General features: G+C 32.9%; 2 protein-coding genes across 2 annotated transcripts; one reads left to right on the top strand and one right to left on the bottom strand.

Annotated features, from left to right (window-relative positions):
- Positions 1–30,913: 30,913 nt before the first annotated feature.
- On the top strand, positions 30,914–31,923 carry LOC120086267. The gene is made up of 2 exons (XM_039042821.1): positions 30,914–31,137; positions 31,392–31,923. The coding sequence occupies exons 1-2, from the start codon at positions 31,038–31,040 to the stop codon at positions 31,535–31,537; spliced, it is 246 nt and encodes an 81-aa protein (XP_038898749.1). The 5' UTR covers positions 30,914–31,037; the 3' UTR covers positions 31,538–31,923.
- Positions 31,924–33,990: 2,067 nt separating this feature from the next.
- On the bottom strand, positions 33,991–39,552 carry LOC120086259 (chromatin structure-remodeling complex protein BSH). Its single transcript, XM_039042809.1, has 10 exons — positions 39,256–39,552; positions 39,063–39,151; positions 36,493–36,587; positions 36,234–36,305; positions 36,083–36,130; positions 35,916–35,999; positions 35,677–35,715; positions 35,479–35,561; positions 35,296–35,358; positions 33,991–34,540 (listed from the first exon to the last, which is right to left on the bottom strand). The coding sequence occupies exons 1-10, from the start codon at positions 39,303–39,305 to the stop codon at positions 34,441–34,443; spliced, it is 723 nt and encodes a 240-aa protein (XP_038898737.1). The 5' UTR covers positions 39,306–39,552; the 3' UTR covers positions 33,991–34,440.
- Between the last annotated feature and the right edge of the window lie 32,537 nt (positions 39,553–72,089).

The following is a 72,089-nucleotide window of genomic DNA, read 5'->3' as shown; positions in this document are numbered from 1 at the left end:
TCCTTGTAACTGACTCTAACAGTCACCATTGTTCGATCTAGAATTTGTTAACATCCTTAACAATTTCGTGTAAGTGTAACCCTCATTTTAGGCTCTAGAGTCCCGTCCTAATGCGCCCACCATAGGGAAAAAGCAAATTAGGACAAGAGACTAAAGCAACCCTATCCATTTCTGGAGATCAGATAAAGAGTTGTGAAAATACAACCATCTTTTAGGGGGACACTCCCAGGGTGCCTCGAGGCGATGCACGAAAATGTTATTCAACCTAATAAAGAGACCGTGGGATATGTTATCACATGTCCCGCTCCCACTTACTATGAACATTCTCTTCATTCACCTTGGTATTGACCTACCCAAACATCATCCTATAGGGGGACACTCCCAGAGTGCCTCGAGGCTGAGGATAGATCTCATGGTGTGAACTTTTAAGGAGAAGCGTGTAGAGGTTTAAGTGAAGTATCATATACCCCAAGTACCTTCCACTGAATGTTCTACCTAGGGATTCATTAACTTAGTAAATATGGCTACTGATTTTAACTAAGTGGGTGTTTAATTTGCTAAAAAACAAACTTGCTTTTGATAATTAAAAAAGTTTGATTCAAGTCTTATTATACACTTTAACAGACTATCATCACAATTACATGCATGCAACAAATCTATCTAATTCACCTTTCCAGGTAGGTTCCTAAGTAGGGGTGTTCCGTTTCCATCAGCTAAAATACTCTAGCCTAGCCAAAACCCGCCTTAGACAAAAGGTCCCTTATAGATAGATTTGGTATATATTTAATCTTTTATTAGTCAATCCTATTAAGCTGAATTAAAAGATTAAACATAGGTTTCTAATCCCATTAGAACCATGATCTTAGGTCTATCTCAATCAAATTTTAAAACTCTTTTAAAACATGATTAAAGCCTAAGTTTGCAAGCATGTCTTTCTTATTAATTTTAATTCTAATTTCATTAATTATAACCCTTATAAAAAATGAAACAATTAAAATCAACCACATTGTTAAGCTAGACATCCACAGGCATTTACAACTTTTATAAATAAACTTAAGTGTCATGCTTCATGCAATGTTCATTCATTACTATATATAACTTTTATATAACTTGTAATGAACTAAGCATATATGCTAACACACACTCTTATACTATAACACTTATAATATAAAGATGATGCATGGATATACTCAATGCATGCATATATTATAACTTTTATATTATATGATGCATGAGCATGCTTTAATGTAATTTAATCATGCAAACTACTATTTATAATACTTATATATAAAGATGATGCATGAATAAATGAATAACCTATGGTCGGTTTTAAAACTATATGATATACATCATGGCATATAATTAAACATACATCACATGTACATTCATAAAAATTGATGAACCGGGATAATTAGCCTAAAAAATCGAAAATAAAAGCTAACTATTACATAAAGCATCGAGTCAACCGATTCAAACAGGCGAACCAGGTCTTGAACCACCCAAGCGAAGCCTCGTTACTTGATCGTGTAGCATCTTCTTCATATCGTCGAGTAACACCTATCGAGTATAAACGATCGTGTAGTGTGGATCGAGTGCCTTTGAACTATACGATGAGCATGAAGGTCACACGATCGTATAGTGCACATCAAGTAACATATGCCGCGCGATAGAGTAGACAACATCTATGCGATGAAGCATGATTGTCTAAACGATCGAGGATCAAGTGTCGAGTATCATATCAAGTGATCAAGTAGCCAGTGACTATTTGATGAGCATGCTAGCCTACTCGATCGTTTAGTGCATGTACCATGCGTGGAGTATCTTATACTCAACGATCATTTACCCCGAGCGTCTACGCGATCGAGTAACCAACGCAACACGATCAAGTAAACTCTTTACTCGATCGCGTAGCATTAGCTATGCGATCATTTAGTAAATACTACACGATCGAGTAGAAATTTTCTACACGATCGTAAAGCCAAAGCTAAATGATCGTTTAGCTTGGGCTACACGATGCGACTAACCTTTGGTCTTTTTCCTCGAAGCGAACGACATCTCCATGCATCTGAAGCTTCATCACGAACGACTCAAACAAACTAAAACTTGAATACAAACTCGATAGCAAGTTAATTATGCCCAAAAACGTAGGGGCTCTTATAAATTAACTTTGAAAAGGTAAATGAAAGCTTTAAATAGAAGAAATTATCCCGTAAACATCCATCAACATCCACAATCACATCTAACACTTAAACGCATTGCAGAAGGCTTCAAACCCACCAAGGCTGCAAATATAATTCAATATAGCAATGGAATTTGGAATATCATAACAACCTGGCTCTGATACCAATTGAAGGAACTCTAAAACTAGAGAACCAGTGAGCAGAAGTGGATCGTTCCAAACTCCATTGTGAAAGAACATAAACATTTACAATCAAACAAACAGATTATACATTAAAGATTAAATTACAACATGCTTCTTAATAAAAATACAAAGGATCGAGTACAATACCTTTGAAGAACCCTTTCTTCACGTATGTCCCTCGATAGTGCCGCAACACAACAAACAAGCACGAACGCAACGAGCCTTTGGAAAAAACTCGATCACTAGCGAGTACAACTCGATCCTCGATACTCGAACGGAACTCGATACTACCACTCGGTTACCTTGGTATTCTCAGTGTGAGAATCCAGGAGTTGTGGGCTATGTATGGATTTGGATAGAGGGATGGAGAAATAAACAATCAAGTAGACGATCGAGTATGTGGCAGAAGGAAGAAGTCTATCGTATAGACTTGATACTCAATTGTGTAGTAAAAGCAAGTTCTATCATATAGAAAACTCGACGCTATCGTTTAATCTCTCGAAAGGAATCAGATTACTTGATGCATGAAGCGTGTGGAAAATAAATAATGAAAAACTATTTTTCTTCTTTACCCACAGTTGTCATAAACCGTCTAAAACCACCCACCATGGTTGGTTATCGGAGAAAAATAAAAACTAATTATCTTATAATTAATATATTATAAATAAATACAATAACTAACTTATCATATTATATTTATAACCTATAGTTTTAATATTGCATCTTCTGCAACATATAAACCATAGTTCTTTTTCTCTTTTATAGCATTTAATATAAATCATATTTATATTAATTCCTCCAATCAAATAATGTATCAAATACATCATATCAATTATATCATATATAATTGAATTAATTTAATTATATCATATATAATCAAATTTCCTCTTGATAACTTGAACATTTCAAACTAACCCAAAAACTGATTCTCAACATGAATCCATTGAGCTACCAAGGGGACCTTTTGGACCCGTAGCTTGAAGCTCCAACGGTATGTGAATAACTGACTAAACTCTTTAATCATGATATCCACCATCCATTAACTGTCAGACACTCTATTAAAGACCGACAACTGCACTCTTCGCACTACAGATATATTTTTGTGTCTATTGGATATAACCAATCAACAGTACGATGACCCTTCACAAATCACTCGTAAGTACAGCTAGGCCAATTTACCATTTTGCCCTTGTAGTTACATCTAACTTCTTAAGTACCACTGATTCCTCTAATGAATAATACATCATAGTCCCATTATGACTAAACCCTTCTCGGGCCAAGAGAAGGTGTGGCGCCAGCTTGTTCAAGCCACGGAATCAACCCTTAATGGAGCAATTTATCTACTTACCCCTGCTTCGGGAAGAAGTGAATTCTGTCTTGGTAGCTAAGTTCCCAGCTCCTCAATCAGACGAATCCTCAAAGTGATAGGTTTGAGTCGGCGATCTGGCCATTCGTACCCATGTAAATCAAAGGACCGCCCTCATAGGCAGGAGTTCATAACTCACTCAGGATTAAGGTCATGTTACCTATGGTCATCTTAGTGAAATGAAAGTCTCAATTATGAACGGCATTATACAACGAGACTAAACATTTCGTGGCCCGGTCTTATACCAACTTCTTTGTATAGAGTATCCCTACTTGCATGTCTAATACACGAATGATCAGGTTCAGATCATTTGTAACAATTTACAACATTTGTAACACCTACAAAGCGGCCACACTTGTAGTGTCACTAGGATAAGGTATCCCTTCTTTATCCATATACTACAGACCATTTAAGTGAATTTCTTTTTAAACCCAATCAAGTTTTAGCAAAGTAATAATATACCTAAAGTTATTTTTGCAATGATACTACAGCAAGACATTCTTGACTAAATACTATCTCCAAAATAACTCATATTCTGATAGTCATTTAGCTATCGCTTTTGGTCAAAATTTACTAACACTTTAATAATTCTGTAAATGTAACCTTCCGTTTTCAAATGTCAGAGGTCGGCCTCAACTATGCTACCAAAATGGAGAGTCAAGATTGGGAATGGACCTAAGAAATTCTATCCATTTCTGGAGTTTGAGTTGTTTCGAATCCTATGTTACAACCCTCCATGGGGATAGTCGTCGTTAAATGACTAGCAAAGGCCGCTTAAAGCAAACCAGTAGGCGCAACATAGGAATCTCACGGTCCAAACTAACGGAAGAGACCGCAGGGTATATTGACACATTTCCTTCACCCACTTACTATAAACAACTTCCCTCGTTTAATGTTATTGACGCGTACAAACATTTTCCGTACGGAGGTCATTCCCAGGGTGACACGAAGCGTCATATGAATTTCACAGTGTAAACTATGTAAGACGTGACAGTTTGAAATCTATATATCATATATAATTGATTTTATGTTTGAACAACTTCCCGTATTCACCGAAATCTAGATTTATGCTAAAAAAAAATACTTTCGTATGGAGGTCACTCCCAAGTGACACGAAGTATCACTTAATCTGATTGTGAACTCTTAGGGACGTGAGAGCTAAAAATAACGTATCGTATATGTTATTAATCTCCCACTGAAGTGTTCTAATAACTTTATCATATATAAGTTATTTAAACTCCCACTGAAGTGTTCTATTAATATAGGTAAGATTATACTTAGGTTCTTTTTAGCTAATAAAAACAACCCTAAGTCTAAGCAGTTTATCCAAGTATAACATTTATAAATGGATTTTAACCTACAATGTCTAGGTGATAAACCGTTTTATTACCTCACATCGCTCACGTATTGCTCATAAAATCGATTAATAATGCTCAATAATTCAGCCATAATCCCTAGGTAGGAGGTGCTCTGTAGACCATCAACTTAAATATCTCCAGCCTTCGATAGGATTATATACTAGTTGAGTTTGTAACCCGAGTTTTACAAGTTTAATGATCTATTTTAAATATTAAAACGAGTGGTTAACCAACGTGAGCATGCAGCTGTTCTTTGTTATGGATTTTAAATGCCTAACCCAATTTTATAACAGCTTATAAAATTTTAGACATGCTAAACATCCACAACATACATCAAAGGTATTTAATATTTAATATAACAATTATATTAAATAAAAGAAACCCAAAACATGCATACTATATATTATAAAATTTTATAACATACTTTCAATGTATGTAACATGCTTTCTATGGTGGGATTTTAAATCTACATGGCATATTGTATGCTCATACAAGGTTTATATAATTATAACGTATACCAAATGCATAAATAATTAAATAAAAACTGATATAGTTTTAGTTTTGGCATAAACAAGCAAACAAAAGCCTAATTATTACAAAACAATCAGTAATAGCTTTCAGACCGTTTGAACCACTCCAAACCGAACCCAAACCACTCGAACGAAACCAGAATAGCCTAAACCGGACCAGCCAAAAACCTTTTGAGGCTGAATCGAACAAGACCTCAAGAAAACCGATCAAACCGGCTACTCTCGCTCCATACTCAAAATCTCGCTGAGACTCATTGTGTAGCGCTGACGACTATCATCTAACACAATCGTCTAGTGTTTGCCTGATCGTGTAGCACCATCACCTTGCATCTTCCAACAATCGTGTAGCGCCATCGCATAGCGCCTTTTCACATTGTTTAGCGCCCACACAAAGCTACACGATCATGTAGTTCTATCATATAGCGCCTCTTCACATCGTTCAACACCCGTAGCTACACGATCATCTAGCGCACAACACTTCAACGCCCAGCGCCCATAGCTACACGATCGTCTAGCGTTTCTTCACATCGTTCAGCGTCTGTAGCTACACGATTGTTTAGCACACAACACTTCAATGCCCAACACCCATAGCTACATGATCGTCTAATGTTTCTTCACATCGTTCAGTGTCCATAGCTACACAATCATCTAGCATCTATACCTCAACGACGATATTTAAGCAGAGGTTGAAAAAACTGGAATTTGCAGCTCGGTCTTCTTTACTTGTTTCTTTAGTTACATCTTAATTTCAACTCTAATGACTTTAAATAAATTAGAGACTCTTGAGAACACATATAAGCTCATTAATCAAGAGCCAATTACAAATTTAATCAAGAAATAAAAGAGAAATTAAATGCCAAATCTTAAAAAACCATATCAGTGCACCATGTTCATATAACTCATGAAAAACACCCACCACACCAAAATTAAACCAAATCGAATGCTTAAATGATGCTCTGATACCAATTGTTAGAGTAAATCAGCAAGCAGCAAAAGCAACAAGGATCAATAAGCACTCTAATTCATTAATTTTGGCAGCAACTAAAGAATCCTCATACTAAAACAAGAGGGTTTCAAGCCATACCTTTGTAGAACTTCTTGAAATCTTGATTCTCAGCTGCAAATTTCTCCAAATCTTGCTTGTAGACCACCTCGAGATTTTCCTCACTATTCTTTTAGAGCTTTAGATTGAGTCATGGGACACAAAATAAGCTTGAATGAAAGGAACTTGGAGAAAAACTCACTACAACAACCCACTTGAAGAACAACTTCTTCAATTCGAATTTTCAGCAAAAAATTCTATAGATGCATGCATCAATTCCACTCCAATCTTCTCAATATATTGCAGCACTTTCATGCAAAAAAGATGGCTGTATGAGATGTAGCTCATGCTTAAAGTTATCGAAGCCAAACTTAAGTGGGTTTTGTGTGAGTTAGTTGAAGGTGTAATTGGAAAAAAATCATAATTTCATTTTGTGTTTTGCTAACTTTTTCAATTTTTACCAAATGACTTTAAAAATCAATTTAATTTCAAAAAATTGAAAATTTTATTAATTTTACAAAAATTAATTTTCTAATAAAATTAATAAATAATTACTTAAACAATTTAAGTAATTCTAATTAATTTAATATCAAATATTAAATTAATTTTACACAAATCCACCATCATATATTTAAATCATATTTAAATATTAATTCTTCTATTCTATTTAATTCTTAAAATTAAACGTGTAATTCTATCTCATATAATTACTAATTCCCTTAATTCTAATTTAAACGTTTCAAATTAACTTATCACGCTACTCTAAAGCTAATCCATTTATGAGCTAGTAGGGGGACCTCGCGGACCTACAGATCATGGACTCAACGATCTGAGATTAACTGGCTACACTCATTACACCGAATTAACCCACATTCGTTAACTAATAGGTCACTCAACTAAAGCCCGTAGTTGAACTCCTCTCAATGTAGATATATTATGTCATCTCGATATAACCATGATTAGTAAATTAACCCTTCACAAGTTATTTGTAATAGCGGCTGGGTCAAATGTCTGTTTTACCCCCGAGATTACCTCTTGTTCCTTAAGTTCCACTAATCCTATAATGAATAATTGATCTGTGATCCAATCAATAAACCGAGTCCCTAGGCCAATGAGAGGGTGGGGTTCCTTGTTCAAGACCCGGAATCAGTACTTAAGGGAACAACCTCTCTACTATCCCTAAAAGCGAGTAGGAATGAGTTCCTTCTTACACCCTATGTCCCCAGCTATCTACTCAGTCTTACCCCTGAAATGGAGGTTTATTGAGTAGGCGTTGTTGAGCCAACCATCACCTATGCAAATCTAAGGATAATCCCAAATAAACAGGAGTTCACAGTTAGCTCAGGATTAAGGTCAAGTTACCTAGGTCATCGCTTTGAAATAATCAGTCTCAAACAGTAAACATCGTTATAAAGTAAGAGTGACTGATTTCATGGTCCAATCTTGTACAAACCCATTTGCATAGGACGCCCCCACTCCTCATGTCATAACATGTACAAATTAGGATCCCTTCGTTTGCAGCACTTTACAACTCTTCGTAACAACTACAGAGTAGGCCACATCCAATAGTGTTACCAGAATAAGGCATTCAACCTTATTCATATACTATAGATTATTTTGACTATTTACTCGAACATGATCCACTTTTATGTCTCCACATAAATTTCAAGTACTCATGTAATAGTCAAGGGTCTTTTAGGTTTATTGGATTTCTAATAATCAATACATATATTCAATAACAACTTATTGAATTTTCAGAATAAGTTTTATTGTTTACAAACTACGAGTTTTAGAATATAAGACCCAACATCATAGACTGAAGTGAATCAAATATCTCATATTATAAATCACAATAACGTTTGTTCATATAGATGTTTACAAACTACAAAACCCTACGAGATTTAGGGCATCAACCCCAACAACGCGTAGGGACCCGATTGGTGAAATAGTGAGCCCTAAACGTTCTCCTTACCACTCTCCCTTGCCTCCTATATTTACCCTTCCAACATTCATCTATGAACCAATTGAATTGGGAACAAGCAATGCCCAAACTTCTAACAGTCCAGTTGGTGAGATGCATGAACCACAACAGCTTTTCCCTAGCTCCACGTACAATGCACCCACACCTTCTTCCACACCTATCAACATGGATGGGCTGAAATAGTTCATCGAAGCCCAGCTACGACCCCTGGTCGTATCCATGGAAGCTCTTCATTTGCAACAGGCGACTCTGCAATGCCAAAATGTTATCTTAAGAGATTACCTGCGTTAGCAAACGCAAAGGAGTCGGGACTAGTTTGATTTCACGATGCAATATCTTAATCAAGTCCTGATGGGAATGTTTACCCTACCTCCACAGTCGCAACACTTGAGAGATCCCTTCAGATTCATGGATGAAAACCCTACCCCTAAACCCAGGAACGATGCGCTGACCTCGTGATTGAATTTGGGGGTGTTGGCTTTTTTATTATGTTATTTTTTTAACTTTTGTATGCATTTATCCAGTTCAGATTTCATATACTTAATCTTCATCATGAATGCAATCATTTTGATCATTGCATTTGTCTTAAATATTCCTTCTATTCTACCTTATTATTATTTGTTTGTCTTATGTCATGCTTTGATACCTCAATGATGACAATAATGTCTGATAACTTAAAAGTGTTTAAGATAGCCGTTAGAAATCTAAGTTTAGAAACTTCACTGAATGAAACATATCTTTGATTTCTCATGCGTGCAAACCATACCTCAAACATCCTGTTGAGGTTTTCTAAGGTATTATTGTAGTTCTTTTTCAACAATGAGGAGCTTGCTAATCTCCATTTTTTTTATTTTTTTATTTTTTTTTGTGGGGGGGGGGGGGAGGGGGGGGGGGGGAGGTTCGAGTTGATATGTTCTCTCTTTTATAAAAAATCTTCACAATTTCACTCATTTCAACCAAAAAAATGAGAGAAAAGAGTTTTTAACATAATAACAACTCCACTATCAGCACAAAGGGAAACCCAACCTGATGTGAGTTTAATTGAAATGGCACTTACTCGTAGTTGGATATCCACATGACACCTATGGTGTTGGTTTACAGAAACATGCAGCAGGAAAAAACAGAATCATTAAGCATTCTAATTCCTTAATTTTGACATCAAAATAAGCATGTCCGTAGGGTATTAAGAGGGTTTCAACACAAACCTTTGAAGATCCACTTCTTCAACGAAATACAGCTACAATCTTATCCAATTTAGGCCATGGACCACCACTAGAGCATCCCTACTATTCTTTAGGAGCCTTAGATTGAGTTGTGAGATTAAAAAAAAAAAAAACTTAACTTAAGGAAATTGTAGGAGAGATTTTTTTGTTTTTCAGCTTGTTGAAGAATAACTTCTTCAACTTTCAAAACTCAGCAATTACATCATCTTTTTCCACTCAATCAATAGTGGTTTTATTATATGACTCTCATGCAAACTGATCACTTAAAGTGATTCCAGCTACTCCTTGAATTTGATGGTGGAATTATGTGTAAGAAGGTGACTAACTTACTTGCTTGAAAGTGGGAAAATCCCACATTGGGATTTTTCTCCAATTTCAATTTCCTTTTTGTTTTTTGAAAAATGATTTTCAAAATCAAAACTTTTTCGAATTTTAATTCTTTAATTAAAATTGAAATTTTATTAATTTTACAAAAATTAATTAAATAATCAATTTTCTAATAAAATTAATAATTAATTATTAATTAATTATTAATTAATTATTAATTTATTAATTTTATATCAAATGTTAAATTAATTTGTTACCAATTCCATTGCCATGAATACATATTCATGAAATTAATATTTAAGTCATTTATATATTAACTGATTCTCCAGTTACGTTTAATTCCAAAATTAAACATGTAATTATTATCACATATAATTTACTAATTCCCTTTAATTCGAATTTTGAACGTTTCAAATCAACTTATCACGCTATTCTAAGGCTAATCCGTTTGTAAGCTAGTGGGGGGACCTAATGAACCTATAGATCATGGACTCTAACGATCCAAGACGAAATGAATAAACTTTTTACACCGAATTAACCCACATTCGTTAATTACCATGTCACTCCACTAAAGCCCAATAATTGCACTCCTCTCACTGTAGATATATTATGTCCATTCGATATAACCATAATTAGTAAGTTAACCCTTCACAGGTCATTCATAATAACGGTTGGGTCAAAAGGTTGTTTTACCTCCGAGATTACCTCTTGTTCCTTAAGTCCAATTGATCCTCTAATGAACAATTGGTTTGTGATCCGATCATCAAACCGAGTCTCTCTTGGGCCAATAAGAGGGTGGGGCCCCTTGTTCAAGACCCAGAGTCAGCACTTAAAGGAACAATCTCTTTACTATCCCTAAAAGCGGGTAGGAGTGAATTACGTCTTACACCCTATGTCCCTAGCTATCTACCCGGTCTTACCCTGAAATTGGAGGCTTATTGAGCCGGCGCTGTTGAGCCAACCCTCACCCATGCAAATCTAAGTATAATCCCGAATAAACAAGAGTTCATAGTTAGCTCAGGATTAAGGTCAAGTTACCTAGGTCATTGCTATGAAATAGTCAGTCTTAAATAGTAAACAACGTTATAAAGTAAGAGTGACTTATTTCTTGGTCCGATCTTATGCAAACTCATTGCACATAACGTCCCCACTCCTCATGTCACTACATGAACGATTCAGGATCACTTCGTTTGTAGCACTTTATAACTCCTTGTAACAACTACAGAATGAGCCGCATCCGATAGTGTTACCATAATAATGCACCCAACCTTATTCGTATACTATAGATCATTTTGACTATTTACTCGAACCTAATCCATTCTTATGTCTCCACATAAAGTTCAAGTACTCATGTAATAATCATGGATCTTTTAGTTTATTGGATTTATTTCTAAAACGAAATAAGCAATTCGTATATTCAATAACAACTTTATCGATTTACAGAATTAGTTTATTGTTTACAAACCACGAGTTTTAGGATATAAAACCCAACACGTGGAAGTAAGCCAAAATGAAGATAGGTAACCAAGACCAACGCATCCCTTCTCAATTGTCTAAGCCTAAGGAAAAGAGAAAATGTAAAGCTTAGATAAGAGTTTAGTCATGAAGGTACTTGCTCGTAGTTGGATGCCTACATGACAATTGTGGGGGCAAACCAAAATGAAGATGAGTTACCTGAATCGATGCATGGGTGATCATTAAAGAGTAATAAAAACTCACTGGAAAATAAATTTATAAGGATAAAACCTTCTAATGCATTCCTAAACTTGGAAGATGAGAATGTTTTAGAAAGAAAAAGAAATTTTGAGGAAGGTGCTTTCTGCATAAGACATCGAGAATATATTTCTTTAGGAAGGGAGCAAACTTACACTTCTAGATGTTAATCTCGGACACTCTAAGTTAAAAGACATAATGAGAGGTTGAGCCAGTTGCATTGAGGCTATATGAGTATGCTAAGGAATTATTTTGGAAATGTTTGAGGACAAGCATTGTTCAAAATTTGAGGGTGTGATAACTTGTAGAAATACAAGTTATTGTTCTCTCAAAATTGGAATAATTAGGATTAAAATGATGTAAATACATTCATAATAAAGAAAAATATGCATAGAATTGCTTATATGTGATAAACTCACTTTAAGTAGAAATTGCATCACTAATGCACTTTAATGTAGAAATCAGGAGAATTTACTAAGTGTTACAAACAAACCCAATGCAAGAAGCATGCATCTAGCTAACCCGACACATGGTAGATACATTTGGTTCGTGCAATTAATGCCAAATCACAACTTGCAAACATGGGCAATAGACTGGTGGCGTCTGAAAGAGGCAGAATTGCAAGCGGCTGACTCAGGGTATGGAATTTAATGTAGTCACATCACCAAGTGGTCGAGTTGATTGCCTATATAAAGAGAAGATGTCTATAGAAGAAACAGTTAGTTAGAGAGTTAGACACTTAGACTCTTAGAGATTTTAGAGCTTAGAACTTCTGTAAATTCTTCATCTCTGCCAATTTCAAGAAAGAAAAAGGAGGGACGGTTGCCATTTTCCACTGTTGGTAACGGAATACTATCGGAGAAAAGCTCGAGAGAGATGTCTCATTCACCCTTTCTACATAGTTGTCAACAACAAGCACAAAGACGAGCCAAAGAGAACAAAAGATTGAACCCTACAACATAACTCTTCTACCTTACTTAGCATTTTCATTGATTGTCTTACTTGATTAAACTGAGCTTCTATGTAACAAAACATATTTCTTCAATTCAATTTCCATTGCAACTATTTCCACATCTCCATTTGTTGAATTACTAAGTTTTCTGTGTATGTGAAGTTTATTTGCTTGATATTTGCATAAAATATATTGCATGAATCTACCTAATCAGTCGATTGAAGTAAAAGCACTTAGTTACTCATGTCATTTGTGAAACTCATCAAGCTAGGGCGTTGAGTAGTTTTAGAGATAAAGTTATTCATGTCATTTGTCTGTTCATTTTGACTAACGCATGCATCTTAAAGATAAGATAAATGTACCATTTACATTGAGAGGTATTGAGCATAAATTAGAGAACTGAATCTAAACGCATTACATGTTGGCTTTTTGGCCCTTAATCTCAAATTAATTAATTTTAATTAATTAATTAATCAATGTTTTGATGATAACAAACTCAATTTTTTACTGAAAATCTTAGTGTTTTAATATGTCCATAGCGTAGAGCTCAGAACAACGATTCCAACACCTCTTGAATCACTCAAATCGAAGCTAAAACGAAGACGATATGACCGAAACAAGTATATAGAGAAAATACCGTGGTGGATGACGTGGCATAACCAGACCATTTGCATATAGACATGTGGCAGCATATTGGTTGAATGGTGGATCATTAAGAGATTAACATATGATGGACTTTTGATTTTTGGATTGATTTAAAAAAAATTGAAATTTAAAAGAAATTTAAAAGGAAAATAAATTTAATATTATTTTATGTTTGTGTCTAACGGATAGTTTTTACACATGGTATGTTTTTTTATTTTTGGATTGACTTTAAAGAGAATGAATTTAAAAAGAAAATGAATTAAAAGAAAAATGAATTTAATATATTTTATGTTCGTGTCTAACGGCTAGTTTTTGACCCATAGTATGTTTTTTTATTTTTTAGATTAATTTTAAAAAGAAAATGAATTTAATATTATATTTTGTTTGTATCTAACGACTAGTTTAGTTTAAAATCTCCATCATTGATTTTTCTTTTCCAAAATCTAATGGTCCAAATTAATTGTGGTTTCTAAAAATTTTTCCATCTCTATATAAACCATCTTCCTCTCCAATTTTTAGACCAACAAATTTTACATTTCATAATCCTCCAAAACTCAAAAGTTCCATTGTTGCTCTCTCTAAGTTCCCAATTTTTTTTCTTTTCATCTTATTCTTGAGAGTGTTATTGTATTGTGAGGATAAACTTGTTGAATGCTTAAACTTGTAAATCCACTCTAGTGAGAGTTGTATTGTGTTCTTCAAAAATTCCAACATTTGTAACGGATTGATCCTAACCGTGGAAAGGATCGGGTTTGCTCTTGAACCCGTAAAAGGAGCGGTGGTATAACGGCTAGGCTCTAATCGTGGAAAGAGTCGGAAAGATTTTATTCCAATTCCCAAGAGGCGCTTGGGGAGTGGAATAGGTCGAGTTTGACCGAACCACTATAAAAATTACGGTGTCTTCTTCTCTAACTCTTTCCTTTTTATTTTTGCAATTAATTTAAGCAATTTATTGTATGTTTTAGTTTGTTCTTATTTATTTGCTAAAATTTGATAGAATTAAATTANAATTTAAGCAATTTATTGTATGTTTTAGTTTGTTCTTATTTATTTGCTAAAATTTGATAGAATTAAATTATCACATTTTTGTCGTCTTATTTGTTGCATAAATTGAATTTTTCTTATTATTTATAAAAAGTGTATTAATTAGTTTAATTGGGTTAATTTAGAAAAAAAATTAATTAAACCCTATTCACCCCTCTAGGATTGCCATATCGATCCAACATTACACACATACACTTAGATTCTAGCAGACATCTGTACCATCTCCATCTCATTTTCATTATGTTTACGTGGGCTTGTTTTTATAACTAAGGAATCAACGCATACCATCTAACGCATGATCCATTCATCCATGTACCATCTTTCCCTTTATATGAACTCCTCTTGCAAGCATGCTAAGTTTCTTCTTTTTTTATTAGTTTTACTAAATACCTAAAATTCCACTAGATTAACTTGATTTTGTGTCAAATTTATGTTAATTTAACTTGCATTATTTTTTCTATAAATAGTTTTTTTTAATTGATTTAAAACTTCATATAAATTTAAAAATTTGAAAGAAAAAAACTAGTTTTCTCTCCAATTCTCTCCTACTTCAAAATTCCTCAAAAATCCTTCTCAATTTGGGTTCCACCACCCAATCTAGTATATTTTGATATCTTAATTAGTACAGAGAGTATTTAAGTTCAACTAGTTACCAAACGAGTTTAAGAATTTCTCACTTATAGTCTCTTACCTCCCCTTTCGGAGGTGTCGAAATGGGGATATCTATAAGGCTCTTCCTTGACACATACCTTTGATTACATATAACATTAGGCGTGTCAGGGATATATGTGGCCCTCAAGATTGCAGAGTATCATTGTCAAGCTTGATTCGATTATTTCTTCGTGGATGAAATTTTGCTAGCTTGACTGGTCAATTCGAAATCCTATGAGCTGACTTTTCCTTTTTGGGCACTTGAACCCTTATGTAACCTTCCATTTTTCTTGGATTTGGAATCGTCTACAGACTTTGGGACTTGGCCGAGGAAACTCTTAACCATTAGTTTTTAAAAGGTTTCAATAAAAGAGAATAAATGATAAAAAAAATAATAATAATAATGGTTTTAAAAAGTTATTGGAATCAAAATAAATTCCAACCTTATAACACATGAAATGCTTTCATTTCTTTTCTATTTACATCTTGTAATTTGTTTAATATAAAAGGTGCATACAGATAAGAGTTTCCAATAGGTCACATTTAGACATTTGTATAAATTTTAGAGACGAAGTTGAATATTTATTAAAAATAAGTCTATAAAAGCTATATATTTTGTTATCTCAAAATTAAACTCTTAAACAAGAGCAAAGGTATTCATGCTCTTAAACATAAAGCTTAGATAAGTATTTAGTCGTAAAGGATACTTGCTCGTAATTGGATGTCCGTATGACACCCATGGAGACAAGTCAAAATAAAGATGAATTACCTGAATCGATGCATGGGTGATCATCAAAGAGTAATAAGGACTTACACTGGAAAAGAAATTTATAAGAAGAAACATTCTAACACATTCCTAGAGTTAGAAGATAAGAATGTTTTAGAAAGCAAAAGAACTTTTGAGGAATGTACTTTCCGCATAAGAGATCGAGAATATATTTCTTTAGGAAGTGAGCAAACTTACACTTCTAGATGTTAATCTCAGGCACTAAGTTAAAAGACATGATGAGAGGTTGAGCTAGTTGTGTCGAGGCTATATGAGTATACTAAGGAATTATTTTAGGAATGTTTGAGGATAAGCATTGTTCAAAATTTGAGGGTGTGATAATTTGTAGAAATACAAATTATTGTTCTCTCAAAGTTGGAATAATTTGGATTAAAATGATGTAAACACATTCATAATAAAGAAAAAATGCATGTCATTGCTTATACGTGATAAACTCATGCAAAAGTACCCTTTAAGTAGAAATTGCATCACTAACGCACATTAATGCAGGAATCAGGAGAATTTACTATGTGTTGCAAACAAATTCAACGCAAGAAGCATGCATCCAGTTAATCTAACGCATGGTAGATACATTTGGCTCGTAAAATTAATACCAAATCACAACTTGCAAGCATGAGCAACTGACTGGCGGCATCTGAACGAGGCAAAATTGCAGGCGACTGACTCAAGGTATGGAATTTAATGCAGTCACATCACCAAGTGGCTGAGATGATTGTCTATATAAGGAGAAGCTGCCTATAGAAGAAATAGTTAGTTAGAGAGTTAGACACTTAGACAATTAGAGATTTTAGAGCTTAGAACTTCTGTAAATTCTTCATCTCTGCCACTTTCAAGAAAGAAAAAGAAGGGACGATTGTCATTTTCCTCCATTGGTAACGAAATGTTGCTGGAGAAAAGCTCGAGAGAGATATCTCCTTCATCCCTTCAATATGTTGTCAACAATAAGTACAAAGACGAGCCAAAGGGAACAAAAGATTGAACCCTACGGCTTGACTCTTCTCCCTTACTTAGCATTTTCATTCCTTTAGCATTTTCATTCCTTGTCTTATTGAATTGATCTTCTATGTAACAAACATATTTCTTCAATTCATTCTCCATTGCAACTATTTCCACATCTCCATCTGTTGAGTTACTAAGTTATCTGTGTGTGTAAAGTTTACTTGCTTGATATTTGAATAAATTATATTACTTGAATCCACCTGATCAATCGATTGAAGTAAAAACACTTAGTTACTCGAGAGAGTAAGTATTTGTAGAACTCATCAAGCTAGGATTCAATCTTAAAGATAAGATAAATGTGACATTTACATCGAGAGGTGTTGAGTATAAATTAGAGAACTGGCTTTAAACACATTACACACATATACTTAGATTCTAGCAGACATCTTTACCATCTCCATCTCATTTTTGCTATGTTTACATAGGCTTGTTGTTATAGTTAAGGAATCAACGCATACCATCTAACGCATGATTTGTTGATCCATGTACCATCTTCCCCTTTATCTAAACTCCTATTTCTTCTTGCAAGCGGGCTAAGTTTCTTCTTTTTTAATAGTTTTATTAAAAACCTAAAATTCCACTAAATTAACTTGATTTTGTATCAAATTTATGTTAATTTGATCTGCATGATTTTTTTCTAAAATAGTTGTTTTTTAATTTATTTAAAACTTCATACAAATTTAAAAATTTAAAAGAAAAACCGGTTTTCTCTCAAATTTTCTCCTACTCCAAAGTTCCCCAAAAATCCTTCTCAATTTGGGTTCCACCACCCAATCTAAGACCAAGAGGATAGTAGAGAAGTCCTTGTGGTAGTCTACATCCAGTTTTCAAGAAGAAATTTGCAGTGGATTGAAAAAATTAAGAGATTCTTCAAAAGTTGTACTTCTCTAACCCTAATCTCTGGAAAAATAAACTTGCATGCTAATTCACTAAAATTAATATAGTTAGAGTGCTTCCAAATTACTTCTGTATGTTGAATATCAACTCTATCAATTGGCATCATTTAGTTTGGTGTACATAACCGATTCACACAATTAATTAGTAAACCACTACAAACAGACCAGTAGACCATCTTGCGTTAGTCTACACTAGATTCCCTGTGTTCGACCTTGAGCTTACCAGGACACACTTAAGTTAGATTTATACTTGTGTCTAGCTTAAAAAAACTTGTATCTAACTAGCAAAGTACGCATGAACATTAATTTACCATCTGTCCAACGATCTTCCATCAAGAGATGGATCATTTATTTTTCCACATTCATCTTTCAAAATCAATCATCTCCGAATCACAAATGCAACGGTTCATATCTATTTAGTTTTCGAAATTTCAAAATAAATACTTTTAGTCCTTAAAGTTTAAGGAAATATTCTAAATGGACGCTAGGCTGATTTCACCCTTAATTGATATCGAGAATATGACATTATAGTTACTAAATAACATGCTGAGTTAGTATATTATATTAATTTTTTTATAAGAAAAATAACTCATGCTGAGGCACTTACGTGTGAAAGACTAATTATTATGAAAAGGCTAATGGCGGCCCAAAATACATCAATAGCCCATGCCCAACTAGCTCAACTACTTTGTATAAAAATCATACCTAAATTTAAATATCTGAAAAATAATTACATGAGTTTTTATTAATAAAAATATTTTAAAAAAAGGTATTTTATAACTAAAGTCTAAAACAACCAGCCAAAATACCTCGTAATATAATTTAGTCCTAAAATTTAGGTAATAAAATGATATTTACAAACTAATAAATCTTTAAAAAAAAAGGAAAAAAAATCGTTTTCAAGTCTTTGCCTAGTTATATTTTTATTATGAATGAAATTGCCTAGTTTATCTATAGGGTCATTGGTCAACATAAAAACACTTCTTAAAAGAAAATAAATTGAAAATTTTTGTTGGGTTATTATTTCTAAATTCTATATTTGACCGCTCAATTGCATATGTATTAGTTATTAAGAGTTTTGTTATTCGAATTTTCCAATTTTTTATTGTCCTAAAAAAGAAAATAACTTGTTTTACCTTTTTTTTTAGTAGAGATGGTTCATTTAAGGTAGATGATTGTATTGTCGATTGTACTGCATTTAGTTATATTTTTTATTTTTCTCAAAACTTTTCTTCATGTAATTATGTCGTCATTTCTATTAGATGTCATATTTTATTTTGTCACAATTTCTTTTTACCACCACAAATTTGCATGCTTGTCGTTTTCTTTTACCACTCTACTTTTTATCAAGAATTAAAATAATGATGTCGATGTCGATATTGAAATTTCAATTCTATAAATATATTGATAAATATTGTTATATATGGACAATTGTTTTTATAAATTATTAAAAAAATTAAAATACACTATAGCATCATACTCAAATAACCATAGTTTTTCTTTATGTTTTTAGTATATTGTACATAAGGACCAATGTATACATAGTAATATATTTCTCAAAAAAAAAAAAGTAATAATAATAAATAAATAAATAAAAGAGTATGATATGTAATATTTGCTTAGTACATATGCCCCTATATATTAATATATACCTCATATTTCTTCTTATATAAGTAATCATACATATGTATATTTTGTAGGGAAAAATATCTTTTTAGTCCCTAGATTTTGAGTCTAGTTTGTATTTAGTCCTTAGATTTCAAATTGTTATACATTTAATCCTTAAATATTGAGTTTGGTTTTAATTTAGTGCCTAGGTTTCAAAATATTATAATTTTACCCTTGACATTTAAATTTTGCTTCAATTTGATCCCTATGTCACGAGGTTTACATTTTTAATTTTAATTTTTCAATAAATACTCACTTTCCATCTTTTGGAGTTAATTTATGTTAATAAATTAAAAAATCATAAAAGGAATTATAATTAATTAAGTTTCATTGTTTTTATCACTTTTAAAATTAAATTTGATATTAATTATTTATAATTAATTAATAGAAATTGTAACATTTTAAAACTTAGAGACTAAATTGAAACAAAACTCAAAACTTAAAGAACTAAATGTGTAACATTTTAAAAACATAGGGACCAAATAGAAACTAGAGCAAAAACCTAAGATCCGAAAAGGTATTATTCTGTATTTTTTACTGATTGATTTTATCATTTATATCACGTTAATTCTTTTCTATATTTTCAAAGTAAGTATGGTTCAACTGACACACAACTATTCTTCGTTCTAAGTAGTTCTATTAACGCTAATGACACATGAGCACGACCACCAAAATTGGATGCTTTTGTAGTTTTGTGAAAACAAACCCAACATATCATTTGTTTTTCTTGTGTTTTACTGCCATTTTCTCAAACTCAACTATCAATATGAAAAAGTAGATAGATTTTTCAAGGAATCAAAACACATCATAAATGACTATAAACTCCAATATTTACTTTTCTAGCCTGACTTTTGAAATGTCCAAATAATTGATTATACAATAAAATATAATATATTTTATATTTCTCAAACTAATATAAAGGACTCTCTCTTTGGAAAAGTCATAGTTTTGGGCAATAATTGGCCATAGATAGACACTATAAAATATATTCCTAAAATTTAGTTTTTAATATATTATAAATTTAGTTGCTGTCATAATTTCATTATCTTATGTGTGTCAAAAAAAAATTAATTAATTAATTTCATTATTTTCGACTGGCATAATTTCCTCTTATTCTTCTATTTTTTTCCTCTATTAGGGTGGACATGGGAGACACGAATGTGAGTCTTAGTACTCCTCTGACCTTTTTCTCTGACCCATTCCTATGTGAAAGTACTTGTACTTGTGTAGGATCTAGCAAAGTATACTTCGATATCTTAGTTAGTATAGAGAGTATTTAAGTTCAACTAGTTATCAAACGAGTTTAAGAAATTCTCATTTAGAGTCACTTGCCTCCCCTCTTGGAGGTGTCAAAATGGGGATATCTATAAGGCTCTTCCTTGACACATGCCTTAGATTACATGTAACATCAAGGGTGTCAGGGGTATATGTGGCCCTCAAGATTGCAGTGTCATTGTCGATCTTGATTCGATTATTTCTTCGTGGATGAAATTTCGGAATGAACTGATTTTTTCTTTTTAGACACTTGAACCCTTATGTAGCCTTGTATTTTTCTTGGATTTGAAACCGTCTACAAACTTTGAGCTTTGTCTTAAGGCAACTCTTAACCATTAGTTTTTTAAAAGATTTCAATAAAAGAGAATAAATGATAAGAAATATGGTTTTGAAAAGTTATTGGAATCAGAATAAATTCCAACCTTATAACACATGAAATGCTTTCTTTTCTTTTCTATTTACATCTTGTAATTTGTTTAATATAAAATGTGCATATAGATGAGAGTTTCCAATAAGTCATATTTAGACATTTGTATAAATTTTAGAGACGAAGTTGAATACTTATGAAAAATAAGTCTATAAAAGCTATCTATTTTGTTATCTCAAAATTAAACTCTTAAACAAGAGCAAAGGTATTCATGCTCTTATTCATGGGTTACAACTTTTTTTTAGCTCAATTTAGTTTGTTATGTTACAAAATTAGTTCATAACCCAAATCTTAATAATGATGGACTCAAATTAATTATGAACTATTTAGGTTGAATTGAGTACTATAAGAATTGGATTTGGAGTTGTGATCAACTAGAGGTGAGCAAGTTTAACAATATATTCAGGTAGAAATTTTCAAACTTCCAACCTTTTGATCGCAATAATGCGATATTAACCAATTGGGATATGTTTAAGTTGACAAAAATAACCATTGATAACATAATTACTTTCCAACCTTAGAAGTTGACTAGTAAAAGTTCCAAGAAAAATAATTGAGTAAATAGTATTTACCTTATTCCATTTGAAAAGCATAACTAACACTCAAAACAACAATAACAAAAGAAACTTATATAAACCCTCCTAAGAATGACAACCATCTTAATGGAGAGATAGAAGCTATTTTAAAGCAACTTAATCCTCCAAAAAGTATACATTAAAAGGTAGCTAAAAGCAACTAGCTTTATATTTCGTATATAGAGCTCAAAGAAAACACATACTCAGCTAAATCAGTTCGAAGTAAATTTATGAGCTTAGGTCACAAGTTTGCTTATCAATTCTAGATCAGTCTCCTACCTTGACGTATATATTGAGGTTGATTTCGCCTACAATAATTTACAAAAATCAAATATCTAGTATTAATTATCGAAGCATACTAGATAATAAATTAAATGTTAGTTTACAATCTCGAGTGAAACTAAAGTGTATACATCTAACATGCTCAAAACAACGTTCACATGAATATCGCTTTCAATATATATCACTTACAAGGAAAATGTGGATGATGAGTTTTTTTAAAAAGAAAAAAAAAGCACAGAACAAAGAGTAAAATAGTGTATAAATGGATAATAATTGAAGAAAAAGGTGTAAATATGTGAGATTCCAAATGCCAGCTAAAGTATAGAGAAAGAGTACCAAAGAGAACATGATGTTTGTACTAAGTGTCGCCATTATATTCAATAGCCAAATTCATTCATATTATTGGTCTCAAATGCCAATATCCTCTCTCACATTTATCCAAAATATTCCGTATACTTATTTTGTACTTTTTAAAATAAATAAAAAAAAAAAAAGAAGAGAAAAATTCTCATCTATCTAATTTTGTTCAATATATATATATATATATATATATATATTTCAATTTTAGTGGTGTGGGGTCTCTTATGTTATTTAGCTATAGGGTTCCTTTTTATTTGGACAATAATGTCATTCTTAGAGTTTTCTATATTAGCTCTAAATTTAGAGGCGTTTTTATTTGTTTTGATGGGGTCGATTTTTTGTTTACGAATTTTTATGAAAGGTAGAATTAGGTTTCGTTTAGTAATAAGTTAATTGTTTTTGTTTTTGAAAATTAAGTTTATAGATATTACTTCTACATCCAATTTTTACTTTTGTTATCTATTTTTTACGAATTGTTTAAAATATCAAGTTAGAATTTGAAACTAAAAAAGTAGCTTTGGTAAGAAATGAAGAGAAAATAGACATAATTTTCAAAAACCAAAAATAAAAAACGAAATGGTTGTCACACAGGGCCTTAATCTTTAAATTTTGAGTTGTAATGATTCAAATCTTTATATTTTTCAATTTTGTAATAACCTAGTTCTTGAACTTTATTATGCGTTGATTTAGTGGTTATTATGAAAATTATTGTTAAAGTTTAATAGAACTTATTCTTAAATTGATAACCATTCTGTTTTTAATTTTTAGTTTTTTAAAATTAAATGAAGCCTATAAACACTCATTTCATCTCTAAGTTTCTTGTTATGTTATCTATCTTTTACCAATATTTAAAAAGATCAAGCCAAGTCTTAAAAATTAAAATAATAATAATAATTTTTAAGAACTTGTTTTTTTTTTTTTGGAATTTAGAAAAAAATCAACTCTTTTACTTAAAATATGCAAACCATTGTAAGAAATTGAAAGAAAATAAGTTTAGGTCCCATTTGGTTAGTTATCCAAAAATATGTTTTCAAAAATAAAGAATTCAATAGAAAACAAAAATAAATTCTTCTTTTTCACAATACCCAAAAACACGTTTGGTTCTAATTTAAAATTTTGAATTTAAATTTAGAATTCAAAATTTGTGTTTGGTTGTGAATTTGAAAATGGAAGAAAAAATTAATGTGTGTATGGTAAAATTCAATATCGTAGATAATAAAAAAAAAACTAATTTAATATAATCTTTTGTTATTATAATGAATTTTTATTGTTGAAAAAAGACCGAACAAAAATTACATGATGGAGAAAAAAACTTTTTTTTTTTTATTCATTGAAATACAAGTGATAAAATGTATAAGAGAATGAATAAATTCTTTTTGATAATATAATGAATAGCTCCTCTAGGGTTAGAGGGTTTATATAGTGCGAGACCTCGTACTTGGTTATTCAAAACTTCATATAATAGATTCAAGGCATTCCAACAAAATGATTATTAAACGGAGCTTTAGTGACCAAACTAAAATCAAACCCGACCTATATGGTCGAACCTAAACAATAATTTAATGTAATAAAATTATCAGTTTTAGTATTTGACTATTTCTGCCTAGAAGATTTTAAAACGATATAAAAGTATATGATAGGTCGTTGAACTTTCAAGTTTGTATTTAATAGGTTTATAATTTTAAAATATGTAATTGATTCTTAAACTTTTAATTTTTGTAAGGTGGTTAACGTATTTAAAAAGTTTAAAAGTTTAATTAACTTATTAGATATAACGTTTAATAACATTTTACCCCCTTAATTTGATGTGAACATACTTTAAGAAAATGGAAAGAAGATGAATCATCGATGCACATGATTTTCAAAATATTGAAGTATTGCAAAATACCTTTTAACTGTAAAGATAGGTCTCAATCATCCCTACACTTTTTTGAGAAGTTTTAAATAATTGTTCCAAAAGAAATCTGTGGAGAGCTTTTCTGCTTAGATGATAAGATGAAAATTGGTGTGCATCTCTTTTTCTTTTTTAACCATAATTGTGAGGTTAGAAATTGAATCTTTTACCTAGAGAAAAAAAATGTCGTATCAATTACCGCTGAACTAAGTTTATTTGAGTTTATTCATCTAAATTAGAAGACATATACATTATCATTCACTATTTTATTCATGTAAATTAACGTGGTAGCTTATGTGTAAAAATTTGTGTATGAATAAAATTACCAATGATATCTTTTGAGTTTGAGATGAATTGTAACAATGACGTTAATCTATAATATAGTTGAAATGAAATTATAAATAATATTTCGTATCCCTCTCAATTTATATACATTAGTCCTCATATCAATTTGCATAAGTTTTATATATCTTGAAATTGTTTCAAAATTCAAGAGTAATTAGAACTTATAAGGAAATTTTTCAAAGTCTCTTAACATCCTATTTGAACTCTACCCTAAAATAATATATGATTATTTTGTATAATTTAACCTTTTCGAAAACTATAAATAATTTCATATATATTTCTCGAAACTAAAAGATGAAAAGGGTTTTTTTTCTTCCCTCTTTCATAAATTCGAACCTCTAATCTCTCCCTCCATCGATAATTTTGATAGGTGAATAAAGTTAAAAAGTGAAGTAAAACATGGTTAATTGAATATATGTGGGGACAAAATGTTGAACATTTAGTTATAAAGACAAATACAAAAGGTTGTGGGGGACAAGGATTGAGTGCATGAATGTGAAAGAGCAGATGCATTATGCAATATGCATATGGCAGGCAGTCATTTAATTTGCTATATATATAATATAAGTCGGAGATGTTTAAAAATAGAAAAATAAGAAAAATTATTTATATAAAATAATAAAATTTTAATTTTTTTTTTATAAAGACGGATATAATGATAGAAATTGATAAAAGTCTATCAATGATAGACATATCTTATCAATGTTTTTTTTTACTATTTTTATAAATAGTTTGATATTTTTTTATGAAAAATTATATATAATATATTTATTTATTTATTTATTTTTAAACATGTGGGGTAGAAAAAAAAAGAGTGGTTGAAACTTCAAACTTCAAAACTTTGTGTCAGAATTCTTAATCTTTGTGTTCCCACTTCCCCACCACTTAACCTATAATTTAAACCCTACTTTTCACTTCACAAAACATTGAATTTAACCCTAAAACTATATATATAATATATTGTTTTATACATGTAAAATATTATCAACATGTCGCACTTTTCCCCATATAATATATTAAATAATGTGTTTCTTATTATTTGAAATGTGTGTATGTTTGGATTATGTTTCCATCTTGGGAGAAATTGTTTAATATGATTAGCATAATGTGATTAGTTTTTTCTATTGTCAGATGAAAGTAACAGTTAACATTGCATAATTTTTTAATTTGATATATATATTTTTTTATTTGATGTAATTTTCTAAAATGTTGATTAGACGGTAATTAATTTATGATTAATATGCTTGAGATTTTCTTAAATATTGTATATATATTTAAATTATCGAGATATGACTCAATTATTCTAATATTTATGACTTTCTTGAGAATAAAATGTTTCCTTCCTTTTTTACAATGAGACCAGTCAACCTCTTAAATGAAGTTCGTTTAGTAAACAAGAACGAAACTCTATATTATGATACGATTAATTTAAGATGGTATCATTTCTAGAGATGCTATAGGATTAGTTTTCTCATCTCAAAACATAATTGTGAAAATTAAACTAAATATTTTATTTTAAAAATAGAGGGAAACTAACATATTTATTATGAATTAAAAATATATAATTAAGTAAAAGCAACTTTTTCACCACTAAAAAAAAGGCATGTGTATGCTTTTTGGATCAAAATAACTAACACAAATGAGAGGGATATTCCTAGTTGGTTGCAATGTTTGGTTGTTTGTCTTTAGTTTAAAAAGTAGAAATAGACTTTCACAATTTGTCCAAGGATTTAGAAAAAGTATTTGACCTAAGATATAGTTGAATTATAAAAGTCATACCTAGCTAGAAAGGAAAAACTTTGATTATCCCTACTACTCTAGTTTATAGAATTATTGGATCAATGTTAGACATAAAAACATATATTTTTATTAATTTTTTATATGATTGATCGCTAATTTCTAAAGCATTGTTTGGAGAGCTGGAATGTAATCAGTATTACTAGGAATCAGAAGAATGTTGGAAAGTATGAGTAATAAAAAATGAGATCACGAAGCGTGAAAACAATGAAAAAGAGGGTTACGTTGCATTAAAAACGGTCGAAATGGAATGAGTTCTATATTACAAATCAGGCCCAAAATGCTCAATCCAAACATGAGTTTTTTATTATATTACACTACGATCTCATCCAATTACGGGCCACCAAACACCTCCTAAATGACTAATGTAATAATGTATTGTTAAGAATGCGATCAAAATCTCAGATTGGTTAAACAAGAGAGATTCTGGGCATATAAGTGGGAGATAATATATATTATCATCGTTAGTATGAGGTCTTTCAGATGAAATCAAAAGCAAAGTCATGAAGATTATTGCCTAAAATGGACAATATCATACCATTTTCGAGATACCTACAAGTGGTTTCAGGGTTCTAATACCCCCGACTTAGCTATATCAGGTGTCGAACAAATAAGTTATGTGAATATACTTTGTTCGAGGAAAGAATTGACTAGATAAATGAAATATCACAAGTATATGAGTGAGAGATGATATCTTCCTTTCATGATCGGTTTAAATCTTTAAAAGCAAAAAAGACGAAAAGAAGCACTAAAGACAATCATAATTTAAAAACAAAGGCAAAGCTTTGTTGCTTGGTAACATGAAGGAGTACTAACCAAATCAAAGGACATGCTATGAAGCAAAAAGGACAATAAATAAGTGATACCAATGAATTCAAGTTTTCTAGCTTGGCTCTTGCACTAGCTAGCTATCTCTAAAATAACTGTCTTAAAGGACCCCTCCCCTTCCTAACCCACACAAATATAAGGTACATTTTGTGCCTATAATTTAACTATTTGAGAAGACACTTTAATAAATTGCAAGAAGAAACAAAATTTCATTACACTGCAAAAACCCTAAGAGGCCCAAAAAAAAAAAACTACTTATAGACTTGGGTATGAAATAATGCAAAAATTACAACAATATCATTAAAATGAGTAAGTTATAAGTAAAGAGAGAATTTACCTCTTTAATTCAAATTTAAATTGATTTATAGAAAGAATATGTGCTCGAATCTAAAGATTATTTATTAAAATATTCATCTCTAGACGATTTTGTGTCACACATGATCTAAACTTTTTTAAGATAAAGCATAGTTTGTGTCCGTTTGAAATTTACGATGATTTCTTTCCAGCTTACTATAGTTTTTACTTTTCTTAAAGAAACATTTGAATTTTTAGTCAACTACTAAAAACAAAAATAAGTTTTTAAAGACGATGATCTTTTTAGATTTCAAATTCTAGATTTTTCAAAACATCGTTTGAAGGTATATACAAAACAACGATACCCAAGAGTGAATTATTATTTAGAAGCTTAAATTTTTCAGAAACCAAGGAATCAAAAGAATATAATGAATTCTTTTAATAATTATAATGACACTGTTGATATGATCATTTTTTTTCCCTCAAGGTAGATGCCACTGTATTACTTGCCAACAATTTGTACACTTGGAGATTAAATACAGTAACACATTATTTGTTTAATTATAGATAATGATTAACCAATCATTGACATCTATTTTAATCAATATAATGTATACTTGTGTAGTTTAATGAATTATTTGTACTATAAAAATCACATGAATGAATTAAAATTTAAAAGAAATTAAACCATTGAAGAAACTTACATCTTTACCACTTGAATATAAGCTACCAAAGACATCTAAAAGAACTATTTAAATGCCCAAAACTTTTTTAATACTTCATTTAGTAATATAGTTTTATGTATATATATTAATCACCATATTTTTCCACTTTTAATTTTTAATTCAAATTTAATAAATTTAATCCATGAATTTGATAGCTACATCTATTGGAATTCTAAACTTTAGAAAAGTGACAATTACAATATTATTGAATTGTTTTATAGCTTTTGTTTAGTCTTAATAATAAGCTAATTAACCAAATGATGGTGCTACATGCCTAATTTACAAATGTTGATTAATCTATACATGTCATCATGGCATACACACTAAAACCTTAAAGAAGTGATTTAAAATAATTTTCTTTCAAACAAAAAGTTAAATTATAATAGTTTATGAATTATGACATATATTTGGTGTCTATTGATCAATATGTGTCAATTATATCATTTAAAAAGTTCTTATTTACATTTTCCAGCCATCAATATTTTCATTTTTACGATACAATTTTACTTAATTAATGTTGACACACAATGTGTTAAACATGATAAAATCATATAGGATTGTAAGCGAAAAAAATGGAAGATTAACTAATAAAATAATGAATCATATTGACTTGTCAATTTGAACATAATTCAACTAGTCAAGATATATGTTAGTCATCGACTGATAGGTTAGAGTTTCGAATCATCCTATTCTCACTTATTGTTGAACTTAAAAAAATATCTCGATGTGAATTTAGTAGATATAAACAAACGAAGACAACTTTCTCCCTATATCTCTCTTCCCCCACAAAATTATTGGATGTAGTTTTATACATGAAAAGGAAAAAAAACTAACAATAGTTTACCACATATAGAATATATGGATGATGTTTCACTTTTTATATATCCAAAAATAAAGCAAAAGAAAGGGGAAAAAAAGAACAATAGATAAAAACTAAAGGGAGGCTGTTATATTTATTATTGGAAATTTTTCTCATATAAATAAAAATGTCAAACTATTATTAGAAATAGAAAAAAAAATATATTAATTGAAATTAATAGACTTCTATCCGCGTCTATCACGGATAGACATGGATAAATTTCTATTAGCGTTTATCAATGATAGACTTGTATCAATTTCTATTATTGATAGGCTTCTATCAGTTTCAAGCATTGATAGGCTTTTATCAGTATTTATCAATTTATTAAAGTTTATTATTTCGTGAAAATAGTTTTTCTTATTTTTCTATTTTTTGAAAATCTCTTTTTATTATATAGACGTTTTATTTATTATAATCTTTTTTTCAATTTCGTTGGAAGTCTTACAAAAACAACCATCTTTTAATTAAAATAAAAGGAAGGGGAAAAAACTTTTAAAAAATTAAAAAAAATGGAAAAAAGTGTATTGAAAGTGAGAAGTGAAGGAATGGTTTCACGTGTAAGGTCGGAGAGGACGGTGAGGGAGCGTGCGCCATGTGCTTTGTTGCAGTAATGAGACCACGTCTTATATTATTATTTTTATTATTTTTTTCTTTTTTAATATATATATATATATTGGTATTAATATATTATATTACAATTTTAATGGTTGAAGTTTGGTCTAAAGTATCTATTATATCTCTAAACTTTTAATTGTGTAATTAATCTTTGAATTTTTAATTTTCAGTAAACTAGGTCGCCTCTAATAAATTTGAAATTTTTAAAAATTAAATAATTGATATAAATTTAAATTTTAAGTTCAATAAAACCTACTTTCTGTTTTGTGTCTAGTAAATCTGTGATTTGAATAAATTTGAAAGTTTGAGGACTAAATTCGTAATTTAACCTTATTGATATTAGTGCAAATTTAGTTTTTACCCTTTAATTTATTAGGTTTATTCAATTTTTACCTTAAAATTTCAATTTCATCAAGCTATATTATTGACTTAGATAAGTGTTGCAGTTGAATTCTGGCTAATTACCTACTGATTTTAACTCTAAAAAAAGCAATGCATGCACAAAATTTCATAAGTTCACTAATAAAAATAATATATAGCTTCACACAAATTTTAATTGGAATTATGCATAAATTAGCCATGGAATAATTTTGTCAAAAACTCACAAATTTAAGCAAAAATCTAGCTCTCCAATATCCTTTTTCTTTCTAATCCTATCAGTTTTTATTACCATACATATGTTTTATGATTTATCAAATACAAGAAAACATTTCTAAACCCTATTAGTGGGAGAATTAATTTTTCAACCATGTTTTAAATTTAAGGTAAGAATGGATAAAACTCCACGAATCTAAAAGTTGTATTATTTTTTTCTTATTAATATAATAGTTATAATTATAATAATTATTCTTAATATTATTTAAATCGGTGGGCTTATAGTACATAAAAGGCTAAGAGGAAATGAATTCAATCCATGACGACCATTTACTTAAGATTTAATATCCTACCAGTTTCTTTGATATCCATGATCAGACGAGTTGTCTCGTGAAATTAGTTGATATGCACGTAAGTTGGTATAGACATTATGAATATAAAATAATAATAATAATGATTTATTTAGATAAGAATAAAAAGTTGTGTTGCTCATCCTTCGGATCTTGCCGTCTCTTCTTCTTCTTCTCTCTCTTTTACTAATTTTTCTCTCTATATATTGTGACCCATTTCACTTCCAACGCCTTTCAGCCAAAGGCATTCTCAAACCTCAACATTACTTTACTATGGCTTCTTGGAAGAAAACCATCATTTCTCCCTTTAGGAAGGCTTGCACCATCTTCAACCAAAACACTCGAGATCCTAAAAAGTCTCATTCCGATTCAGGTTGGCTCTCGAATCTTTTAAGTACATATTCGAATAGTCATTCTATATCGACTTTAGTTTCTCATATATGTTATATTGTTCGAGTTTTTTTCCTTTCTTGTTTTGAAGTTACAATTCTTTGTTTTAATTTCTTACTACGTATCTATCTAAACATAGTTTACCTGTTTATTAATATCTTCTTCGAAGAATTTGAATTTTCATTCTACAATTGAATTTTTCCCAATTTCATTCTTTGTTTAATTCGGTTTTTCCAGAGCAAGAGAAGCGAGTGGACGTGAGGAATCTCCAAGGAGAGGTGATGGCATGTGGGTATGAAGATGTGCACGTGATGTGGTCCATTTTAGACAAGGCCAATTCTATTGCCACTGCTACCACTATCACTTGTAATGTGTCTTCTTAACGACCGATCCCGTCATTCGATGGATGTTAATTACTTAATTGTTGTAGATAAAGTATAATACGTCTCTCTCCCGCTTTCTCTACGTTATTTTGTGAGTTGATGATTTTGTTTATGTGTAGGGAATGAATCCCCATGATTTGAAGCTTTTAATCATGGTGAGATTTAAGATTTTTATTACTCTTAAATCTTGATTAATGCCAAAAAAAGAAAAAGAAAATCCTCTCTCTCTTTTTTCTGGGAAATAGAGCCTTATCTCTGAGGAAAGTGGCTCAGATCTGATTGGTTGGTCATATTTATTTATAATTTATGTATACCACTTTTCAAGGCCTTTATTTGAGAGAGAATAAAAGAGGCTTGGATTTTTATAATGATTTTTTTTCTTGCTGTAAATTACAATAATTTTTAGTCTTACTTATTACATTTTTTTTTTCTATTTTGTTTCTAGTTTGTTAAGGATATCAATCTTGACATGACATGTAGTTTTAATCATTTGCTTTATGAATAGATGTTTACCATTAATGGACAAGTTTGGAGTTTTGAATTATGAAATTGGATGTTGATTAATTAATATGATGAAGACTTTCATCAATTCAATTGAATATATAAAATTTAAGATGATAAAAGTGAATGTTTATTTATTATTATTATTTATATAAATTATATTAAAGAAAATTATATTAAATTACAATTTTAATCTTTACACTTTTATTATTAGTCTCAATTTTTTATCCACAATTGTTCCTATATTTTGGTTAAAATTTACATGTCATTCTTGTTTTTATGAATAAATTAATAATGAAAATATAACATAATAAGCTATTTGTGGTTGCACTTTCAAAAAAAAAAAAAAAAAAGAGGGTGAGATTCAACGGAAAAATTCATTTTTTACTTTTAAACTTGACCACTTATACCATTAAAATATGTTCAAATGACTTGTCTCGTCATTAGAATAAAATTGTCAAGAAATTCATCTATGACATTCACAAATAATTCAATTTTACTACCAAATGAGCTTAACTAAGTGATACCGATCTACCATCCCTCTTAGAGGTTCAATCTTTCATCCTGTAGTTGTACTAAAAAAATCCGTTTTACCTTTGAACTTTGGAATTTGTTTCAACAACAAAAATAATAATAATAATAATCCATTGGGGAAGTTTTTTTTTTTTTTTCTTTCTTTCTTTTTTAAGTAAGATGAAATTTACATAAAATAGTTTCATTGATGTGCAAAAATTAATTGTGTAAATAATTTTCACCATGTCTATTGATATGAAAGATTTGATAACCATGATCTTATATCTCTATATAATTATTTTTACAGAAAATATATCTTTTGCATTTTTCATAACTAAAATGTACCACGTACCTATGAAACTGTAAGATATTTTGTATAGTTTAAGCTTTTAAACTATTTAACCACGTGATTAAAAATATATTTTGTTTGATTTACCAAAATATCTCTAAAACTTAAATTTTGAGCCACTAAATTCAACTGACACCACTATTGTGGTCTCTTTCAGTCCGTACAGAATGTCTCTTTCTATCATTTTCATGGATTTGTAAGGAAGAAAGATAGGGATTTGGATGGGCTTCTCGTGAACAACTTTTTCTTCACACCTTTATCTTCTCATTTCCATTTTTCAAAAATATTATCCTCCAATCGAAGAAATAATACAGTTGAAACTAGGCACATGATTGGTTTCATGGAGTAAATTCATCAAATTATTATCTTTCAACTTTTACGAATCTTGAAAAAGAAAATAACCATTTTCACTATTCAAAGTGGAACGGTGATTATTTAAGTTAGGAAGTGAAAGTACAAGAATTAAATGTTTGATTATTAGATCATAATTTTTCATTTGTTTGTATTTATTATAATAAAGTGTTTTTATTAGTCATTTTCGAATGATTTTCAATATACAATGATATGCCTTTAAAGCACGTTTTCGTTCTAGATCATGGATACACCTATATCTTATCTTAGCGTTGTTTATTTCAAAAAATAAATAAATAATACTTGGATATAACTGGACTGCAACCATTTTCATGCATCCCCTCCAATCACAAAAGGATATATATATATATAAAAGTTACAAGTGATTGTACATTTGAGTGGCTACACAAAAATGAAATGTGCCCAAGTATTTTTCATTTACTAGCTCGACCAAAGGTACAACTAATGCTCTCTTCAACATAACTAGACAGTAGACACATCAACCAGTAAGAACTCCTATAGGCTAACTCTGTTGAGTGAATCCTACTAAATTTTTGAGTCATTAAAAGTGCACCACAATAAAAATAAAAGAAATAGTATGTTTCCTTTTTTTTATTAAACATAAAAATTCTAATTCTAGATGGCACCCTCCTATGGGATGTTATCATCAAAGTCTGCCACAACTCATTTTCCAACTTCTAAAGAGAAAAATGGACCATTATGGAAATGGTCCAAATGATTGTATCAAAGAACTTTTGGCATATATGAATATCTTCACTTGTCAGTCTTTCAGAAAATTTTTGAATGGTTCTGAGAATGCTATCAAAAGCAACAAATAAGAATGAGAACTCATATCAAAAGTTGTACCCATATGATTATCAGAGCTCACTATACCCTTTCTAGTTACATAAGCCATGCCAAGTACCGTAAAATTTGTCAAAATATCTACCATATGAACTTCAGTATCAGAGACTTCATATCCTTACTCAACAGCTAGATGGGGATTAAGAACCATCCATGAAGAATCACTACGAAAGCCTTTAACTTGAGAAGATAAAGAATGTTAATTGTGGTGAAACATCAAGACCTAATAACTTTATATCCATGTCGAATAATTTACCTCCACTGGGAAAGTCCATGCTGTTTGACGATAGAAGCGACATGATCAACAGCAGCAACTGAGAATATGTTATCGAGCAGTCCTCTCTTCTTTTGCTTCAAGGGCATCTACTTCCTCGTTGGATAGAAGATCGACAATTGGTTCGTAAATGTCCCAGTCCTTTCTTTTCCTGTTGCATTTTAGTGTATACTATCATAAGCATCTATTTTTTATACTTTTACAAGCTAATGCATTTGAAGTGTGTGCTTTTTTTATGTACTTTGAACTAATTTTTAAACTAAAACTTGAGAATAGATAAGTGTAAATGGCATTAAGATGGGGAATAATACTCTCCGATTCTGAAAAAAAAAACGAAGAAGAAGAAGAACTAGTTTAGATTCATATGTAACAGAAAGAACATTATTTGTTTCTTGTTAAAAATAAACATAAACTGCTGCCTAAAAAAATTAAAATCAAGAAGTATGCTATGATCTTAGGAAAATGGTAAAAGGTCACAAGGAACAAATTGTATCTTTTTCTTTATGCCCAGAATATAGATACCCATAACCCCACCAAGTGTCATGGAAATGAGATACCTGCATATGAAGACATCTCAGCATGTCTAGATATCTCATACATGTGGGAATCTTTTTAAAACTTGAGATAAGTTGTCAATCACATGAGCACCGTATGATTCCCTAGAAACTAAAACACCCTAAACTTCTAGGTTGATGTTGAATAACATTGGATTTCTCTCTCTTGACGAGAAAGACACACGGAAACAAACATAACTGGCAGTATTAAATAATCATGTATGAATCATATACCATATACTTCTTAGGTTAGATAAGAGAGAGAAAATGAAAGGAAAATCCATAAGCAACAAGGGATGGTCTAAGCATTTCCAAAATAATAATAATATTAATAAATAGGGAATAGACTAACCGAACAACACTTGATCTATGACCAAATAACTTCACCAAGTCCACCGAAGCACCTCCAGTTTTACTGTTGCACCAAACAGAGAAATGCACCATTGCAAAAGGTAAATATTTAAGTCTCATTGCAACTCATCTGATTACAAAGAGATGAGGAACAATGCATAAGTTAGAATATCTAAATAGATACCTTACTGGTACATGCTCGAACCCTCGGCGGCCCTTCTTGCTCATTCTGCTTTCTCTTGCTGAGGCAACATTCTGCACTGCTATCTGGAACGTACACACATGGAGATGCAGTGATGAAATATATTATTCAGATTGTGAACAGCGCTAGAAAAAAATAGTCTTTAGGAAAAGGAGGCTTAACAGGCAAGAAAAAACAAACCTCATAGAGCTGTTCTCTAATCGCAACAGCAATGGCGGGCTACCTCACAAAAATAATGAAATTCATACGGTATCAAATGGTTGGAGAAAAACATTTAAAGGACGACACTTTAGATGAAAATAGCTCATTGGGAATCCATTCATTTAAAGTAGAAAGCTGCCTTTTCATGACCAAATGAACCAAACTACATGGAACAAAAAAGTTCTACTATACTATTTTGTACGTTGTACTTTACTTACTCCTACTTCAGGGTCTTCAATACCCAAATCTTTGCAGAATGTCCTGGAGAACTCTTCAGGGTCACTCTCATAGTTGTTCAAGTCCTAAAAGGCATATCATATTGCGCAAGTAAGCTTAACAATATATATGTTCTAGTCAAATGTAGCAAGTGTATGTTCAACTTTACCCACAGAAACTGATCCTTTATGAGTGTATTGTTCACTCGGAGATCAAGCTGGGAAAAAAACAGAATTGCATTATTGGGCATCAAGCTATAGAATATTGATAAAGGGAGGAAGTCGTCAAGAGATTGGTATTGTAACGCCAATGAGACAAACCTTGATTGGAATAATCTTTTCACCAGAATACATATCTTGACCTTCAAAGGATCGAAATTCTGTAAGTTGTGACTGATAAGAAAAACCCAAGAGAATATATGAGTGAATTTGGTGGCACATCAAGATTTTATTACAATTTACAGGTATTCATTTGAGTTGGAAGGTTTTTTTGTTACTATCTAAAAGAAAAATGGTTTAGGCTGACGATTCATATCCATGAAGAATGAGAGAGGGAGGTTCGGATGACTATTGTCCTTACTTGAATGGATTGTGCAATTTGTGTAATAAATGCCGGAGGAAGCTTTAAATCTTTCACTGTCCTCTTTGCAAAGATCACCACCTCTGAATCGGGATCTAGAGTAAACATAAAATTAATAACGTTATAGAAGATATTATCAGAAAAGCCAAAAAGGCATTTTCAAGTTAAGTCTCAAGGGTGCCTATGGTTTTGGAACATTTTAAGATAACCTCCAAATTCCTAGATTCAAGTTTCCATGTTAATAATTTACACCTTGTTTGATAACCATTTAGGTTCTGTTTGGTAACCATTTGGTTTTTTGTTTTTGTTTTTGAAAATTAAGCCTATTTTATCCATATTTCTTACAATGATTTGCATCTTCCTTAAGTACAATAGTTGAATTCTTAGCTAAATTTCAAAAACAAAAACAACTTTTTGAAAGCTACTTTTTTTAGTTCTCAAAATTTGGCTTAGTTTTCTAAACCATTGGTAAAAAGTAGATGACAAATGAAGAAATTTGGAGGTAGAAGTAGTGTCCATAAACTTAATTTTCAAAAACAAAAAACAAAAACAAAATGATTACCAAACGGAGCCTTAGTTTTTTGTTTTCGAAAATTAAACAAATAAACACTACTCACCCATGAGTTTCTTTGTTTTATTATCTACTTCCTAACCATATTTTTGAAATGCATTCAATATTTTGAAAACAAAGAATTCAAATGTTTCATTAAGAAAGATGATGACTATATATAGAAGTTGTGTGAATGTTCAAAAACCAAAAACCAAATACTTATCAAACAAGACCTTAAGAACCCATACTCTCTTTTTTGTATAAGAAATAGGCGGGTATATTCCATCCATCAGAGAACGAAAGAGAACAACCTAAGGGCAAGGAGTTGAGAAGACCCCTCCCCAAAGCCTAAAAAAGGAGTCTTCGAATTGTTAAAAATCATCGAAAGACTATAATTACAAAAGAATTTGGTTTTGTTAGTGCACCACCAGGAGGCAAAAAGAATCAAAAGAAGCAAACTTATCTTCACAAATTCTATTTATTCCTTTCCTTCCAATGGCACCACAAAAGAGACCGAGAAGCATATCCTAGAGAACTTTCCCTTTACCATCTAAGGCAAAACAATCAAGCCCATCAAGCATCCAGTCAGCAACTTTGTTTAGAAGGCAGCTTTCCAAACCAAAAGTTCTAAACAAAAAGTCCATCCCTTAGTAGCAAATTTATAATGCAAAAATAAGCGATTAAGGAATTCCTCGTCTTTCAAGCAAAGACAACAAAAAAAGGGGCCGGGATAGGTATTTTTAAGCTTCCTTTGAAGCTTGTCATGAGTATTTAAGCCTCTATATGCAAGGGACCAAAGGAAGAATTTGACTTTTTTTGGGAATTTTAAGCTTCCAAACAAGATTCACCAGAGGAAGGGTGGACGAGGAGGTTCTCTTAGTGATGTTCAAAAAGGTAGCTTTGGTGGTAAACTTCCCCGAGGAGTCAAGCTTCCACTTAAGGCAATTGTGACCTCCCTGAGGTGCCCATGAGTTTAAGACTTCCAAGATAGTCACCATATGACCCCAACTCTCTATCAAAAACACTTCTTCCAAGGCCCAGATTCCAGGTTTGACTGGATGCACACCAACAGTTCACAATAATAGCATCCTTTTTAAGGATAAAGTGAAGATATCGGAGAATTTCTGTGCAAGGGGTAAAGAATCACACCAACTATCCACCCAAAATAGGATCAACTTCCCATCACCCACAATAAACTCAGTTAAATTAAAAAAACTGCTCTTTATGCTTTAAAATGACAGCCCAAAGTCTAGTTTTTCTTCCCTTCTTAGGCATATTTGAATTCCAACTGTAAGCATCGACACCATAAGTAGCCCCAATTATGCATCTCCACAAAGCATTCCCTTCCTGACAAAACCCCTAGAGCCATTTCATAAGGAGAGTTGTGTTTTTCTGACGAAGGGACCCAAATCCAAGGCAACCGTAAATAGTAGGGAGAGAGGTCGAATTCCGGTTGACAAGGTGGGAAGTTGGCTTGCACTGTGTTTCCCTCCTATTAGGAAAGCCCAAAAAAACCCATGCTGTCTCTCAAAGCTAGCCCTGGGTTGGACAAAACCATTCTGAAGATCAGTGGGCCGGCTATGAAAATAATGGGGGATGTGGTTAATTCTTATTCTTACAGAATTATTGTTTCAAGCAGTGGCTCAAAAATCCTAGGCGCGTCTTTGAAAAGTAAGAAACCATTAACGAAGCACGCCCAAGCCACTCAGTGCATGAAGATCCTTGTTCGTAATTTCTTTTTAAATTCTTGAAGGAAGAAGAAACTAACAGATATTCTTTCAGAAAATAGTTAATCTTCTTTACATCTCTTATTAAAATTTTAAAAAAAAAAAAAAAAAAAAAAAAAAAAAAAAAAAAAACTGTAATTTCTTAAAATTTTCAATATCTTATCATTCATAAATCCTAAACTGTAAACTCGAACAATCAAAAGCAGAAACTACCTCCAGTCCTACACATGAATCATCATTGATTTAAAAGGAAAACATAAGAAGCAGGAGAAAGGTAAACAAACCAAAATTACCAGAAGGGTTCCAAGTGAAAGCATCTTTGAACCTCTGACCGTCGATTTCAATGTCCAAACGAATTGGCACTAGATTCTCCGCAGTCGGACTTCGAAAATGATCGAAAACATAAAGAAACACGAAACCATAAGAGAGAGAGAAATAAAGGGAAAGAACAATTGATAGTGGAGTTGAACGAGAGAAAGAACTCACATCCTGAACTTGAAAGGAGCTTTTGAGTGAGGTGAGGCCGAAGCTTTCATGGTGAATCTGTAATCGACTCCCTTGTTGTTGTGGTTTAGTTCAAATTTTGTAGCTTTTCAGAGGGATTGTATTGCAGTTCTCCGAGTTTGGATCGTTCACGATTAGAACATTGATGTGGATACGAGGTTTCAAAGCGAAGATATAAAAGGGATTTTCCTACCGATCATTGTTTGAAATCAAACTCAAATTTGACATTTGCTGATGCAAGCCTGTGGTAAGAGGAAAATTTCGAGTGATTATAGGGTTTATACAGCCTAATTTTACATTAAAACAACTAAAAATTATATATTTGTTGTGAATTTGTGAGAAAAAATAGGCACCACGGAAATACGAATATTAATAAATATAATATTAAAATAAATAAAATAATGATAAATAAATAAAATAATAGAAAATAAGAAATTTCTTCAAAAATCTCCACTTTCTCCAAAATTGGTGGAGTTTCAACTATTGTATATCTCTCTGCAAAATCTACAAATGACCACCTATTTATAGGGAATTTTTACAAGTAAGAAGTGGTACACTTGGACACTATGCAAAGGTGGTTGAATGACACATAGCCAACACATGTGATAATAAGAAAATGACACGACATTGGACACTAAGCATGGCACTGATGGACATCTATTATTATTATATAATATTTATAATACTCCCCCTTAGATACTCATTATATATATGAAGTATGCTTCATTAAAACTTTACTAGGAAAAAACCACATGGGAAAAAATCCTCGTGAAGGAAAAAGAGTACATATTTCATATAATTTATATTTTCAAAAGAATATATTTGCTCCCCTCATGAAAACATCACTTAAGATATCTAAATTGCCACATTCCAACTATGTGTACCAATTTTTCAAAGGTTATGGTAGATAATGTTTTTATAAATAAGTCTATCAAGTTATCTTTCGAACAAATTTATTGTATAGTGATGTCACCATTTTCTTCAACATCATGAGTGTAGAAAAGTTTCGATGAAATATGTTTTGTTATATCTCCTTTAATATATCATCCTTTGATTTGTGATATCATGTTGTGTTGTCTTCGTATAATATCGTTGGAAGACTTTTACTAGAAGATAAACCACATGTTTTACGAATGTGCTAAGTCGCTGATCTTAGCTATACACATTCTTTACGAATGTGCTAAGTTGCTGATCTTAGCTATACACATTCTCGACTATCCTTATCAAATGCAAGAATTTCAGCATGATTTGAGGAAGTGGTCGTTGTTATGGTCTGTTTCACTAACTGCCACGATACACCAGTTCATCCATATCTGAATAGATAACCTGTTTGAGGTCTAATTTTGTGTGGATCAAATAAATATCTAGAATCTGCAAAACCAACTAGATCAAAATTTGATTTATTTGAATAAAAAAAAACTCATATCAATCGTTCCTCGGAGATAACAGAGTATATGTTTAACTCCGCTCCAATGTCTTTTTGTTGAAGAAGAACTATATCTTGCCAATAAATTTACTGAAAATGCAATATCTGGTCTTGTATGATTAGTAAAATACATAAATGCATCAATTGCACTAAGATATGCTATTTCAGGACCAAGAAGTTCTTCATTATCATCTCGAGGTCAAAATATATCTTTCTTCACATCTAGTGAACGAACTTCCATTAGAATGTTCAATAGATGTGTTTTGTCCATATAAAATTTTTTCAAAACTTTTCCTGTATAAGATGACTGATGAATAAATATCTCATCTGCTAAATGCTCAATTTGCAAACCAAGGTAAAATTTTGTCTTTCCAAGATCTTTCATCTCAAATTCTTTCTTAAGATATTCTATTGTCTTTAAAAGCTCTTCAGGAGTTCTAATTATATTTAAATCATCAATATATACAATTATAATAGCAAATCCTAACTGTAATTTCTTTATAAAAACACATGGATATATTGGATTATTTTGATATCCTTCTTTCAATAAATATCCACTCAGGCGATTGTACCACATTCGTCCTGATTGTTTCAATCCATATAGCAATCTCTGTAACTTTATGGAATACAATTCCCGAGAATTTGATTTATATGTTTCAGGTACCTTAAATCCTTTTGGGATTCTCATATAAATATCATTATCAAGAGATCCATATAAATATGTTGTGACTACATCCATAAGATGCATATTCAGACTTTTATACACAGTCAAGCCAATTAAATATCTTAATGCAATTGCATCCACCACCGGAGAATACGCTCCTCAAAATCAATATCAAGCCTTTGTGAAAAACCTTGTGCAATTAATCTTGCTTTATATCTTATGACCTCATTATTTTCATTTCTTTTCCTCACAAATACCATTTGTATCCCACAGGTTTAACGCCTTCTGGTATTTGAACTACAGGTCCAAAAACCTGACGTTTTGAAAGTGAGTTTAATTATGCCTCGATTGTTCTTTCCACTGAAGTCAATCTTTTCTATGTTGATATTCTTCAATAGATTTTGGTTCAGGATCCTCATTTTCAGATATAATATCAAAAGCAACATTATATGCAAAGATGTTGTCGATAATTACATTAGTTCGATTCCATCTTTTTCCTGTCATGACATAGTTTATTGAAATCTCATTATTATCTTTAGGTATTTCACCTTCCTCACTAGTCATGTCGAGGATTTCTTTATGGGCATTTACATCCTTAATCAAGTATTTTTCACTATTAATTATTTTTCATTTTCGAGGATTTTTATCTTTAAAACTCACTGGTCTACCACGCTTCTGGCATGTTCCAAACTCATTAGTGACAACTTGTTGTGTTGGGATATCAATTTTTGATAGAACATTTGCAGTTGGTATATGTGACTTAGTTACTTTCTTTGCATCTATAAATGCATCTCGTAATTGATTTGCTATATTTTGCAAATGAATTATTTTCCGAACTTCAAGTTCACATTGATCTATACGAGGATCTAAATGAGACAATAACAATGCATTCCATGTAATTTCTTTTTCCAACTTCTAAATTCCTCCCCCTAATGTTGGAAAATTTGTCTCATTAAAAGACAATCAACAAATTGTGCAGTAAATACATCATCCGTCAGAGGTTCAAGATAGTTGGTAATTGATGTGGAATCATATCCAACATATATTTCTAACCTCCTTTGAAGACCCATCTTAGTGCGTTGTGGTGGAGCAATTGGAACATATACTGCACATCTAAAAATTCTCAGATGGGAAATATTTGACTCATGACCATAAGCTAATTGTAATGGCGAGTACTTATGATAAGCTACTAGCCTAGTGCGTACAAGTGACATTGCATGCAAGATAGCATGTCCCCATACAGATGAAGGAAGCTTAGTTCTCATAAATAATGGTCTTACAATTAATTGCAAGCATTTTATAAATGATTCTGCTAAACCATTTTATGTATGAATATGAGCTACAGGATGTTCAACACTTATCCCAATTGATTTACAATCATTATCGGGATGTAAATTCACCAACATTATCAGGACGAATGGTCTTAATTGTATAATCAGGAAATTGTGCCTTTAACCTAAATATTTGAGTAAGTAATCTTGCAAATGCAAGATTTTGACTTGATAATAAGAACACATGTGACCACCTGTTGGATGCATCTATTAATACCATAAAATATCTAAATGGTCCACTTGGTGGGTTAATAGGTCCACATATGTCACCATGAATTCGTTCTAAAAATGCAAGTGATTTAGTCCCCACTTTAGCTGGTGATGGTCTAATTATCAATTTTTCTTGAGAGCAAGCATCACACGATAATTCATTAGATTGAAGAATTTTCTGGCTCTTCAATGGGCGTCCATTTTAATTCTCAATAATTCTTCTCATCATTATAGATTTTGGATTACCCAATCGGTTATGCCAAATTGTAAGTATGTCTGGATTCATGAACTTCAGGTTCATTATTGCATATGTTTCAATTACTCGTATATGAGTATAATACAATCCAAAAGATAAAGTAGACAACTCTTTCAATATACGATTTTCATTTGAGACAGTGGATATGATATATAGATATTTCACATTATATTTACTATCAGTCTCAATATGATAACCAATGCAATGTATATCTTTAAAACTAAGCAGATTTCTCTTTGATTGACTAGAGAACAATGCATTGTCAATTGTAAATTTTGTTCCTCTAGGTAAAATAATATTTGTTTTTCCAAATCCTTCAATCAGATTTGCAAAACCTGATATTGTATTGACTTTTGCTTCCAGCATGTCAGTTTGGAAAAATATTTTCTACTTGTAATTATTGCATGTGTAGTTGCACTGCCAGACGTAGATCTTCTTTACTCATTTTTTACTCACCCAATATATAAAAGTGATCCAGGTTTCTTCATTAAAAGAAAATAATTATAACAAGACAAACAACATTTGGAATATACAAAGGTTAACATCTATTAAGAGAAGAAAGAAAAAAACATGGAGATGAAAAAGAAAAAAAAAACATTAAATCTAAATATTTTCAAAGTCAAAGGAAACACTTGATGTTCCATCAATTTTGTCGATTTTCTCTTCAGGAGATTCAAAGAAGTCCACCACATCTAATTTTTTCACATGGGATGGGTAAAATATGTAATTATCCTAATATGCAAATTTGCTTCCACATTTTTCTCTTTTTCCTTCAAGGAGGCTTGATAGAAATCAATTAAGTGTTTTGACGTACGACAGGTATGTGATCAATGCCCAGTCATTCCGCATCGGAAGCATTTATTTTCAACATTTTTTGAATTCTTATCTTGTGGAGCTTTTACTTTTTCTTTTGAAATTTGAATGATTATAACGACCACCACTAAAATAATAATTATTTCTTCTTCTGCTACAATTACGACCTCGACCATGACCGCGATCTCGCTCACGATTAGTAAAACTCATAGTATTTACTTCATGGAATGTTGTTCCAATTGGTCGAGCTTCATGATTTTTCATCCACGATTTAAAATTTACAACATTCACTTCAGGGAATGTTGTTACTCTAGTTGACTGAGATTCATATATTTTTTTAATCAATAATTCGTTATTTCATTTAGCCACGATAAGACATCATATGAGTGCAAAATACTTTTAAAATATTTCTCTCGATATTGCTACTGTAGGAGCATATCTGAAATGTAGAAAAATGTCTTCTCTAACGTATTGATTTAAAATTTTGGAGCCTCAAACCCATCCATTTACGACAAGCTTTTGGGAAAAAAAAATTATTTTTTGATGATCATATTTTTGTGGCATCCTGGTGTATTTTGGCATCTAAGCACTAATGACAAATAATTATTACCATTAATATCAAATGCTACAAATTCTAATTTTGTAATCTTTTTCATAGTAACACTATTACAAAATATTATAAATTTAATATATATCAAATATGTAAAACAACATTTAATTTATTAATTATAACAAAAAGAAAAAAACCGACGTACCTGACCTATCTTTAGTGGGGAAACGGAGCTCGTACTGATAATGTGTTGTGAATTTATGGGAGAAAACAAAGCACAATGGGAACATGAATATTAATAAATATAATGTTAAAATAAATAAATAAACAAATAAAATAAAATAATAGAAAATAGGAAATTTCTTCAAAAATCTCATCATTCTCCAAAATTGGTAGAGTTTCAACCAATGTATATCTGGCTACAAAATCCACAAACGACCACTTATTTATAGAAAATTTTGGCAAGTAAGAAGTAGCACACTTGGACACTATGCATAGGTGGTTGAATGACACATAGCTAATACACATGATAATGAGAAAATGACACTTGGCATTCGACTCTAAGCATGACACTAATGGGCATCTATTATTATTATATAATATTTATAATAATATTCACGTGTGAATTTGATAAATTTGATGATTTTGGTATGATTAAAAATATATTATTCACGTATAAATTTTAGATATTTGATAAATGTGTAGATTAAATTTTGGATATTTGATAAATTGTAGATTTTGGTATTACTAAAAAACATTCATGTGTAAATTTTGAATTTTTGATAAATTTGTAGGTTTTGGTATCATTAAAAACTTGAATTTTGGATATTTGATAAATTTGTAGATTTTTTTTAAAAAAATCACAATTCACAGATCTAAATTAATTTTTTGAAATCCAATCTAAATTAATTTTTATATATCACATTTTATCTATAACTAATATTTCCTCCACCTTAAATAAAAATATTTTATTTATTAAAAAAAACTGATAATTTTTTATCTTCTAATTAATATTTACTTTACATTTAACACATGATTTTTTTTTTTTAAAGAAATCTATTGATCTAAATTATTTTTGTAAAATTATATTAGGATTTGAAATCCAAATCTCCCCTATAAACTAAGTAATTGAGTTAAACTTTAGTTTACATTTGGTATCTCCTCTTCCTAATCTTTTTTAAAGATTTTGTTAACCTTCCCCAGTTTGTATGGATTTTTTTTTTGTATATTTTTTTTTCAGGAAAAAAAATTAAGCATCATTGCCACATTTTTTGTGTTTTTTGTCTTATTCATTAACATTTTAAGTTTTTTTTTTCAGCTGACATGCATTACAATTTTTCTACTTCGGTATTTTTTTAGAACTAGAAGTATCTAGGTATCACACTTTCATCTTTTTTATTTGTTTAAAGTATGTTATCCTTTTCAATGGTCTCTTTTCCCCCTTGTCATTTAAGATGAATGGTATATTTTTTTTTTTTAAATCTTTTGTATGGGATTGAGATTTAGATTGAATAGTCTTTATTTTTTCTAAAAAAATAAAAGAATAATCTTTTTTTAAAGAAGTTAAATATGAGTTATAAATAGTGGTCTTTTCAAATGTAATAAAAAAACCCCAAATTATTTACAATCAATAGTAAAATTCAAAAAGAACCCAAAATTGATGGAAAAAATCCTAGCCCAACATGTGTAATACTGAAAATATCCCAGCCCACACAAAAAATCGCGACCCACCTAACGATTAGTTGGATTATCCAAAACCTGCTCGATACCCACGTCTTCCCACGTCTTCTTCTTCCACCAACTACCAATAACCATCTATCGCCTTCTATCTCACTGGCTTCTCCCCCTTCCGCTGCTTCATTTTCTTCTCCCACTGCTGTTGCTTCATTTTTTATCTCTTCTTCTTCTTCCTTTGTCCTTCTGCTTCATCTTCTTCTCCAGTTGTTGCTTTTGATTTTTCAATGTTACAATCTATCATCAAATCCTTCAAGGTTATAATCATTCTTTTTTCTTTTCATTTTATTACTTCTTCTATTCAATTATACTTATTAAACATTATTGTACCTAATTTTATTTAACTAGATGGTAAGCAAAAAAATGTTCAAAGTTGATGGAAGAAGAGAAAAAGGAAGGAAAATAATGAAAGCTGAATCATCAATAACCAGAGCAAAAAGAAACAAATCTGAAGAGAAGAAGAAGGTAAAACTAAAAGAGTTGATAACTTCAAATTCTCCATGTATCAATAGACCTTTAACATCAATACACACTTGTTGTGCATCATGCTTATTTAGTAATATACTTGTATGTCAACTATCTATCTTAGGAATTTTAGCAAAAACTTTAACATCAATCCATTTATTATTGATAAGTTTGAATTAAGATAGATAGAGATAGAGCACTATCTCTGTCTATCTGAGATAGACAAATATAGTATTATCTCTGTCTATCACTATCTATCTAAGATAGACAAAGATAGAATACTATATCTATCTATCATTGTCTATATGAGATAGACAGAGATAGTATTCTATCATTGTCTATATGAGATAGACAGAGATAGTATTCTATCTTTGTCTATCTAAGATAGACAGTGATAAACTTCAGTGGTAAATATTAATATCTATTTTTATAGTTCCTATATGGTTTGCACTCTATATTTGTTTAGTTGAGTGGATCTATTATTGATGACTTTGAATTGAGATAGATAGAGTTAGAGCACCATCTCTGTTTATTTTTAGATAGACAATGATAGAGTTCTATCACTGCACTATCTCTATCTATCTCAGATAGACATTGGTAGACTTCAATGGTAAACACTAATATCTGTTTCCAAAGTTTCTAATATTTGTTTAATTGAATAGATCGATTATCGATAGCTTTGAATAGATCCATTATTGATAACTTTGAATTGAGATAGATAGAGATAGAGCACTATCTCTGTCTATTTCAGATAGATAGTGATAGACTTCAATGGTAAACAACAATATATGTTTCTATAGTTTCTATACGGTTTCTACTTTTTATTTTTTTAGTTGAGTGGGTCTATTATTGATAACTTTGAATAGATCAATTATTGATAACTTTGAATTGAGATAGATATAGATAGATCATTATCTTTATCTCTAAGATAGACAATGATAGAGTTTTATCACTATCTATTTGAGATAGACGGTGATAAACTTCAATAGTAAATACTAATATCTGTTTCTATAGTTTCTACGATGATAGAGAGCTATGTCTGTCTATCTCAGATAAACATTGATAGACTTCAATGGTAGACACTAATATGTGTTTCTATAGTTTCTATAGTTTTTACACAAAGATAGAAATGATATTTGTTTATCTAAGGTAGACAATGATAGTCTTCTATCATTATCTATCCGAGATAGATAGAGATAAAGTGCTATCAGTGTCCTATCTCTTGTGTTTATATGAGATAGACAGAGATAGAGCACTAGATAGACACTGATAGAGTTCAATCATTGTCTATTTGAGATAGACCAAGATAAAATACTATCTCTGTCTATCTGAGATAAACAATGATACTCCTTTATCACAGTCTATCTAATATAGACAGTGGTTCTTACTTTCTATTATATACTTGCAGGTAGATAAAGTTGAGGAAGACGTTGAAATTGAAACTGCAAAGGAAGAAGATGAGGTTGAAGAAGATACTAAAACAGATAAAGAAGAACAAGAAGTTGAAGTAGAAGTAGAAGAAGTTGAATTAGAAGAAAATCAAAAAAGAGAAAGAAGAACTAAACATAGAAATGAGAAAAAGGTAAATATCGTTGTTTTCATACGTGATGATAGACAATGATAGTAGTCTATCATTGTCTATCATTCAGTGTTCTTCTTATGAACTCCAATATCTTCTTGCAGCAAATCAATGAAAAAAAGCAAATTGCAGATCAAGTAGAAGAGCAAGTAGATGAAGAGCAAGAGAAAGTAGGAACAAGTTCAAGAAGAGCACAATAAAGAGGAAGATATTGATAAGAAAGAGAGTGAAGAGATTCACTTTCAGAATGAGACACCAAAGAGAAACCAGAAGCGGAAGCAAATTGTTGATGAGGAAGACGAAATAGAAGAATAAAATGATAGTGAAGAGGATACAAATGAAGAGATTCATGTTGGAACTAATGTCCTAAATCTCGTGGGTCTTGTAGTTTGTAATTGTATTGTATAAATAATTTATTTATTTAATAAAATCTGAGGTATTTTATTTGACATTTAGTAGCATTAACCCATAAAACCAATAAACTAACATCTAAGGTCATCTTTTGTAGCTTAAACATGTATGTAAAGACATACAGGTGGATCGTGTTTAAGTGGTAACCTAAATGATCAGTAGTAGATGGATAAGTTGGATACCTTATTCTGGTGACACTACGAATACGGCTCGATTTGTAGGTGTTATAATTGTTGTAAAGTACTACAAATGATCCGATCTTGATCATTCATGTAGAGATATATGAGTGGGGGTGTTCAAAGGGGTTTGTATAAGACCGGACCACGAAATGAATAGTCTCATTATATAACGTAGTTAATAATAGAGACTTACATTTCAACCAGGATGACCATAGGTGACATGACCTGAATCTTGAGTGACCTGCCTATGAAGGCGGTCCTTTGATTTGTATAGGTGAGAGTGACAATATCGTCAACTCAATAAACCTACCATTTTGGGGATTCGTCTGATTGGGGAGCTGGGAACACAGCTACATAAGATAGAATTCACTCATTCCCTAATGTCGGGGTAAGTAGATAATTTGCTTCCTTAAGAACTAATTTCGAGGCTTGAACAATGTGGCGCCACACCCTCTTTTGGCCCTAGAGAGGTTTGGTCATAGTTGGACTATAACCTATTATTCATTAGAGGGATCAGTGGTACTTAAGAAGTTAGATATAACTATAGAGGCAAAACGGTAATTTTGGTCCAGTTGTATTTACGAGTAATTTGTGAAGGGTCATTTCGCTATTGACTGGTTATATCCAATGGATACAGAAAATATATTTGTAGTGTGAAGAATGCAGCTATCGGTCTTTAGTAGAGTAACCGACAGTTAATGAAAGTTGGGTAATTTAATTAACGGAGTTTAATTAATTATCCAAGTACCATTGGAGCTTCATCTACAGTCTATAAGGTCCCCTTTGTAGCTCAATTGGGATGATTGAGAATTAATTTCGGATTAATTTAAATTGTTCAAATTAATCCAAAATTAATTTGATATAATTAATTTAAAGTAATTATATGTGATATAATTAATATTAATTGATACATTATAATATAAAGTTTACTTTGAGAGGAAATAAATATTTGAATATGATTCAAATATTAATTATGTGGATTAGATTCATATAATTAAATTTAATATAAATTTGATTTATATTAAATATCATAAATTTTTTAGAGATTTTCAAACTATAAATTATATTATATTATGATATAATATAAACCATAGATTACAAATGTTATATTAGATATGACATTTAATATAATGTATATTCTATGATAAGTTGGTATCATATAATTACATTATGTTATTATTAAATTAAAAACGAGAGGGGGTTATGTAACTCCCTCCACTTATATTCTCATTCTATCGTGGGAAGTTAAAGAAAGGGTTAGTTTTTTCTGGATAGTGTATGTTGAACACAGAAGGTCTTCCCTACAAAAATTTCCTCTCTAAAAAATCCTCTCCCTCATTCCAAAATCATCAGAGCCCACAACTGCTGTGAATTCTCAACCCCTAAGGAGCATATAGAGGAAAATCTTGTGGTGGTGGTCATTTTGGTTTTTCATTCGTGATAATTCGTTGAGAAGAGATCGTGAAGAATTATTCAAGGGTAAGTGTGACTAATTCCTAAATTCTTCTTCTTGATTATTGCATGCTATAAATTTTATTGAAAATGCATAATTTTATTCTCTGTAATTTTTTATCTTTGTGAAATTAAAATTGGGACCGATCCCTACTTCTGCATTGGACCTCACAGACCTTTAATTGGTATTAGAGTGGTGTTTTGGTTCCCAATTTTTCAACTTTTGGAATTAAATTACAGAATTATGGTGGATTCTATACATTTTATGCATTTATGTTGATGAATGTATATGGATTGTATGTTATTTGCAATTCTAGATGTTTTGGGATTAGACTGCATAGTTACTGCTTTCATTACAAATTTGATTTATAAGGACCTGGTGTTTTTTGGTAGAACTGTTACAATCGAGTCTGTATTTGTTATATCTTGTGTTGTTCGTGAGTTTTTTTGATAATTTTCTGAAGAAATCAAGGCCCAAATCAGAGAAGAATCATAGGAAAACACCACTGTATAGTAGGCGACTATATAGTAGCATCGCAAGGCTGCGAAGAGACGAAGGGAAGAAATTTTCTGTAGCGTTGCAACACTAGGTCACAACGTTGCAATACTACGAGACGAAAAGAATGACGATGTTCGTGCCCGATTCGGTCCGTAGTTTGACTAGTTCACGTTCGATTTGCTTGATTCGAGCGGTTCGCAGCTCAGTTTGAGTTTTTTTTTCGTCCGCTCAAGTAGCTCTCTTGTTGTAATAGTTAGTTTTTAATTAATTAAATTAATATAAATATTATATTAATTTAATTAATTGTTTAAGAGTCCAATCCCGGTTCGATTATTGCTCTTTAAATTATGCATTTGATGTATGGCTTAATTTTATTATTTTATATGTCATAATGTATTTCATATAGTAAAATCTCATCATAGGCTATACATTAATCATGCATTATGAATATTATAAATGTTATAATATAGTTACATGATTTATTTTATAGCACGCTCATGCATCATATATTATAAGTGTTATAATATATGTTTGCATGCATAATAACCATTCTCATGCATCATTTATATTATAAGAGTTATAATATATAATTGGATGTATGTATGAATGTTATTATTTCTATTTCATTACTTTAGTTTATAATTGTTATGTATGTTAAGTAATAAAATGGAAATTGCATGAAGCATGATACTACTTTAGATAATTTTATAAATATTATAATTTTACTAAGAATATCATTAAATGCAATGTATGGTTTTAATTTATTTCATTTATTTTATAACAGCTATAATTAAATGAAATTAAAAATTAATATCAATAATTCAATTGCCTGCAAACTTAGGTTAAAATCATTTTTTAAATAGTTTTAAAATATAATTCACATAGATCCAAGTTCACAACATTTCTAATATGATTAAAAATTAGTTTAATCTTTTTAATTAGTATAATAGAATCAAATTGGTTTTAATAAAAGATTAAACTTGTAGCAAATGTATCTATAAGGGATTTTTGTCTAAGGCTAGTTCAGTCTTTAGTGGAGTGACTAGCAGTTAATGGAAGTTGAGTAATTTAATTAAAAAAGTTTAATTAATTATCAAAGTACCATTGGAGTTTTAATCTACCAGTCCATAAGGTCCCCTCTATAACTCAACTGGAATTATTGAGAATTAATTTCGGATTAATTTGAATTGTTCAAATTAACTGAGACAATTAATTAGATGTGATATAATTAATATAATGTACTTGATACATTATAATATAAAGTTTATTTTGAGAGGAAATAAATATTTGAATATGATTCAAATATTAATTATACGGAGTAGAATCAAATTGGTTTTAATAAATGTTTTCTCTAACAAGTTAACCGCCTTTACCCTACCTAGACTTCTCAAGGTGCCTTATTCCAATTTCATGAACCAATGCCTTCTTAATTTATTTCATGATCTCTTCCTAAAATATTTCTAATCTTTAGAGACTGCAAGTTTAACCTTAAAAAAAAACTTCACTCGTTTCTAGGACATCGAATGATTCATTTCAAACTTTCTTCAACCGGGGTGTTTCTAAGTGATTTTTATCCTTGCGCGATTTAGATATTCTTTTCTTTTTTTTTTTTTTTGATCTTGCACTGATCCAAGTGCCCAACCTTCGTTTTGGCTTGCCCCCACGGGTGTCATGCGGACATCCAACTACGAGCAAGGTACTTTTTCTCAGTCTAAACTCATGCCCATTTTATTTGGCAGCGGAGTTGCGATCACTTGGTTTATGCGTTGATCATGATTCCCACCTTCGTTTTGGCTTGTCCCCATGGGTGTCATGCGAACATCCAACTACGAGCAAGATCCGATCTCAACATTATGATTTTTTTTATTGAAATTTCTAAAAGTAGCAAGGTTGAAAATAACAATACTAGCATCCCTAAATTTATACACAACAATGTCCTCGTTGCTGATAGACGAAATAACTCATGCGAAGAACTTAGGAAATTTCGTAAAAATCATTTTGAAGGAAAACTGGTGGACTGCTAACTTTTAGAAATGTTTCATGAATTGATTGTTCTGAAATTAATTTGACTCTAGTACATGCAGTAAGAAATAAAGGCATGAATTTCATCATTGAAGTCATAATTGGTACGGGGAAGAATGCGGTGACTAAATAAAGTAATCAAAATTCAATGATTGAATTAAACTAAAGAGGATGCGATAGTAGAATTTAGCAATACTAACTTGAAATGTGAGAGGTGTAGAATTGAAATAAAAGAGTCAAGGAAAGATACAACCCTCAAATTTACTCTGTTGCCTGCATCATCTTTGATCACATCTTTTCTTACGATGGGTTGATCCCTCAATTGCGATGGGCTAATCGCATCTTTTCTTGCGGTGGGTTGTTCACTATGATCATTGCTAAATATCAAGAGGGTAAAAAGTATGAACGAAAGAGTTGGTAATTTTAAAGAGTAGTGGTTATACAAAAAGTAAGATAAATTCATGAAAGAAAAATATCAAAAGGATACTAAAAAAGGATTCGTCCCTAATGAGTGTGTATTGCATATCAATGCAGGGACTACTCGTTTCTTCATCATTCAGGATTCCTTAGTCCATGAAGGTTTTCTCTCATTTTCTTGATCCTCTGAGATCTTGATCGCCTCAAGCCTGAGCTTCTTCCCATTGATGCTTATCATGATCTCTCCTTTGTGCACATCAATTTTAGCACAACCAGTAGATAGAAATGGTTGTCCTAATATGATAGGCACATCTTTCTCCGCCTCATAATCTAGAATGATGAAGTCTGCCGGTAGAATGAATTTATCAATTGTAACCAAGACATCCTTCAACTATTGTGGCCTCGATTACAATGAGTACATTTTGATGAACTTTTAAATTCACCTACAGATGGAATTGTTTGCTTTTTAAGCCTTCTAGCTTGACATTTAATAATAGGAGGTAATGTTCTCATGACATCATCTTCAGCTCTATAATCCAAATGAACTTCAACCGATCTAACACAACCACTGTATGCTACTGACAATTTTCTTTTATAATAAAGGTTAACTACATAAGAATAAGTGTCTAAATTAAGATTCAAAGTATGCCTTAAATCTCGTATGGTCCTATAGTTTGTAAACATTGTATGAATAAACTCTTATGTGATTAATAATATATGATATTTTATTTACCTTGTCTATAAAATATGTGATATTTTAGTTACATTAACCACAAACCAATATACTAACATCCAAGGTTTATCGTTGTAACTTAAACATGTATGTGGAGACATATAGGTGGATCATGTTTAAGTGATAACCTAAATGGTTTGTAGTATATGGATAAGGTTGGGTACCTTATTCTAGAGACACTACAAGTATAACCCACTTTGTAGGTATTACAATTGTTGTAAAGTGATACAAATAATCTGATCCTGATCATTCATGTATTAGACATGCGAGCGGGGATATTCCATACAAAGGAGTTTGTATAAGATCGGAATATGAAATGTTTAGTCTCATTATATAACACTGTTCATAATAGAGACTTTCGTTTCACTAGGATGACCATAGATAACATGACCTGAATCGTGAGTGAGTTGTGAACTCCTACCTATGAAGGCGGTCCTTTAATTTGTATGGGTGAGAGTGGCCAGATCGCCGACTCAACAATCCTACCATTTTGGAGATTCGTCTGATTGGGGAGCTGGGAACTCAGCTACACAAGATAAAATTCATTTCTTCCTGGAAGCAGGGGTAAGTAAATAAATTGCTCCCTTAAGGGCTGATTCTGCGTCTTAAACAATATTACACCACACCCTTTCCTAAACCAAGAGGAGTTGAGTCATAGTAGGACTATGATCTATTGTTCATTAGAGGGATCAGTGGTACTTAAGAAGTTAGATGTAACTACAAGAGAAAACGGTATTTTGGCCTAGCTGTATTTACGAGCAATTTGTAAAGGATCATCGTACTGTTGATTGGTTATATCCAATGGACACAAAAATATATCTATAGTATGAAGAGTGCAGCTATCAGTCTTTAATGGAGTGCCTGACAATTAACTGATGGTGGATAATGTAGTTAAAGAGTTTAATTAATTATTCATGTACCGTTGGAGCTTCAAGCTACAGGTCCATACGGTCCCCTTGGTAGCTCAAAAGGATTTAGTTGAGAATCATTTTTTGGGTTAATTTGAATTATTCAAATTAATAAGAGGAAATTTAATTATATATGATATAATTATTGATTCAATTATATATGATATAATTGTTATAATGTATTTGATTCATTATAGTTTATTTGGAGGAAATAAATATTTGAATGGGATTCAAATATATTTTCTATGAATGTGATTCATAGTTGTTAAATTTAAATAAATATGATTTATATTAAATACCATAAAATAGAGAAAAGAAACTAAAGTTTATATTGTATATGAAAACTATAGGTTATGTGTTATATTTGATATAACATATAGTTTAATATAAATATGATATGTCATTCATGTGATGGTTGGTTTTAATTGTTTCATTTCTTATAAGTGTTATAATAAATAAAATTAGAACTAAAATCAATAACAAAGAGTTGCATGCAAGCCTTAGGCTATAATCATTTTTTAAAAGTGTTTTAAAATTTGATTGAGATAGACCTAAGATCCTGTTTCTAAAGAGATTAGAAATCTAAGTTTAATCTTTTAAATCAGATTAATAGGATTAAATATATTCCTAATCAAATATTAAATATGTAACAAATGTATCTATAAGGGACTTTTTGTCTAAAGATGGTTCTGGCCAGGTTGGGGTACTTAAGTTGATGGAAACGTCACACTCTTACCTGAGAACCTACCTGGAAAGGTGATTAACTAGATTTGTTACATGCATGCAAATTTGATGATAGTTTAATGGGACTTGAATCAAAGTTGTTTAATCATCAAAAGCAAGAGTTATTTTTTAGCAAATTAAACAAACACTTAGATAAAACCAGTAGCCAGATTTTCTAAGTTAATGAATCCTAGGTAGAACACTCAGTGGGAGGAAAATGGGGTATATGATGCTTCACTTTAATCTCTACACGTTTCTCCCTAGAAGTTCACACATCGAGATCTATTCTCTGCCTCGAGGCACCATGGGTGTCCCCCTATGGGTGGCATTTGGGTAGGTCAATACCAAGGTGAATGGAGAGAGTGTTCATAGTAAGTGAGAGTAGGACGTATGACAACATATCCCCCTAAAGGATGCCAGTTTTGCATGACTCTTTATTTGATCTCCAGAAATGGATAGGGTTGCTTTAATCTCTTGTTCTAATCGGCTTTTCCTTAAGGTTGCCTCATCAGTGCGGGACTCTAGAACCTAAAATGAGGGGTTACACTTACACGAAATTGTTAAGGATGTTAATAAATTCTGGACAGAACAATGGTGACTATTAGTTACAGTTACAAGGAGTTGTTTCTGTCTAATGTTTGAGAATGTCTCATTTTAGTAAAAAGGGCACTTGATCACCCTACCGTGACTTTTGTTCTGCCTCATTGAAGCATCATTGCAAAATAGATGTCACTTAGGGTACACTAGACTATTTTGCTAAAACTTGACTAGTTTTCTAAAAGTGGTTTAATGCAAATGGACTTAATCAAGTTTGTTCTGTTTCAACAGTTTAATATGGCTACTGCAACTCTAAGTTTACTTGCCACCGACAAATTAACTGGCGAAAATTATGCTAGTTGGAAAAACACCATAAACACGATTTTGATCATCGATGATCTACATTTCGTCCTAATGGACGAGTGTCCTCCCATTTCACCTTCTACTACTGCTTAAAATGTTCGAGAAGCATATGAGCGATGGACAAGGCAAACGAAAAGGCCTGAGCGTATATCTTGGCAAGCTTTAATGAAGTATTGGCCAAGAAGCATGAGCCCATGGTCACTGCACGTGAGATCATGGAGTCCCTGAGGGGAATGTTCAGACAACCGTCCGTACAGCTCAGGCACGACACTATTAAGTACATCTTCAATTTTCGTATGCAAGAGGGGTTATCTATTCGGAAACACGTTCTTAATATGATGATCCACTTCAATGTGGCGGAGATGAACGAGTCAAGCATGATGATCCACTTCAATGTGACGGCAACTTGATGCTGGTGAGATGATAATGCAAGTTAGAATTGGGCATGTCGTCTCAGCTTTGGTAGTGGGAGGTCTCCGGTTATCTTTACAAAATAAATTTCTCATTTTGAATGATGTATTTGTTGTTCCTGATTTAAAAAGGAACTTAGTGTCTGTAAAGTGTCTTTTAGAACAACATTATCAAATTAACTTTTCTCATAATAAAGTGTTTATTACTAAGAATGGTGTTGATATATGTTCTGCTAAACTGAAAAATAATTTGTATGTGCTAAGGCCGTGAGCAACAAATGCCCTCTATAACATAGAGATGTTTAAAATTGTCGTAACTCAAAATAAACGAATTAGAATTTCTTCTAAGGAAAATGCCCAACTTTGGCACCTAAGATTAGGACATGTAAATCTCAATAGGATTGAGAGGTTGGTGAAGAAAATACTTTTAAGCGAGTTAGAAGAAAACTCTTTACCTTTTTATGAGTCATGCCTTGAAGGCAAGATGACTAAAAGGCCTTTTACTGGAAAAGGTCATAGGGCCAAAGAACCTCTAGAGCTAGTGCATTCAGACCTTTGTGGTCCGATGAATGTAAGAGCTAGGGGAGGTTATGAATATTTTATCACTTTCACTAATGATTATTCAAGATATGGGTATGTTTATTTAATGCAACATAAGTCTAAATCTTTTGAAAAGTTCAAAGAATTCAAGGCTGAAGTTGAAAATGCATTAAATAGAACGATTAAAATACTTCGATCTGATCGAGGTGGAGAGTTTATGGATTTGACTTTCCAGAATTATTTGATAGAACATGGAATAGTATCCCAACTCTCAGCACCTGGTACATGTCAGTAGAATGGTGTATCAGAAAGGAGAAATTGAACCCTATTGGACATGGTTTAGTCTATGATGAGTTACGCTTCCTTACCTGATTCGTTTTGGGGTTATGCAATGGAGTCTGCAGTGTATATCCAGAACTACGTTCCTTCTAAGAGTGTTGCCAAAACATCTTTGGAGTTATGGAATGGTTGTAAAGCTAGTTTACATCATTTCAGAATCTGAGGTTGCCCAGCACATGTGCTTGAGGCTAATTCTAAGAAATTGGAACTATATTCGAGGTTATGCCTATTTGTAGGCTACCCCCAAGGGAACAAGAGGTGGTTATTTCTTTGATCCTAAAGAAAAAAAAGTATTTGTATCGACATACAAATACTTTTTTCTTGAGGAGACCACATAAGAGAGCACGGACCTAGAAGTAAAATCTTGTTGAATGAGCTTTCCAAAGAAACTACTGAATCTTCAACAAGAGTTGTTGAATAACCAAGTACTTCAACAAGAGTTGTTCATGTAGGTTCATCTAGTAGGTCAAATCCACCTTAAGTGTAAACCCTGAATCCTACATTCTCTACATAAATATGTTTAGCCCTGAGAATATTATGTTAAATAAGTAATAAGTGAAATTTATGGTTGGGAAGTACGAAGAAAAGAAGAGAAGAAGAAGGAAGAAAAGAAGAAAGCAAGAAGAAGAAGATAGGTTAAGAAAAGAAAAGAAAGATTAATTAATTAAAATTAAATTAAGTCTTCCCAGCCGAAATGCACTAAACCCATTAGTGAGCGAGGTGGCAGTCGATAATTTCATGCATGAGAAGACAGCCGGTTGAATAAAAAGGAATATGAAGTTCAAAGGCTTGGTTTAGGCAATTGACCCGTGCAATCTAAGTGAAATTGGTGCCATTTGAAAGTTGGAAGAGTCTATTTTTTGTAGTAGGGCTTTCGAAGATCACATAGGGAGAAGGTTGAAAAGTGAAGAAATTGCAGAAGGGCCAAGTTCTCGAATTAATCGGAGTGGTCAAGATTAGAAGCTTCAGGCCAAACCAAGAAGAATTTAGGGCTGAAATGTTAAGGTAAGATAGTTAACCCAACTAAAAACAAGTCTGTAGAAGGAGGTTTCTTGAAATGAGTTTTGGATTTCGTGTTAGAAATTTTTGAATTTGAAATAGGAATTTGTTGCGTAAACAGGCAGTTGCTTGGAAAGATCAAGCAAGCAGCTCACCCAAGGGAGTGAGAGCGAGACAAGGATCATGTAGGTCTCGCTGGTCACTTAAGTCTCACTGATTTGCTGCCTAGTCTTACTAAATTTTATGCTACGTCTCGCTGATGATGATAAGTCTCGCTAAGAATTAAAAATCTTGCTAGTTTTGTGCCTAGTCTTGTTGATTTTCGTGCTAAGTCTCGCTCATAAGATGGTCTCATTCATGAGGATGGTCTTGGCTAGATGATGATAGTCTTGCTCATAAGGATAGATGGTAGTCTCGCTAGTGTTGATGATCTCGCTAGTAGCAATCTCGTCATTGATGATCTCATTAAATAAGGTCTCGCTAGTAAGCAAACTAGTTGAAACACCTTGATGGAAATCCTAAGGAAACTAACAAAGGAAATTATACTGTTTTAGGCCAAGAGGAGTTGGGAGAAGCCTACAAACTATTAAGAACTAGGACGAGTAGTGAGTGACTAAAATAAACTTAATGTTTTCAATGTTTTGTGCATAAAAGACCATGCGATTTCAATGATGTTTGATGATAAGTTTATACGTTTTCAAGCAACCAAGTTTTATGAATTTCATAGCATTTCTTCTCCAGCATGTATATGTTTTATCGCATGCTAAGATTTATGTTAATTCATTACAAAAGCTAAGTATCTACAATGAAGCATGCATTTTTAAGATAAAAGCTATGTTTCTACAAATACTATGCTAAAGGCTATGATTGAATGATTCTTAATGTATATGTTTTTTTTAAGCATGATATGTTTAGTAAGCCGGATACTAAAGGTATATAAGGTATCCAAAAAGTACTTAAGGTGTTGACGGTACTTAGAAACACCACGTGCACGTAGGTAGTTTTGAATGAGAGGTTGAAGTATGGGTCTCCTAGGCCATATACCAGTAATCTAAGGCCGAAGTATGGGTCTCTTGGCTGGATACAAACATGGGAAGCTAGAGCGATGTATGCTCGTTGTCAACTAAGGTTTAATGAGATTTATTGATGATTAATGAGCTTTCTTTAAAAAAAAAGGCATGAGATTATGACTATGTTTATGTTTTATCAAAAGTTGCTTGAAACATTTTCCAGTATGTTTACATGTTTATAATAATGTGAAACATGGCATAATATGATTTCTATAGTCACTCACTGGGCAACTAGCTCACAGTTTTCCTATGTTTTTCTTTTCCAAGGTAGCAGTCAAATTCCTCAAGGTTAATCCTACTGATGCTTGCCACTGAAAGACCTGACTAGTTAAAAGAATTTAGGTTAATGGTCTATAATGATGTACACATGTTGTGAGGGGAGTCAGGGTTTTGTTAGTAAAGTTTGGGCCCAACTGTAAATATTTTATCTGTAGATATTATGTTATGGTTTGTTAAGCATTTGATTGTATGGAAATTAATGTTAAGCCTTATTGATGTGGGCTAATTATATAAGTTAATAATGTTTATCAGGTTGGCACTTCAGGAGTTAAGTAAGTAAGTAAAGGTAGTAAGTGCTGACGATAGGGTTAGTAACTACTACCGTCACATCTTCTTCCAGGTTAAGAGGGTAATCTGGGAGAAGGTGTGACATCAAGTGTTGAGGAAACCTCGATGTAGTGGGAGGGTTGCGAATCTACCTATTCGCTATATGGGTTTAACTGAAATCCTAGCTATGGTAGCTGATCGCAAGGTTGAGGATCCATTGTCTTATAAGAAGGCAATGGAGAATGTTGACAGAGATGAATGGATCAAAGCCATGGATCTCGAAATGGAGTCTATGTACTTCAATTCAGTTTGGGATCTTATAGATCACCTTGATGGGGTTAAACCTATAAATTGTAAATGGATCTACGAGAAGAAACGGGATGCTGATGGGAAGGTGCAAACTTTCAAGACTAGACTAATGGCAAAGGGTTATACCCAAGTAGAGGGAGTCAACTATGAGGAGACTTTCTCGCTTGTTGCTATGTTGAAGTCTATTCGGATCCTTCTATCCATTGCTTCATATTATGACTATGAGATATGGAAAATGGATATAAAGATTGCTTTTTTTGAATGGAAATCTTGAGGAGACCATTTATATGGTGCAGTCCGAGGGATTCATAGCCCAAGGTCAAGAGCAAAAGTTTTGCAAGCTTAATTGGTCCATTTATGGACTCAAATAGGCATCTCGATCTTGGAATATAAGGTTTAATACTGCGATCAAATCTTTGGCTTTGATCAAAATGTTGATGAGCCTTGTGTCTACAAGAAGATCATCAACAGTTATGTAGTTTTTCTAGTGTTGTATGAAGATGATATCCCACTCATTGAGAATGATGTAGGTTCACTGACTACAGTTAAGAACTGGCTAGCATCCCAATTCCAAATGAAAGATTTGGGAGAGGCTTAGTTTGTTTTGGGTATTCAGATCTTTCGAGATCGAAAGAATAAAATGCTAGCACTGTCTCAGGCATCGTATATTTACAAGATGCTTGTCAAATATTCGATACAGAACTCCAAGAGAGGCTTATTGCCTTTCAAGCACGAAGTTACTTTGTCTAAGGAACAGTGTCCTGAGACACCTCAACAGGTTGAGGATATGAGACGGGTCCTCTATGCATCTACCACTGACAGTTTGATGTATGCGATGTTATGTACTAAACCTGACATCTGCCATGCAGTGTGGATAGTCAGTAGATATCAGTTTAATCCAGGATTAGATCACTGGATAGCCGTTAAGAACATCCTCAAGTATCTACAAAGAACGAGGGACTGTTGGGGTTGATGCCCTAAAATCTTATGTCCTGTAGTTTGTAAATAGTATGTACGAACACTTGTGTTGTTAATATATGATATTTACTTCACATCTTGTATTTTTGCTCACATATGTGTTTTATTTGCTTTACTACAAACCAATAAACATAAAATCCCTGGTTATCTATATGTGACTCAAGCATGTATGTGGTGACATACAAATGGATCATGTCTTGAGTGATAACCAAAATGGTCTGTAGTATATGATAAAGGAGGGAAAACCTTATCCTGGTAATGCTACGGACGCGACCCGCTTTGTGGAATGGTCACAAGTGTTGTGTGACTTGTCAACAATTGGTCTGATCACTTGGTCATTCCGTTTGGGACATGCGAGTCGGGTGCTCCTATACAAAGAGTTTGATTGGATGCTTAGAAATCAGCTACCACAAGATGGAATTCAGAACTGCCCTCCCGGGTAGGGGTAAGTAGGATAGATGGCTCCTCTTAAGGGCTGATTCAACAGGGCTTTGAACGATGTGCTCCAGATACACCGTTCCTCGTCTGGCCCGAGAGATGTTCCACACAATATGGTTGGACTATGTACTTATTGTTCAGTAGAGGAAGTGCATGGTTACATTAAGGAGTGAGATAAAAGTAAACTACGGGGGTCTAAACTGGGTCTTTATTGGCCCATAATGCGTACTTACGAGCATCTGTGAAGGGTTCCAGTCGGTAAACTCATGCTTGTTAATCCGATGGACACAGAAATATATTGTGGTTAATGAAGAGTTCAACTGTTGGTCTTTGAATGGTAATAAGAAACTGATAGTAACGGATGGTAGATCTCGTGACTTAAAGAGTTTAGTCAGCTTCACATACCGTTGGAGCTTCGAGCCACAGTTCATTAGGTCCCCTGGTAGCTTGGATAAAGCTCGAGAACCGCAGCGTATTTGGGTTTAATTTGAAATGTTCAAATTGACAAGAGGAAGTTCGATTATATATGATATATTGGACTGGTTTAAATTATATATGATATAATGACAAAAAATGTATGAGATACATTATTATGGAGGAAATAATAGAGTATAAATAATATTTATATCAAGTAAGAGAAAATACATTAGTAAGATAAATGTGATATCAAACTATAGGAGAATCAAAAAATATAATATGATTATATTAATAATTAGATTAAATGATGATAAAAAAACCTTTTTCCACGTATAAAGACGTCGGTTAGTGGCAGGTTGGTTATGGTAACCGATGGGCTTAAAATGAAAATGCTTTTTCATTTTTTAGTAGTCCTCAATCAGCCTAAAAGTAATTCGTTGAACGTGCATTTGGTCGATTCAAAATCGTATTCGCTTGAGAGCCAATACGATAGCGTTCTTGCTCCTTAACACGTTCGTATACCTCGCTCCTAAACGATGCACATTGTAGCCTTAGACGATCTTGGATAGCTTCTCTAAACCGAGAATTAGTGTGCCGATTTAGCTAAAGGATCGTATACCTTTTACTAAACGATCGTTCAGCAAATCCTACACGATCGTGTAGCTCCTCTATGCGATAAGCACTTCTGCTATACGATAGCATTGTTTACTCTCCCACTTGCTTATCTTCTACACGACTCGTTTCCTCCATCCTCTACCAAGTTCATCAAAGCCTACCCTTTGTGTTTTCACTCCAAGAATACCCGGGGCTCATTAGTGGTGGTGTCGTCCCTGTTGCGGCATTCATGTTTGCATTGATCATGCTGTTACAGTCGACGTTCCCGCCGGGTGTTGGTAGATCTCTTGGAGGGTTTTCATTGTGTTGGCATTCTGAAGTTCGAAGATAGTCTTCAACTGGTATGGAACCCTTTCCCTGTTAATTATCTTGTTCTGAGCATGCCGATAATTAGATTTATGTGCATAACTGTACGTGTTGAATATATATCATTTGTATTCGGTCACGGTGAGATCGAAGCGATCTGAACATGCTCATGGAACTCTTGGTATGAGATCTTTCAATTGGTATCAGAGCCAGGTTTTGATACTCTGATTTCATCTGTTGCAACAAAATGACTTTTACATTCATGGTGGGTGCATTTCTACGCCGTTTAATTGTTAAATGTACTATGAATGTGCTGGATTAATGGATTTTTTCAGGATGATTAGCCTCGGTTTGTTTAAGATCCTTTTAAATTTGCGGTTATTTGTAAAGGCCCCTGTGTTTTTGGGCATTAAAATCGTTATTGAGTCTATATTCAAAGTTTGTTTGAATTTTTTGAGTCGTTCGTCGAATTTCTGGGCAAGCGTTGTGGCTCTTCAAGGAAGGAGGCGATCTTGGGTTGATTGCATCGTGCGGAAGAAGTTCTACGCGATCGCTGTCCATCACATTGTAAAGATGAAGGAGTACGCGATTGCGATTGAACGCATTAGTTAAACGATGGGGAATGTGATCAAGAGGTTGTCGCATCGGGTACGCGATCGCTGAGTATTGTTTAATGCGTGCACGCACTAGACGATCATTTAGGTCAGCAAACTTCATCGCTTAGTAACTGACTTAACGATCGCTTAGCATCGCAAGGTAAATTGTTTACCAAGTTGCACGCATCGGTTAGACAATAAGACGCTTGCGTATCGTTTAAAGCGCGGGCGCTAGATGATCGTTTAGGTCAGCAAGCTTCATTACTTAGTAACTGAATAAACGATCGCTTAGTAACTCAAGGTAAATCGTTTACCTGTCGTCGCGCTACACGATCACATGGACGGTCAGGCTTGGCAGCCTCGTCGTCGTCTACACGATCATTTACTTATGCTCCTATCATCTAGTGTGCGCTGAACGATTTTCTACCTGCTAGAGTTTACTACACGATGAAGACTTCCTGGCAGTTCAAGACCCGGTTCACTTGTGAACTGGTTTACTCGATGAAAAATGTAATAGATAGGGTTTTTCATTCCGTTTTTTTTTTTTCTGTAAAGGCTCATCCTAGTCCATTAATCCTTTTGTTTATTACATGCGATGTATGTTTTATATGTCATATAGTATGCACATATAGTAAATCTCACCTTAGGTTATGCAATGGTCATGCATCATCTCTTTATTGTAATTATTATAATTTAAAGAAGCATGATTTTAATTATGTAAGAGCATGCACTTGCATCATATAATATAAGAGTTATATTTATGCATGGATAAAAAGCATTGACATGCATCATCTTTATATTATAAATATTATAACATAAGGGTGAATGATAGCATGTCTGCTTGGTTGTTACGCGTTATATAAAAGTTATATATGGTAATGACCGGATATTGCATGAAGAATGACACATAGATTATTTTATAAATGTTATAAATGCCTCGTTGTGCGCAATGGTTTTAGTTGTTTCTTTCTAAAAATTAAAGAGAAATTAGAACTAAAAGAAATAAGAAAGACATGCATGCTCACTTAGGTTTAATTCATGGTTTTAAAATGTTTAAAACTTGGATCACATAGACCTAAGATCATGGTTCTAATATGATTAGCAACCCTAAGGCTTTAATATTTTAATCAGTTTAATAGGATTAAATTGGCTAATAAAAGGTTAAAGTGTAGCCAATCTATCTATAAGGGACCTTTTGTCTAAGGCGGGTTCTGTCTAGGCTAGGGTATTTAAGTTTACAAAAACCTAACACCCTTACCTGGAAACTTACCTGGAAAGGTGAATTAGATAGATTTGATGCATGCATGCAAGTTAAGGACAGTCCACTAAGGTTTAAATGTGACTACTTGAACTTGTTCATATTTCATAGACAAATGCTGTTTATGAGAAAAGTTTAAAAAAGATGACTTAGACTAAAATCAATAGCCGGATTGTCTAGGTTAATGAATCCCTAAGTAGAACATTCAGTAGGAGGTACTTGGGGCATGAGATGCTTCACTTAAACCTTTCATTTTTCTCCTAAATAGTCCACACCTTGAGATCTATCCTCGGCCTCGTGGCACCTTTGGCGTGTCCCCCCAACGGATGGTGTTTAGGTAGGTCAATGTCAAGGTGGATGGAGAGAATGTTCATAGTAAGTGGGAGCGGAAAATGCGACAACATATCCCTCGGTCTCCCTCGTTAGGTTGAATAAAGTTTTACTGCACATCGCATCGAGTCCGCGCTGGGAGTGTCCCTCTAAAGGAATGGCAGTTTTTGCACGTTTCCTTTATTTGATCTCCTGTAAGAGGATAAAAGGTAACTTAGTCTCTTGTCCTAATCTGTGCTTAACCTATGGTAAGCGCATTAGGGCGGGGGCCTGCTGGCACCGCGAAAGCGAAGGGTTAACACTTACGCGGATAGGTTAAAGGTTAACGATCTTCTGGACCGAAGAATGGTGGGCTGTTAAGTTCGTTCCAAGAAGTTGGTTCTGCCTAATTGGTTGAGATGTCCTCATCCCGAGCGGAAGGGGGCACTGTCGCGAACCCACGGTGCATTTGTCCTGCACTCACGTCAGGCATCATTGCAAAATAGAAGTCTATAACTTAGGGTACTTGAAACTGTTTTTGCAAAACTGTTGTGTTTTAAAGTGGTTTTAGCATAATAAATAAGTTTTTATTCTATTTCAACAACGGGTTTTCAATGCGCAACAAACCACCTTATCGTTGTTAAGCGCCGAAAAACTTAATTGGTGATAATTTTTCAAACATGTTAAACACATGACACGATGATCCTAATTCATCGAGGATCTCATGTTTGACCTCAACGGAGGGCTTGTCCTCTTATTCCAGCTCCAAAATGCCGCTCAAAATGTTCGCGAGGGGCAATACGACATATGGACAAAGAACAAATGAAAAGGCCGAGCTACATCTTAGCAATGTCTTTCTGAAGTCTAGCTAAGAAACATGAGCCTAATGCTCTCAGTGCTGAGATCATGGAGTCCGCTGCGGGGTGATGTTTGGACACCCGTCTGAACAGCTTATGCATCGAGGCTCTTAAATACATATTCAATCTCCAAAATCAAGAAAGTGCAACCTCTAATTTGTGAACATGTGCTAAAAACATGAATGGTCACTGCATTCAATGTGGCGGAGTTGAATGGGTCTACTATCGATGAGGGCAACCAGGTTAGCATAATCCTGCATTCTTTGCCGAAGAGCTTCCTACACTTTGTTAGTAATGTGATTCTTAACAAAGTAAGTATAACCTTACAACTCTCCTCAACAAGTTGCAGGCATACCAATCTTAACTAAAAAGTAAGAAGAGGCAGAAGGGTGAGGCAAATGTTGCTTCATCCTCCAGAACGTTCCATAGAGGTTCGACCTCAGGAACGAAGTCTGTACCTTCTGCTTCTAACTCTGCAAAGGGGAAGAAGAAGAAGGGTGGTAAGGGAAAAGGGAAGGCACCTGCTAACCAATCGTCTGTCGCCCCAAGGAGGCGTCCATAAGTTGTTAAAGGAAAGTGTTTCCATTGCAACCAAGATGGACACTGGAAGAGGAACTGTCCTATGTATCTGAAAGAGAAGAAAGCAGTCAAGGCTAAGGCCAAGGCCAATAAAAGTAAATATGATTTACTTGTGCTTGAAACTTATTTAGCGAAGAATGATGATTCTACCTGGATAATTGATTTAGGCACCACTAACCATATTTGTTCTTCTTTTCAGGGGATTAGATCTTGGTGACAGCTAAAGGCTGGTGAGATGACGATGTGAGTAGGCACCGGGAACGTCGTCTTAGCTATGGCAGTGGGAGGACTCCAGTTAGCTTTACAGAATAGGTTTCTTATTTTCAATGATGTATTGTTCCTGAACTAAAAAGGAATCTTATTTCTGTAAAGTGTTTATTGCAATGTAAATATACTGTCTCTTTTGATTTGAATAAAGCATTTATTCATAAAGATGGTGTTTTTATTTGCACAGTAAATCTGGAATCGAATTTATATGTGCTAAGGCCGTTAGCCATTAATTCCCTCCATAATACTGAAATGTTCAGAAATGCTATAATTCAATCAAAACGTCGATGAATTTCTCCAAAAGAAAATGCCCAACTTTGGCATCTACGTTTAGGGCACATCAATCTCAATAGGATTGAGAGATTGATGAATACTGGACTTCTAATTGAGTTAGAAGAAAATTCTTTGCTAGTGTGTGAATCTTGCCTTGAGGGTAAGATGACTAAAAGACCTTTTAGTGGAAAAGGTTTTAGATTCAAGGAGCCTCTTGAGTTAGTACATTTTGACCTTTGTGGTCCAATGAATGTGCAAGCCCGAGGTGGCTATGAGTATTTTATCAGTTTTACTGATGATTACTCTAGATACGGGTATGTTTATCTTATGCAATGGAAGTCTGAATCCTTTGAAAAGTTTAAAGAGTTCAAGGCTGAAGTTGAAAACGCATTAGATAGACGGATTAAAACACTTCGATCGGATCGGGGTGGAGAGTTTTTGGACTCCACATTCCAAGACTATTTGATAGAACATGGAATCGTTTCCCAACTTTCAGCGCCGGGTACTGATAACGGGCAGGAATGCACATTATCATAGTGCTAAGTTCTTAAACAATGTTGGCTTGCATTGATAAAACATGTTAAATTGCATCCATTAAGCATCAATTCATAATATTACGGTCGCATACGTTCATCGCATTAGAACAGTTGATTTTTGTATTTTTGTGCAGAATATGCGATGATGCAAGGTGGAAATTGCGATCATAGGAAATCATTGGTTGAGCGCAGCATCACCGCAAGGCTTTGTGGTGATCGTGTTCGCAAATATTCGCCTGAGAAGGATTGCCGGAACTTGGTCAGCACAACATGGTGGGCGCATCTAAGTGAAAGGCTAATTAATCGCGATGGGACAAAAAGCTGATGATAGTCGAATCTGAATTAAGTTGACAATCGATTAATGATAACAAGTACATTCAGCTTTTCGGTGACAGATATTCGGCGCACCAGTCAGAGGAATTAAAGCCGTCCCATTGGTGCAATCATGAGAGAGAAGCCGCCGTTCACCCTGGATGTTCTATAAATACAAGAGGCAACCTTCAGAAAAGGGGTTCAGCAGTTTGAAATTTCATACTTCAATTCGCACATCTTTGTTCATAAGTTTCCTTTCATTTTAAAGCGGAGCAAGAGAAGAGTGGTGACGCCAGAGATAGCTCAGGGAAACTCGAGAGAAAACCTTGAGGCGAAGAAGCAGAGAGCGGGCTGACTCTCACGAGAGCGAGATTATCTTTTGAGCACAAGTAGAAAAATAGCGCAAAAGCCTGGGCAGCAAGAGATTGCTACCAGCCCTTTATTTTATACTTGTATTGTTAATTTGAACTTCATCTTTATATTTATATAATGGAAGTTCTATTTCTACATTTGTTTGCTCTCTTAGCACGCATGAGTAGCTAAACTAGTCGAATGGGTTGAGGAGAACTAAGCTAACATGACCTAGGAAGTTCATTACTTGCGATTGTCTTGTTTTATGCTGTGCCAAATACCCTTTAGAGCTACTCGAGAGAGAGTCTAAAGAAAGACCTAATGACTCGAGAGAACTAGGTTAGAATCTGGACTCGAGAGAGCAAGATTAGAACTGCATAAACAAGAGATAGGGACTTAGAGATAAGCTCTATTTGTCAACCTGCATCGTATGCATCCTAGAGATGGGAATGATATTATGTGGTCGCCTTATTTGTGTGTGTGTCATTTCGTCATCACATAAATAAGAATAGAGGCTTATGTGTAGGTCCTATAGACTTAGCGCATATATCGCATGCGTTCTAGCCTTAGAAGCCGTGGCATTCACACTGAGAGGTGGTTTACTGTTGTATGCATGTTGCATGATCCCATAGCATGAACACATCCTAGGAAGTGTTAGCCGAAACTTTTCTCAACTCGTTCACCGTATACTCATCGCATTTCTCGTTTATCAACTCTTTTCAAACTCCACCACATTTATTTATTTTTCATTAACATAAGCAACAATCCCAATACTTTATTTATTTATCCGATTACCGCAAAGTTTTCATAAAAATTACCAATGCAATCTGTTTTCACAAGTCTCTCAGTTCGACCCTGGACTTATCAGGAAACTCAGTGGAATTTACACTTGGATTCCGCTGAGGAAACTTGAGTGCACAATACAATTTCACCATCGCATATCATTCATAATTCACTTCATAAAAATAAGCATCAAGTTTTTGGCGCCGTTGCCGGGGACTTCGGCAATATAGTGTGCTAACGGTGATTTTTTTTATTTCTTTGCAGATTCTCAATCTCTGGCGAATTATGACCCGGAGATTGAGAGAACATTTAGATGGAGACTGAGAGACCGCCAACAACAACGAAAATCAGATAAAGAAGAGATGGCAGAACAGCCACGAAACGGAGCACCAAATGATAACAATGTCATGGCGAATCTAATCTTGCTAGTAAACGATCGCAATAAACCCGTTAGGGACTATGCATCGCCAAACCTCTATGGTTTCTCTCCAGGAATCATGAGGCCTGCCCTCAACAGAAGCGATTTGAAATGAAGCCGGTGATGCTGCAGATGATCAATACTGTAGGACAATTTGACAGAAGGTGTGGTGAGGACCCGCACGCCCACCTCCGAAGCTTTATTGAAATCTACAATACTTTTGTGTTCCCAAACATCTCTGCCGAAGAAGTTCGACTAACTTTATTCCCATTTTCTCTTTGTGATTAGGCTAGGAAATGGGCGTATTCTCTTAAGTCGGGAGAGATCACTTCTTGGGAACAGGTCGTGGAAAAATTTATGAAGAAATACTTTCTACCTACTGAGAATGCCAGACGAAGGAAACTCATTACAAATTTTGAACAAGACATGGACGAATCGCTTAGCGATGCCTGGGCGAGGTTTAAGAGGTTGGTCAGGGATTGTCCACACAATGGTTTGCCAGACTGCCATCAAATGGAAATTTTTTATCATGGTTTGAATCTCGCTTCGTAGACCGCTGCCAATGCGGTAGCCGCTGGTGGTCTACTTGATAAAACATATGACGAGGCAAAGAATATCTTGGATCGTGTCTCTAAGAACCACGAAGATTGGAGAGAGAGTGATCGGAGATTGAGATAAAAGACAATGACGCTAGTAATGATGCTATTGCTTCACTACAAAATCAGATGACCGCAATGATGAACTTAATCCAGGAAATTACAATCAGCATCCTAACACCGCAAAGTGGGCAAATCAACGCAATTAGTCAAACACTGCAAGGTGTACGCCTTGCGGTGATGGGCATGCGATGGAAGATTGCCCACAAAATCCACAATCCATTTACTTTGTCAAAAATAATCCCTTTTTGAATACCTATAACCCCGGGTGGAGAAACCACCCCAATTTGGCATGGAAAAATCAGCAACAAAACTTCCATCCCGTGGCACAGAAAGATGGGCCACCAGGATTCTTCCCACGTAACAACGGTCAGACAAACAATCAAGCAAGTAGCTCATACCCACCACAATCCTCTTCTTTGAAAAGCCTATTGAAGCAATGCATAGAGAAAAACAAAACTGTGCTTCAAAGTCAGGCTACGTCCATCCGCAATCTAGAATTATAGATGGGCCAGATTGCGAGTGAGCTAAAGAGTAGACCACAAGGGGCTCTGCCGAGTTCAACAAAACTCCCATGCAACCCGGGGGGATCAGGTAAAGAGCAATGTCAGGTTGTGACATTGCGAAGTGGGAAGACTGTGTAGGGAGAAAAGAATGAGCTTAGTCGGACAGCTCCCATCGCGGAAGAATCTGAAGTTACGGTGACGCAAAAAGAAGAAAGAGAAAAAGAAGCAGTAGAACCAGAGGTTGCGTTGACCTCAAAGTCAACTAAGACGGGGATCGTGAAAGTGCAATTACCCCTTTTCCCATAGAGACTAAGGAAGAAAAAGAACGAAGAGGTATAGTACCAACACTTTTTGTCTATGTTAAAACAATTACATATTAACATTCCTTTCAGTGAAGCGATTGAGGAGATGTCTGCCTACTCAAAGTTTCTGAAGGATATGGTAACTAAGAAGAGAGGAGCTGGTAAGTTTGCCACAGTGGCATTAACTCAGAGTTCAAAATCAATCATTCCATTGAAGATGAGCGATCCTGGGAGCTTTACTATTCCTTGCTCCATAGGAGGACTGTACATCGGGTAAGCTCTGTGTGACCTGGGAGCCAACATAAATTTGATGCCTTTGTCAATATTTAGGCAGGTGAATGTGGGGCAACTTGTGCCCACAACGGTGACTCTCCAACTGGCTGATAGATCTCTGGTGCATCCAGAGGGAAAGGTGAAGGATGTGCTGATAACCATTGACAAATTTATACTACCAGCCGACTTCATCATTTTGGACTACGAGGCTGACAAAGATGTTCCCATCATTATGGGGTGACCATTCTTATCAACAGGTCGTGCCCAGATTGATGTACATAAAGGCGATATCACTTTGAGC

This window comes from Benincasa hispida, chromosome 1, assembly GCF_009727055.1.
Source record: "Benincasa hispida cultivar B227 chromosome 1, ASM972705v1, whole genome shotgun sequence".
Lineage (NCBI taxonomy): Eukaryota > Viridiplantae > Streptophyta > Magnoliopsida > Cucurbitales > Cucurbitaceae > Benincasa > Benincasa hispida.
The sequence above is the reverse complement of the archived record's forward strand: the minus strand, read 5'-3'. Positions and strand labels throughout refer to the sequence as shown.

Coding starts and splice junctions, on each gene's coding strand:
- LOC120086267 (XM_039042821.1), top strand. CDS start 31,038: ATGGCTTCTTGGAAGAAAACCATCATTTCTCCCTTTAGGAAGGCTTGC. Junction 31,138..31,391: donor AAAGTCTCATTCCGATTCAG/GTTGGCTCTCGA, acceptor CGGTTTTTCCAG/AGCAAGAGAAGCGAGTGGAC.
- LOC120086259 (XM_039042809.1), bottom strand. CDS start 39,305: ATGAAAGCTTCGGCCTCACCTCACTCAAAAGCTCCTTTCAAGTTCAGG. Junction 39,152..39,255: donor GCTCCTTTCAAGTTCAGGAT/GTGAGTTCTTTC, acceptor TCATTTTCGAAG/TCCGACTGCGGAGAATCTAG. Junction 36,306..36,492: donor AAATTGCACAATCCATTCAA/GTAAGGACAATA, acceptor TTTTCTTATCAG/TCACAACTTACAGAATTTCG.